The sequence below is a fragment of the Macrosteles quadrilineatus genome, unplaced genomic scaffold (genome assembly GCF_028750875.1).
Source record: "Macrosteles quadrilineatus isolate MER2022 unplaced genomic scaffold, UCM_ALF_1.0 Scaffold_2__2_contigs__length_208266976, whole genome shotgun sequence".
Taxonomy (NCBI): domain Eukaryota; kingdom Metazoa; phylum Arthropoda; class Insecta; order Hemiptera; family Cicadellidae; genus Macrosteles; species Macrosteles quadrilineatus.
Window position 1 is genome coordinate 42,978,586 of NW_026542595.1, and position 51,100 is coordinate 43,029,685.

General features: G+C 34.5%; 2 protein-coding genes across 3 annotated transcripts; one reads left to right on the forward strand and one right to left on the reverse strand.

Moving 5' to 3' along the window:
- Positions 1–1,130: 1,130 nt before the first annotated feature.
- Positions 1,131–12,341, reverse strand: LOC128987597 (BTB/POZ domain-containing protein KCTD9). The gene is made up of 7 exons (XM_054408528.1): positions 12,057–12,341; positions 10,440–10,756; positions 9,813–9,970; positions 9,494–9,717; positions 8,335–8,530; positions 3,751–3,884; positions 1,131–1,694 (listed from the first exon to the last, which is right to left on the reverse strand). The coding sequence occupies exons 1-7, from the start codon at positions 12,102–12,104 to the stop codon at positions 1,578–1,580; spliced, it is 1,194 nt and encodes a 397-aa protein (XP_054264503.1). The 5' UTR covers positions 12,105–12,341; the 3' UTR covers positions 1,131–1,577.
- Positions 12,342–13,475: 1,134 nt separating this feature from the next.
- On the forward strand, positions 13,476–50,190 carry LOC128987865 (clathrin interactor 1). Of its 2 annotated transcripts, XM_054408926.1 has the most exons (13): positions 13,476–13,677; positions 18,580–18,659; positions 20,740–20,861; positions 21,702–21,844; positions 22,461–22,591; positions 22,826–22,916; positions 27,284–27,518; positions 35,004–35,155; positions 35,423–35,565; positions 36,533–36,631; positions 44,736–44,833; positions 45,517–45,667; positions 46,241–50,190. In XM_054408926.1, the coding sequence occupies exons 1-13, from the start codon at positions 13,646–13,648 to the stop codon at positions 46,321–46,323; spliced, it is 1,560 nt and encodes a 519-aa protein (XP_054264901.1). In that variant the 5' UTR covers positions 13,476–13,645; the 3' UTR covers positions 46,324–50,190. The 2 variants fall into 2 exon arrangements, with proteins under 2 accessions (XP_054264901.1, XP_054264899.1); XM_054408924.1 differs by lacking the exons at positions 44,736–44,833; positions 45,517–45,667; positions 46,241–50,190 and adding an exon at positions 38,154–41,708.
- Positions 50,191–51,100: the final 910 nt, after the last annotated feature.

Below are 51,100 nucleotides of genomic sequence, written 5' to 3' on the forward strand. Positions count from 1 at the left end.
CTTCAATGAAATGGCAATGGGTTTTATTTATTTTTTAATTTTAATTTAATCGCTGTAGAATTTTTAATCGTAACATGATTTTTTAAACTGTGCTGCACGAAAGAATCATGGTTATATCTTATATTTGTGATCGTTGGCGACGCCATTACGGATAATTATTGCAATGATTGAAATACTCTTAAAATGGTATAATATTACCTGTTTCCGTCTGTGATCCTATATTTGTTGTATAGAGCAACCGGTTTCAAGGCTATAACCTCATCTTCAGGCTCTTGTCGTCACTCTTGCGAGATCGTCGAGTTTCATAAACACACAAAAACACTAACATTGAAATAAATAAACACGAGACATTGACAGACGAAGACGATTAACATAAATTCGGGAACTAGTTCCACACGTAGTCATGACAAAACGTTTGCCCGTGCCGCGTCGTGTGTGGAACTAGTTCCCGAATTTATGTTAATCGTCTTCGTCTGTCAATGTCTCGTGTTTATTTATTTCAATGTTAGTGTTTTTGTGTGTTTATGAAACTCGACGATCTCGCAAGAGTGACGACAAGAGCCTGAAGATGAGGTTATAGCCTTGAAACCGGTTGCTCTATACAACAAATATAGGATCACAGACGGAAACAGGTAATATTATACCATTTTAATATTCAAGAAGTGATCCTGGACCAAATAACATCAATATGAAATACTCTGTTTATTTCTTATGCTGTATGATATTTATGTTTATACCATCGCAGGCGAAGCCGCGGGTACAAGCTAGTAATGCAATAAAACTTGTCTGTTTTATTGTTAATATACTAATTATACCACTATTATTACACTTGTGTGTCCTGATTTTAACTTGTAATAAAATTTTATCAGCTCTACTTTAACAACCAATTACAACTTACTATGATTGAAATTGCTAAGTGAAAAACATAATTTAATTTTGAATGTTTAATGTTAATAATATGAGTTCAATTACAAAGACTTAATATGGCTTAACCATAAATTTAAATTAAACTTTAAACTAAACCAACCAATAAAGCCCCTAAAATGTCAATATTGTGGCTTAGTTTACAGTTTTCATAAAACTACACAACTGGAAATAAATATCCAGAGACAAAGAAGTAGGTATGTGTATACAAATGAAAATTACATTTATTGTTTTATAAATGCCACAAAATCATCACAAGTTGCTGGCACAGATACATAGTAAAAGCTAATTTATTTTGTTTGGATTGCGTAATATTAAAGCTTTTAAGACCGACCATTACAAAACATAGAATACAAACTACAAAACTAGTGAACACACAAATCCAAAGGCAATGACACCATCCCAGAACTCAGAACTGCTTTTACATTCTTTCAAGCAGTTAACAACCACTAAATAAAATGGTATATTTACAAACTAACAATGAAAGGTACTGCACGTAAGAGATAACTTGGACCAGCAAGAGGTTAGGGTTTGTTAAGACAAAGATAATTGAACAATTGGAGTCTATTGCATAACTTCCCTAACCCTAACTTGCCAACTAGTTATCTACAAAGAATAATACTAACTAATTTAGACCTTTTGTAGTTTTAGTTTCAGCGGACGGTTTGTGACATGTGTAGTGGCGTAAGCATCAGCTCAAAAGCAGCATCTTTTAAATTTGCACCTCGTAAGTTTGCCTCATGCAGATCGCTACCTGACAAATCGCAATTCTGAAAAATAAATTACATGGTTCATCAAATCATCCTCCAATAGTTTTTACCAAAATATAAGAGCAACCAATGTAACATACAATCTATAAATTTCTATTTGTTATGAGAGGTGTGCAGGTACTCAAACTGGACTACTGGAAATCAACTTATGATTAAACAGCTACTTGAATGTGATTTAACTACTGAGCTATTTGAAAATAAAAAGGCCTACTTAATCATTAACCATGTCACATTTACCTATTAGGAAACAAGATATTTCGTACCTAGGGCCGAAAATGAGGTTTTGCTGGCTCGAGATAGTTTTTACGATCGAGAGCTGCAAAACCATTTTGGTCCATGGTACGAACGCTATTTTTCACCACACTATACCCTTTTCCCACAATAATAATTCACACTGATAGTCAACACAACTACCTACAACTATAAGGTATGTGAAGAAATAATTTGAGGAATCAGCAAAAATAATAATAAAAAATTAATAATAAAAAATAATACACAGCAACGGTGACAATAAAACAATTCTATTGCAATGCTATGGATACTGATTGTGTATTTAATATGCATTTATGTTCAAAGAAAGTAAGCGGGCAGCTGATTTTGCGGCCCTAGGGATGTAAAAACCTGCTTGGTCCCCAAATGATGATGACAGCTGGCATGGTCAGCAAAATGTAACTTTCAGCCACCAATTAACATATGTAAAACAGCTAAAAACATCATAGTGTGGTGAAAATATTTTTTCCCTATGATCAAGAAGAGAAAATATTGCTATCGCCAGTCTGACACTGACTAGAGAAAATGTGTCCAATTCAAATCTGACCAGCTCCATTGTGCATGCCTGCAGGCTGATAACCAGTCAGGCATTTAGGATTCACTAAATGTCTTTATGATACAACTGTGATGGCCTCAAAGAGAGAAGTGCAACTAAAGCTGATCACACAATAGTTCGGCCGCTTAGAAAGCGTCCTCCTCTAGCATTGGTTCAAATCAAATCAAATCAAATCAAATCAAGGTTAGCATTGGCGCGCAGGTCGCTTTCTAAGAACTACTTTCTAAGCGACTGAACTATAGTGGGACTATCGATAGTAACTTCAGAGCTGTGACGAGGTATTTATATTATATTATAAAATAACGGTGTTAGCTATCTGATCTGGTACATACTTCATTCTCCTATTTGACTTGTCAACAACCTTTATCTACCACAACAACAACTTTTATGGGGAAAATCACAAAATTTGCAAAATCTTTTGAAACATAGTTTTTACAGCAATGGGGGTTGAACCTTTTTGTTAAGAATTAAAGGACAACATACTAAACTTTAATCAAAATTGTTTTGGCCATTTTTGAGAAAATATGCTTTTTCCATCATTTAATGGGACTTAAAAATATAAAAAACTGCCTGGAGATACCATGGATTATTTCCTACACGGTACCCAATTTCATCAAAATCGGACAACAGGTGTAGTCTGTAGCACTGTACACATCCACACACACAGAAATAATTTCAAAAACCACTCTTTTGGGGTTATATCCTAGGGAGTAATGGATATATCCTACAACAGATGTATCCAAAACTCAAACTAAAAACATTTGTCATGATAAAATCTTAATGGATTTGGGACTGTTAATGGGTTTTTTATTTCATCACTACCCTAGTAATAAATTAAGAAGACAATAAACAAACATCTGATAAGCCTTTTACGTGCTTGGAACCAACTACAATAGTAAACTGGAAGTAATTATTATTATTATTATTTATTATAGGCTGTACCGGAGTTTGTACGCGTAAAATGCTGTACCCAACCGATGACGGTAATTACGCTAGAAGCGTACATACTAACTTTTTCGGTGCACCGCAGACCCTTATTTAATATTGATCCTTTGAGCTCACTGGTTGAATTAAGCCCTACTCATATTTACTATGTTATATAGGCCTACCATGTTTCAGTTAATCTTCTGAACTGTTAACATTCAAATTCTTGAGAAAGGTTCTCAATGTACACAACACAGAATTCATAAAGAACCAACTCATCCTATAGAATATTTGTGGATAACTCACCTCCAAGTCAGCCCCTGCCAACACAGCTGCCCGCAAGTCACAGTTCTGAAGATTAGCGTTTTTCAGAGTTGCAACCCTGAGGTTCACCCCAGCCATGTTACTGCCTTCCAGGTTGGCTCCCTTTAGATTCACACCTGGACAAACAAACAATTAACTACAAATAGAATAATTTGGCATTATATCATGTTCGTTTCCCAAACATCACTTTCTGTGTTTGCCTAATACTTGAATGGTATTGGCATGGAAGTAGTATAAATCAGGTTGATATTAGTGATGGACAAGACTAGATTTTTCACTTCAAGACGAGACGAGACGAGATATTTTTAATTCCGGGGGGACTGGATTTTTTTTTCGAGACAAGATTTAATGAAAAGTTATAATAGAATTAATATCTACTTTTTAAGTTCAGAAATATTTACAAGTTTTAAAAACTTGACAAAAAATGTACCGTATTTAAAATCTTTTATTAAAAAACATTAACACGTTTGCTACCACAATTATATGGAATTTACGTCTCATAGACCAGCGACGCAATTGTGCGTTGACACGATTCTCACAATAGACCATCGACGCATATTTGCGTCAGCTGGTCACATTGAAATAGACTAACGGCGCACAGTTGCGTCGGTGTTCAATGTTATTAATCAGCATATTTCTTAGCAACGGTTTATTTTAAAGCCCTGATTTTATCGTATCGGTCTAGAGGGATATCTGCCGCAAATGTGCGTCGCTTGGTCTGTGGATATGACAATTGGTTACGTCACACAACAGTTGGCAACATTGTTGTTTACATTGTGTATTCCGCGACATCACAGAACAGATGTAAACGTTATAACCTTTGCAGTTTTGGCTAGTGTTTAGTGGAGTTTGTTTGTTTGTGTAAAAGCTTGAAACAACCAAATTTACAACGACGCTTACGTGCGTCGCCTGGTCTATTGAAACAAAAATGTAATCTTTTTAACTGGATTTCATGAAATAGACTGACCGCATATATGCATATATGCTCGGTAGCGAACGTGTTAATAAAACATCAGTATATAAAAAAATATTAATAAGGCCTAACTTATTAAAAATAACTCTTCGACATAGGAAACATGGAGGTATCAGTTATTATATTGTTCAACTTTGAAAAATATCAAAAACAATAGTATTACTAGCTAAGTATCAAGTAACAATTTTTAAGTCTTGTGTTATTTTTAGAATGATTTTGAAGTGACTTATTTTGGCTATGTTTAATATGCCTATATGTTAATCGGGAATGTGAGCTATCATCATGCCAAATTTCAGCCCAATCCGACCAGTATTTTTCGTTTTTACTTGTCACAAACATACATCCATACATCCAAACTTTCTCATTTATAATATTATAGTAGGATAAAGAGTAATCTCCAGTTGAGCCCATAATCCCTTATTTTTTGGGGACACTGAAACTTTTCAAAATCTTAAAATGAAACTATGTGCTAAGTTTGCACGACCACCAAAAGGGTATCTGTGTATATTTTACACAGTTATATTTTACTATAGTTCGATCTTGAGTATGCTATATCGTGGTTTGTGCATGCAGCAATCCAATTTATTTATGTCTGGATCACCTCTTGTTTATCTCTTCCTTAAATTCGTTCCAGGTCCACAGTACTGATAGCCGGGTATGTGAAGTTCTACAGGTAAAATAACCTGTGTCTGTGTACAAGAAGACTATACTGTGTTCTAACATATTAGATGGGGGAGTCTTAACTTTTTATTCACCCTGTATGTACACAGAAAATCTTCTTGTACACAGACACAGGGTATTTTACCTGTAGAATTTCACATACCCGGCTATCAGTACATTGGACCTGGAACGAATTTAAGGAAGAAATACGCAAGGGGTGATCCAGGCATAAATAAATTGGATGCTGCACGCAAAAACCACGATATAGCATACTCAAGATCGAAGGTAGGGATGTGTCGAATCCGGATCTCGAATCTACCGAATCTTAAGAAAAGATTTGGATCCGAGAATACATTTTTTTTTAAGAATAGAATTATGAGGCATATACTGTGACATTGCCTAACCATAGAGGTTATTGACGTCGTAATATACAGTACTGTGACATTGACTAACCATAGAGATTAATGACGTCGTAATATACAGTACTGTGACATTGACTAACCATAGAGATTATTGCCGTCGTAATATACAGTACTGTGACATTGACATTAGTCTTCTTGTACACAGACACAGATAGTCTTCTTGTACACAGTTACAGATAGTCTAGAACATGGATACAGACAGCTTTGTGTTAGTACAAAAATCGGTCTTGTACATGGATACAGACAGCTTTTTCATAGTAAAAAAAATCGGGAAAATCGGATCCATCAAAACTGGATCAAGCCCAAGATCCGGAATTTTTTGGATCCAACCGGGTGCCCGTTCTAGCTCGGATCCGGCGGATCCGGTAGTCCTCAGGGTGTCTAGTTTATTTCCATTATAAAATTCAAGACTAATTCCAGACTTCTCAAGACTAATTCCAGATTTTTCAATAAGACTAGTTTTTTCAACAATTAGTGGGTGTTGATACCAAAATGTATCGATTCTCGATTCTTGATACCGATACCAATTGTTATAGCTTAACCAAATTTTCTAAATAATACTACACCAACCCATAATGTGGCGTTTTCAAGTAAAGAAATAATGCAGCAATAAAAAATTCTAACTAGCAAATTTGTTTTGTTTTATCATGAAATCTTCCGCATACCGTACGTTTAGACATCATCATTGACTGCAGCGGTTACAGAAACGTGATCGTCGTCGTCCGCGATCACGGCAAAATCATGAACATTTCCCGCGGCTGTTTAGACATCACCGTCATCTCCCGCGGTCACAGAAACGTTATCGTTGACGTCCGCAATCACGGCAAAATCATGAAGATTTCCCATGGCCATGTAGACAACATCGTCGTCTCCCGCAGACACGAAAACGTCATCGTTATCTTTGCGGTCACGGAAACGTCATCGTCATCTCCTGCGGTCACGGAAACGTCATCGTCGCGTCCAGGATCGCGGCAAAATCATGAACATTTCCCGCGGCTATTTAGACATCACCGTCATCTCCCGCGGTCACGGAAACATTACGTCGTCGTCCGCGATCACGGCAAAATTATGAACACTTCCCGCGGCCTTGTAGACATCATTGTCGTCTCCCGCAATCACGGAAACGTCATCATCATCTCCCGCGTTCACGGAAACGTCATGGTCGTCCTCCGCGATCGCGGCAAAATCATCAGAACATTTCCCTCAGCCGTGTAAACATCATCGTCGTCACCCACGGTCAGTGAAACGTCATCGTCGTCTCCCACGGTCACAGAAACGTCATCACTGTCATCCGCGATAGCGACAAAATAATGAACATTTCTTGCAGCCGTGTAGACATCATCATTGACTCCCACGGTCACGGAAACGTCATTGTCATCTTCCACGGCCACGGAAACGTCATCATCGTCTTCCACGGCCACGGAAACGTCATCGTCGTTTCCCGCGGTCACAGAAACGTCATCGTCGTTTCCCGCGGTCACGGAAATGTCATCGTCGTCCTCTGCGATCGTGGTAAAATCATGAGAACATTTCCCTCGCCCGTGTTAACATCAACGTCATCTCCCACGGCCACGGAAACGTCATCGTCGTCTCCCACTGTCACAGAAACGTTATCGTCGTCTCCCACGGTCACGGTAACGTTATCGTCGTCCCCAGCGGTCACGGAAAGGTCATCGTCGTCTCCCGCGGTTTTGGAAACGTCATCGTCGTCGTCCACTATCGCGGCAAAATCGTGAACATTTCCCGAGGCCGTGTAGACATCATCATCGTTGGCTTTCGCGGTTACGTGAACACCAGATGACGATCGCGGCAAAGTAATGAAAATTCCCGACTTTGAAATCAAATTTAAGACTAAATCCCGACTTTTCAAGTCCATTTTGAAATTCAATACTAATTTCCGACTTTCCCCATTTTCCCTACTACTAGACACCCTGAGTCCTATATCCGGATCCGACCATCACTAATTATTACATAATGTACATAATGTGGATATGATTGGTTTATATCCGGAAAAAAGAACTTTTTTTATCAGGTGTCAAGTGTTTCTGTTATAATCCTGGGTATAAAGTAGGCTAATGCGTATGGGTAGGCGAAGAACTTTTTTTATCAGGTGTCAAGTGTTTCTGTTATAATCCTGGGTATAAAGTAGGCTAATGCGTATGGGTAGGCCTACTGAGGATTTTTCGAATCGCATTCGGTTCTTGACATTAGCATTTGACCTTGAATGACTTAGAACGAACTACGCAACTGTTTCCGATGATGGAACTTGTTCATGATAATTTTCAGTTTCAGAAAGTATTCTCTTTGTGTTTGTTCTCATTTTATGATATTGGTTGAATAATAATTTATGATTTAGATAATTCATGACCCAATGAAGAGAATACTTAATTATTTATTCTTGCATTCCAATATCTTATTCATGCACGATTCAAACTATTCAAGGATTTCATAGCAGGTAGCAGCTCTGACTTAATTTATTGACAACCTCCATATTAACTAACAACTTTTTACCTTCCATGTTCGCCCGTGTGCCAGCAGGATCCTCAAAGTTGCAGCCGCGCAGATTTGCACCCTCAAGGTTTGCGCAAAGCATCTTGACTCCGAGCAGCTGTGCACCTTCCAGCTGGGCATGACTGAGGTCTGCACGCTCCATTGTGCACCAACTCAGGTTGGCTCCCACCATGCGACACCCATGCAAACATGCATACTGTTCCAAACAAACAACATTGTCACAGATTTATTATTATGTGTACTTACAATAGGAATGGACAAGTCCCTACTTGTGCCGCAATCCCATGACAATTTATTTTCTTTGCATTCAGATGATTTAATACATTTTTATCTGTATGATTATTTATTTCACCCCTATTCCTGAAAATATTATAGGCCTGCTTTTACTCAAAACACAATTTTAATTTTTAGGGATCAGAATCAACAGATATTTAGGTCCATAGTACATTTAGGTTCGGCTTGTTTCCGATTTGATAGGAATTGTCACAAAAGACAAATAAGTTAACTTTAGTTTTCTGTAACATAATATGATTTCTGACTGCAAAAGTATCTGAAAACCTTTGCAGTCAGAAATCAGCGATGAAGGGCATATTTTTTGGACTAATTAATGTTTGCCCAATGTGATACAAATCCTTATATAATGAATAATGAACGGATTTTTACAAACGATGTGTCAAAATTAAGTATTTTTTGTGTAGACACCCCCGTTCACCAATTCCTGTAGGCTAATAAAAGTCCTCGGGCTTTGCCCCACAGGCCATCAAAATCCCAATGTATTTCTTATGAAGAAAAGATTTTGTTTACTTAAACAGACAAATTATTTGTGTTAATTACAGCTGTTCATAGTAAACACATGATACACACAAGAGCTTTCGTTTTCAGAGTGAGTTCGTTTCCAGTTTCAATAACTGGAGTGGAGTGATTGATAACATAATCTTTGAGTTGACTCTTAATTCATCGGAAATTACGACTGTTATTAGTTTTGAACGCCTGTAATACTTTGCAATTGCTTGAATTCGAGCAACAGGTGCACTAGTTTTAAATGTTAGGCGTCTTGTGCTCAATTAAGATAAACCATCCCTGAAACCTCAAGTAAGTTCAGTCAAGCATTTTAGTAGGATCAGGATGAACTGACACATTTTCATAAAAGAAGGCCTACCTTGAAGTTGATGTAGCGGAGGTCTAGACGAGAGAGGTCTGAGCCAGCCAGATTGACACCTTGGAATCGCAGCTCAGCATTGAGAGGTGTCAATATGAGAGCATTGACCACGTCTCGTCGAGTGAGAGGCACATTATCCCTGGACCTGGCAGCACTCTGGATCATTGCCTCCAGTTGAGGAACGAGAGACTCTATGCCAAAGAACCTGGCCTCTTCTAGCACTCCTACACAACACATCAGATATATAGTAACTTGCAAAGATTAATAAGTGTGTTTAATTGAAACAGAAGGAAAAGAAAGAAATGTGAATGATGCTAACCTTCGGGATTTACAGTGGAGTCGATGATAAGTTGTCCATTCCGCAGGTAGTTAAGGATTGGTTCAAAGTACGTAGGACTGCGATCTATCAGGTAAGCACCGTTGGTGTCTACATTACTTGGTGTCATCAGATAACCTGAATCACCTTCAGCAAACATCCTTTAACAAACCAAAATGAATAACTTCAATACTTGTTGATAGTATATCTTGATATTTTTAAATAGGTTTTGTTACTTACTCCATGTATTGCTGAAGTGGCAACCTGATCCAGGAGCTTCTCTCTCTCTCTAAAGGATGATTACACTAAATATAGATGTTTAAGTTTATCAGCACCTGACATCCATCAATAATACTAAAGACTATATCAGAATTGCTAGTTTATCCTAATACTGTACATACAATTGCTTATGAACGACTGTACCCGTCTTCCATAGATTTGGAAAACTCATACCTATGAAAGATTTGTTATGCTTTCATTTTTCTGAATAATAAGCTCAAAGTCAAACAAAAAAATTAAACATCAAAATAAGTTATTAAATTAAGTGCTGTGGCTATAAAACATATTTAATAGCACTTGGAAACAGTGATAATGTTGTTGTGTTGACAGTAATGTTGTTAGTCTATTTACCTGGCGAGCATGCTGCTGGGCTCCTTAGTAAGTAATGTGCTCCTTGATGTAGTGAAGTATTTACCTCCGACATTCAGGGTAAGCCAATCAGAATGAAACTTGCTTGGTACAATGGCTGACGAAGGTTTAGAACTGACAGCGGGTCCAAGAGGAATAAAACCTTCTCCAGCAGAAACATACAAGATGTCATCATCGCGAATTAATTTTATATCATCTATTTCCCCACCTTGAGGGGTGAATAATCGTTTGGCATTTATGGAGAACTTGTTTCCACAAGCAGTAAGTAGTTCCTCAAGTGAATGTGTTACAAGGATTAGCTAAAAACAAAGAAACATTGAAGAATAATTTAATGTTGATAGCCTAATATATAGCCAATTTTTATAAATGAGAATAATAACAAGATTTGTTTACATAATAGTAGGCCTATAAATAATTTCCACAAACACCTGCTACCTGAGATTCAATACCTCAAAAAATTTTCAAATTGATCAAATAGTCCCTTGAAATACTAACTGTGTTAAACTTAGTTAACTTATAGATTATGTACAAATAAGTTAATTAACAGTTTCATTTTATAATTGATATAGCTAAAAATCTAATAAACGTTCAGGCCGGCCACACACTGGTCAGACAAAACGTCTTTTGACAAAACGTTTTGTGAAAAGACGTCGGAAGCGAGTGGCCTACCATGCAGTTAAATGGAGGCATCACACACTTATGAGACAGAGGCTTTAGACGCGTTGTTTTATCTGAAGACGTTTTTGGGTGTTTTTGTGATCGCCTCCAATATTTTGTCTGATGCCAAAATGCGGTGAGACAAACAGTTATGCACATGCACGGAGGGCGGATACAGTAGCTAACACGCACACGCTCTCACACAGTTGCATAGGCCTAGGACTTGTCCTTTAGTTCCTAGTGGAGTAACAATGACGTCTGAAGTGAGTAATATTTGAAGTGGACAATAAATTTAGCACGTAATCAAACGTATCAATGTTCCTTCTACAATAATTATAAAATTTGACAGCATCAGCTCGTAACTCTGCAAAGAACCCCCCAATGGTTTAGTTCTGCAAGTTGTATTTAAAGTTCCACAACATAATTGCTACGCCCACTTTCTCATACATTTTATTAACACCACACAATCTCTGGCTTTTCACAACTCTGGTCTACAGGTGACTGAATTTAGTTTTCCCCTCCAGTTTTTGTCTTTTGTCTGAGACCAACACACACCCTCTGGTCTACAGGTGACTGAATTTAGGCTAGTTTTCCCCTCCAGTTTTTGTCTTTTGTCTGAGACCAACACACACCAATGCGACATATTTGTTTTCCGACAAGACGTCTTCTGACAAAACTTTTGTCGAAAGACGTTTTGTCTGATCAGTGTGCGGCCAGCCTAAATCGAATTGATAAGTAGCGTAGCCCAGTTGTTAAGAAACTGCACCCTAGCCTATGTAGCCTAATATTATGCAGGCTTGGCCTAGACCTACTCAAATTTAGGCTAAGCATGCAATTAGATTAGATGAGGTATTCTTGAGTCATGTATTAAACAAACATTTTTACTTAGACGTTGGCCAAACATCATAATAATTGTATATCTCTAACGTCCGAATTACTTACCTTTCCATCAACGTCTGTACCATTTTTGAATGCAATTATTCTTTTCATATTTCACTATTACAATTAATATTTCTGTAAGATATTTAGTGATCAAAATGGTGGAACATTTAATCCTAAACTAACTATGAGTAATAAGTAGAGCAATAATTATATTTCTTAAATTAATTAGGCCTCAAATTGAAAGCAGAAGTTTTACAAATAATCTGATCCTGAAGTGAAGTGACACTCCACTATTATTATATTGACGACAGTATTATTGACACTGACACTTTGAGTAACTCTGACCACACCATCACCACCAACCAATAAGGTATCACTATTCCCTGCCTCCCGCACAATTTGTTTTTCAGGATAAATTTTGCCAACAGTGCCATTAAGAGGCTTCTGATTGACTATAATGAAGGTTTACTACTTGAAAAATTAGTTTTGTTCATAGAATAAAAATTATAAATGCCTCAAATTCAATTTTATATTTTTTTATTATGAAATTAAACCGTCATAACCTAACCAAATCAACCAAACGTCCTGACAATGAAAAAATCTAAAGGTTTATTAATCGAAAAAATAGTTGTGTTCATAAAATAAAATTATAAATGCCTCAAATCCTATTTTATAATTTTTTAATTATAAAATTAAACTATCATAACCTAACCAAACAAACCAGACTTGCTGATAATAAAAAATCGAATGATGGCTTAATCGAAACAAATATTTCTGTTCTTAAAATAAAACTATAAATGGGTCAAATTCAATATTATAATGTTTTAATTATAAAATTAAACCGTCATAACCTAACCAAACCAACCAAACTTGTTGATAATGAAGAAATCCAATACAAAAAATTGTGCTACGGGTGGGATTCGAACCCGGGGCTTTCGGATTACCAGCCCAGCACTCTAGACTCTATCCACTTCACCACCGAGGCCGGTGGCATCAAACCGTATCGTTGCGGTAATGATGTTCCCTCAGCGGCCTCAGCCAATCAGAAGCCTCAAATTAATACTGCAGGCAACACTAATCCTGAAATAAAAATTTAGCCTCCCTCCCATTTTTACTAGTTGGTCCAACTTGGTTAGCAAAGAGGATCAGCAGAATTCGATCACAACAAGAATGTCATTGGACTTTGGACTGCATGAAAATGAATGAGTGTTTGTGGCCTTCAACGCTTCAACACAAAATAACTAATTTCATCATAGACTAGGATATATTAGATAACATCCTCATAACTTAGTTGAAAATCCTGAAGATAAACTTTAAAACTCAACGTGTATATGGATGTATATCTTGTACAACCCCTTTGAGAGTTCTATAATCAATGGTATTATTAACTATTTATCTCTTTGCTTCAGACGGTTGTTGTTTTTCTTCCTTTGCTCTTGTCAATTTGCTCTTTCGTTTTCTTTTCTGCTTGGTGATTGCTGACAGCACCAACTGCAACTCTACAAATGGCTACCACTACTTGGCGTCTTGGCGATTTGGTGTCAACCACTCGTAGATAAAAATTCATAGGAAAATATATCTTTTTTCAGTGCGAGTTGGTATATTTACCACACTTTACTTCAGTAGATTGATAGTTCGAATTGGTTACGATGTGGAAAGTCCGAGAAATCGCAGACAAAGTGTAAGTATGTTGATGTTAGTAGAAACTTGGGACTTCACTTGTTTTTGTTGGTTTATTCTGCAATAGGCTAACGAAGAGAAGTATACTTCACTCACCTTTATTGTCATGTGGGCGAAGTATTGCTTAGAATTTTGTAATATTGGCATTTACATGTGGGCTTGTTGGTTTAGCCTATTGTAAGATAAAAAACAGCCTAGTTTACATCGACTAAGTTATTTAGCCTATTTAATTTTACAGCCTTAGGCCTACTTAAGCCTAGTAGGCCTAATGATCGCCTCATTCCAACCCTCACTCAACGTTTGTTATGAACGTGCCATAGTGCATAATCCTGGATCGTATATAATCCCATTGTGCCTAAAAGTGAAAACGTGCCACAGTGCTAACCCAACCTTAATATTAATTTTTAAATCACATTTTAAGTCAGAAAAGGCATGTGAGGAAGATAGGTCGGACTTGATGCGGATTCGTGACTGTATTTTTAAGTGTTTTAATGTGAGGCTAGGTTAGATGCTTGCACATTGTTTATATTGTTATTTCATTGTGTTTCACCCACTATTTAATTGTGCAAAAACAGTCTGGAAGTAGCATAAATTAATGCGTCTGTTCATTATAACCTAACCTTTACCTTCCTAATCTAACCTCACTTCAAAACACTTAATACTGTCACAAATCCGAAGCGGCGGATCAGTCTTATGAGAGTAGGCCTAGAGGGGTTACGCACAGGAATAAAAAAATATTAATCTCTCGAGTCTCTTTGCACTCCCTCCCAAGACCCAGAAGTCCCCTTCACTCGCCTGCCTCGTTTATATTTCCTTTTCCCTAACTTTTTCTCATCTATTTCAACTACTTCACCTGGCCCGCCTAGTCTTTTCGATTTCAATACACAATGGTCAATATACACTTCTTAGATGAAGGAAACCCAATCTACTAATTGTTTTGCTGGAATCTGAGGTTTGTTTGGAGGAATGTGGGGTGGGTAAAAAAGAAAATGAATAAATAGTTGGCGAAGCGTGATAATTTGAAGTTTTGTATTTCCGAAAAAAGAGTCAACTCTGGAAGATACAAAGCCCAGTCACACCTTTTGAAGTTTTTTGTTGAATGAATCTTTATTCCAACATCTAAATGACCACTGATCGTTTAATTTTATAGTAGTTACACTTTGGACAATTTTTTATGTTATTTACCTATAACACCGTGGTTCATTAAAAAACTTTTAATTTCACTGTTATCAAAAACTACAGACTCATAAAAATTTAGGTTACACTCGTTGCAAATATCTGCCATTACTAATACTAAAATCCGCAACAATACTTACACTTACTAAATAATTAATTAGTTGCTAATTCAGAGGTTAATAATCTGGATCTACTATTTGTGTGCAATAGCACAGTAATAAAATTCATTAGTTTAGTGAACCAGGTTATAGAAACAATTTACAGTACAGTAGGCCTATTGATTTTTATTCATTTGTAATAAAACATTTAGAACATTTAGAATAAACATTTTATTGATAATTAATGTTGATACAATTAATAGTTTATGTATTGTGGTAGGCTAGTTGTGTTACCGTATTTTAAAAACAGCCTTAACGTCCGTTTGGTTTTACAAGTAGAATCGTTGTAAATTGATATCAAGCTTACGGTTTCATGTCGTCGTGTGTGGTTTTCTTGTTTTGCATTGAATGTTTAAACAACAAACAGCAGTTACCACTCCACAAACCTTACTCCCCTTCAAGTCTTAATCGCCGATAGAATTTGGACCCAAACCACCACTACCCAAATTACTCTATGAGACTCAAATTTATTATTTGTTTTTTCATTGTATGATAACTTAGGAATCTTTCTGACAAAAACATTGTTGCATTTTCAGATTCAGTGTGCAAAAAAATGTAGACATATACAAATTTCCTCTAAAATATAGTAGTCAGGGTTGCCACCACCCACGATAACCTTGAACAGCTTGAATTGCACACATTCTTGTGACCATGAAAAAAAGCATGGATTATGCATGAATTCTCCATTGGATCATGATTTTTTTTTTTAATCATGATTAATGATTTAATCAATAGGCCTACCATTAAATTTTTCATACAAAAATATTTCACATATAAAAAACTAACAGTAAGAACATAACAAACGTGAAGAGAACGATCAGAATCTATTGCTTAGTTCATTCAAGGTCAGATCCTGATGTCAGCTTAAGAGTCTCCTCAAGGACTGTATATGGTTTGAAAAATCAAATTAATAAATCAATCTAATTTTAGTAGGGTTACATTTTTTAATATTAACCGAAATAATACAGGATGAAACAGGATCTCCTTGGCCGCGTGAGCGGGATTTTTGTTTTATTCGTGTAGAAAGGTCTGAGTTATTTTAATTCTTCTCCAATATTTCATTTGGAATAGCCTGTTGTGTTTTTAACTTTTTTTTAAATTATCTACATATATAATTCTGTAAGACTAAACTTTTACCAGAAAATTGTGGTCGTCTGGTAAGTCGTAGAAAAGTGGGAGAGGTCTTAAATTGAAGGTCTTGACCCCAGGGACTCGGGAAAAATAGCAGAATTCCCATAAAGTTGCCAGAAAACGAGATATAACATAAAATATCCACCATAAGAAATGCATGGGGACTGAAAAACGTCTGCATTCTATCAGCTGTTACTTATTTATTTGCGATGTTTACATTTATTCCGAAAGTCAATGTTGGTAAATAATGTTTCAAAATGAATTGTGTTTAATCTTTTTGTTTTCCGTTTTTATAATGAGTGAAGTAACTAGACAGGGTAGGGGAAGACCTGCAAGACGTGGATGCAAGGCGTGGAAGAGTGTCCAGGAATTCAACAGACTTAAGAAATGCAAAAGAGAACGTCATGTAGGGCCTAACTGTGAAAGAAATCCAGAAGCTGTTTTACAACCTGTCTTTAGAAGAACGCTGGAAAATGAGTTGAGTGTTGTTTCCCACAATCTACATAGTGGCGCATTTCACTTCGCAGAGGAGGCCACAAATGAACATTTCAACGCATGTTGCCACAATGGACATGCCACAACCACAAGTAAATGACGAACTAAAAGAACTGTTTTTACATGATTCGAACTTCATAAAAAACATAAGGCAATACAACTGTGCAATGGCTTTTGCGTCGCTTTCCGCTACACAAAAAAAGATTCCGGGAAATGGGCCTTACTGTCTTAAAATTCAGGGACAAATTTAAAGATATATTTCTGACTTACTACCGCGAAATGGGGAGTTGCCTTCATAATAATTAATACCTAATAATTTTGACATTTACATGTGGGTCTCAAAATGGAAACTATAACAGAATTCGTAAGATTACAAAACAAATCTTCGATTTTAAACTAGAAAAGATGTGCAATGTTTGGCTGTATGATTTCAGCTCTGATTCGTCGTTCTCCGGGCTCAGGCCAAACCGTGTGCACGTTTCCATTTCTTAATATGTTGTGTTATTGATTTAATCATTATTTTACAATTGTATTTCATTGACACATCAGAAGCAACTAATGTAGGCCTACGACTCCAACGGAAGGAACCCCAAGATATAAAACGAAAAAGCACTGTAATTTTAAGTAACATAAAATTGATAATTTTAAAAAACATTTCGAATATTTGTCATTTTATATATGGTTTTTTTATTGTGGTCTAAATTAGGGGCTATGGCCCCTATAGGCCACTAGTATTTATAAATCATACAAAGTAGAAACATTTTATGTATGAAAAGTTGTTCAATTCAACACACAAAGAAACTAGCCTCTTACACACAAAAAAACCAGAAAAACTTAAATTTGCGTTGAAATTATAGGAGTGCCATTACTACCTACTAAATTATAGGAACCATGATTTTTTTTTAACTACCAATGAAAACCATGAATTTTCTCCTTTCACTATGGTGGTACCCCTGGTAGCCTTTACTATTTTTACACGGTAAGGTCGCTGTAATTTTTTTTTAAATATCTAGAGCCAGAAACATTCAAATTGTAAAAGGTCCCTTTAAAAATGGTTTTCATGTCTAAAGGCATAATAACTTAAGTTAAAATTCTTCCATTATGACATTTTTATCAAAGGTAGGCCTATGTTAGAAGGTATATTGACTCTACATATCCATGGCAATTTGGCAAGTTCGTTATTAATTACGCATAGGCTTTTTAATATTTAATGAAAACCAATTTTTCATTTCCTAATTAGCCTCTGGGCTCGAAGGGTAAATTTCCATGTATGAAACTGTTACAAAAAATTTGGAATTGAAATAGGCCTAGTAAAAACTTGCCAAATTGGCAGGTTGTTTGCAACAAGGGCATTACAGTATGTCTTTTTCCTTTTTCCACATCTACGGCAGACACTGTATTTAATTGTCAGCTTGCATAATGTTTCATCCGGCTTCTAAGTCATTCTCATAATTATCTTTCTCATATCTTGGAAAATGATTTCTAAAATGTAGACTGGTTAGCCGAGTGGTTGTAGTGCTCTCATAACAAACAAAAGGTCGCTGGTTCGATCCTGAGAAAAGTTAGTAGCTTTTTAATGGTTCAAAATTAGACTCATCTGTTCTTGATCATTGGGCTTAAAATAAATGATCCTGGCTAATGAAATAGCTTAGGCTATCTTAGTCAGTAACAAAGCTACAAAGATCATCTCACACCATTGTACACTCATCCTTCACTTGGGTTAAATTACGCACCTAGGGTGCGTCTCCATCTCAATGATTGATAATTGACATAATTGAGGTTTTTTGGACGAACCGCTAATACTATGATTATCATTCTGACAATCACTACAGTACCTAATACCATTGAATAGTCAAAGCTAATACATATTCCATAAATTTAATGTTTATGTTTTGAGAACCTGTTGTTTTATTTGACAATAATATATTTTCTTGTGTTTTCAGTACCAACGTGGTTATGAACTACACTGACATAGAGGCTAAAGTCAGGGAAGCAACTAACGATGACCCCTGGGGTCCCACAGGTATGAGACCATGTAACATTTTAACGTTGTTAAAACATCCATGAATTAAATGATTGGTTTCTTACTTATCTTCCCACACAAATCTATTACTTCAGACATGGCAAGACGTTTGAAAACTGTTCGTTTGAAAAATATGCACCTATATTTACAGTAGACTCCCTCTTATCCAGACATCGGTTTAACCGGACTACACTCGGTGGAAATGACACCTCTTTAACCGGACAATTTTTATCAGCTTATCAGTTTAACCGGACTAGACCGGCAGGAAGTGGGTAGTACTGAAACGACTGTTCTCGTAGAAAAGATTTGAGACCATTAATCACGTGTCTATTACGTACCCTAATAATAATTATTGGCTTATACAGTATGCATTTAAACGGTCCGTTTTAACAATTTTTTGGGGACGTCGGTTATAATTAACACAATGAGGGGGTTCTCTTTAACATGCTTTTTTCAGCTGTCCTACTTAACCAATTTTCATGATTGTAATTTTTTTATGGGCTTCGCCTCCCTCCTTTGTGTTTCAATTATTTCTAGAGTTAACTTTCAAAGATCTAGTGTTGCTGACCAATTTTCTTTATAACGGCTTAAATATGAATTGTAATCTAACAGCTGATCCTTCAGTTAAATGTTTAACCACAGTCAGATTGTATGTAATAAGTTTGAGAACCAGCATGATCGGACTATGAAAACAGCGGTTTATGGGGGTTTTATGGGGTAAAAATTGGTCTTCCCAATTTTTACCTTAAAAACAAGAGCTTAAAAAAGAAATGATTTAGTAAATTGAAGCGTTGTTATATGCCTAATGGTTACCTTCCCTGTATCAGTAAACCTAGTACTCTTTAAAGTTAAGGTTGTTTAAATGGGAAATAAATGTTAAAACATGAGGTTATAAGGTTACAACTCATAACCATTTTTGTAAGATTATTAGGATGATTGTTAAGATCTAGGTCGTTCCTTTGTGTTTGAGTGGAAATCTAGCCAGGTAAATGGAAATTCGCTTAGTCTACAGGTTTGCTGCGGCAAGGGGTATTTTAAGTTAACTGCTGTAGTTTGCTTGTTTTTGACACTTGTCTAACACTAATTTCCAGTTGGCTAATTGGCTTATGTTTTAAAACTAAAACTACATCTTAAATTTTAGTAGCAGCATACTTAAGTGTAGTCATTTTTAAAGTGATGTTATCTTACTAATATTATAAATGTGAAAGTTTGTGTGTTTGTTTGTTTGAAGTTCAATCACGCATAAACCACTGGACGGATTGGGCTGAAATTTGGCATGATGATAGCTTACATTCCCGATTAACATATAGGCATATTCTTATCTCAAAAATCCTTTCGGGCTCCGCCCCAGTGGCTCTGTAATTCCCCATGTTAACCTTATGAGTATTCATATTTAAAGGGAATTAAAGAATTTAGTCAGCTGTTTCAACTAAAAAAGTTGGTTCTATGATATGGAAAAGCATTAAAAAGTTATAAGATTTACCAACAGGGTGCAGCACTATATTTTTTTTGCATTTATGAAAACAGCTAATTTTAACTAAGCAGCAACAAAAAACTGTGATTCGCAATGAGAACTGTCAAAGTAGGATTGTTTACAGTTATGTTTGTGTTTTTCATTTCATGAATAATTTGTGATATTTTGCGAATTGTTGATAATTTATTTTACTCTATTGTTTAGGTGAAGTGGTAGAACATTATGGCTATGGTAGATGTGTAATACTATAGAATAGGCCCTACTGTAAATAAAAAAAAAAACACAAATTTTATCAAACTGTGTCCTCCTTTATTGCAAACGCAAAGCTTGAGTATAACTACAATAAGCATTTTATACTTATTCCAACCCCGTACGAAGGACGGGTACTCTGCTAGTTTACTTATAAGTTGAAAGAATACATTTCCTTTAATTACAATTGTGTAAAAAAGAGTTGTGGCAATTAATGTAGATTTATAATATTTGCATTTAAAGGGGGTGTGAAGATAACGTGTTTATCTTACTTAGAAAAACTTATTGCCTAGGTTTAGCTAGATACCTATAGTTAAGCATTTTTGTATAGCCTATGTTTTTGTTCTTTTTTTTTAGGTGTTTTGATGCAGGAAGTAGCTCAAGCCACCATGACTTATGAACATTTCCCAGAGGTCATGACAATGTTATGGAAGAGAATGCTTCAAGATAATAGGAAGAACTGGAGAAGAACGTACAAGGTATAAATCGAGATAGTTGTTATTAAAACCATAGCCACCTCTAAAACAAGGCTGCGGCGAGACCAAAGTGGCAAAGTCACAGCTCGCCATTCTGAAACAGCTGTTGCACAAATTTATATTGGAATGTATGTGCACTTTATGTTTAAGTTTGTTATTAGGATGTCACACACCAACGCCGCATGAGTCAGTAATGAACGCCGCATTGCCGCCTTGTATTAGAAGTGGGTATTTTTAAACATCTGAGTCTTAAAAAGTTGGTCTACACTTGGGTCCATTTACTGAGGTAGGCATATTCAATTCAATATTGGAAGGTTTTGGGAGCTGTTTGAATAAATTGTCTCAAACCTTTAAAAAACCTGAAGGAAATTGCTTGAATTAAATCAGAATGCTGTAAACTTGTGCTAGAACCTGTTAGAAGTATTAAGGTATTCTTTAACAAATTATAGCGCTTAAATTCCTGTATTCTAATGAGCTTAGTATAAATTGCATACAGTAGAACCCCTCATATCCGACCTCGGAATAACAGACTCCTAGGGATATCTGACCTAGTGTCCGACTGTCTACTTGTTCCTGTCTGTGGCAGATCACGGATATTGCCGTAATCGGGGCAGATGATCACCACTGTCGCCGATAACGGGTGTTGCATATTTATACTGACTAGAGAAGTTCCTAAATCTACCCACATCGCGTTGGGGAGGTGTGACAAACTCCAGTTTTTTATGGCTACAAATTCAACTCAACTTTTTTCTTTATAATTTGATTTATCATTGACTTAACAATATTACAAAAATTCAAACAGAAGGAGATTTTACAAGTAAAGCAAAGCAAATATTTTTTCAGGCACTACTTGTCCTGAACTATTTAGTTCGCAACGGTTCTGAGCGAGTGGTGACGTCAGCTCGTGAACACATCTATGATTTACGAGGAATGGAGAACTATACCTTTGTTGATGAGTTCGGCAAGGATCAGGGAATAAATGTCAGGTGAGTTCAATGGTTTAATAATGCTTTTTGGAAATAATGACCTATAAGAGAAAAGCACAATCTTAAAACATATAAAATATAGCCTTCTATAATATGCCTTGCTTTCCTAAAATATTAACAAAATTGTTTTGGTAAACTTTCTATTTTAAATATAAACAAAGATAGCCTATGCAAAATGATCATAAATTCAGACTAATTCAAGAATTAATGTGTTTTTTTGCTGTTATGTATCTTTCGCTTATAGAAAGAACTATTATCACGTAAAACTTGCCCCAGTGCCCTTTTTTGGTAAATAGTTCCAATGGACATATTTTTCAATTATGTTAGATTCTTATAAAAAAATTGCTGTTCCTTTAGCTGATTCTCTTGTCCAAGCAAACCATATATTTATATGGAAATAAATCTTTTTCCAGTAAAGTGGAGGGAGATTTAAAAATTATCAGCATAATATAATTTTTTTAATGTGTTTCAAATGTTGGTTGAAATTTTCCTCTTATGAGTTTAATTAGCAGCAGCAATACTAAGAATATTTATAATCATATCAGTGAACAATGACTGTCCAGACCAATTATTTTAATTTTAGTAGAGAAATAAATTATTTGTGTTCACTGTTTAGGCATAAAGTAAAAGAGCTCATTGATTTCATTCAAGACGATGACAAGTTGCGAGAAGAAAGAAAAAAAGCCAAAAAGAACAAAGATAAATATGTGGGCATGTCAAGTGATGCCATGGGAATGCATGGCCTAGGTAAGTTAAAGCCTTTGCTTTGTTATTTAGTGATTGTTTCATTGTATGCAAATTTAATTTTATATTTATAACTTTAATCTTTTATTCTTTAGGCCTATTTATTCAGTTCTTCTTCTTCTTAAATTACTTATTCGGCGAACAACTATCAACTTAACACTAGTGCAGTTTAATAAAACCTTAACAATAACCGTTTACACAAGCATATGTTCCATATTCACTGTATTTTCATTGTAGGAGGAAATACGTGGGATGAAACACCACGATGGCGGAAGGAAGAAATCAACGAATGGGATCAGGACAGGAGAGGAGATGATTCCCCCAATAGGTAGGCCTAAGTTGTATGTTGAATACAAGGGTCAACCTAGCAATCAATCTGGTTGAACTAACTAGCCTATCTGAGTTTTGACAATCATGATTGGGACTTACTATTTTTGTACTTGATCATAAATTAGTCTCCAGATAAACTGGCTATTAAACCCGACCAAATAAGGTAATTGGAAAACAAATAGGGAACTGAGCATTGCTCGGTGGTATTTAATTTGTTAGACTAAGGAGGTTGTCTAAGCTGCTACAGCTGTGGTCTAGGTCTCCCATAGAAAATGTAATTTTCATTCAAAACAAATTAATTCCAATGATAAATATGCTCTTATAATAACATATCAAAATGTAGTATAATGTAAAATATCCCTGCCACTGCAAACCTTAACTACAGTGGATGCCTCCTATCCGGACTCCTCGGGACCGAGGCCAGTCCGGATGACAGGTTTTCCAGTTAAATCGACGTCCCCAAAAACTTGTTAAAACGGACCATTTAAATGCATAGGTACTGTATACAGTATTTGACTTGAATTTAGGAGAGCATTGTATTTAGACACGTGATCACTGGTCCCAAATCTTTCCCACAAAAACAGTCGTTTCAGTACCGCCCACTTCCTGCCGATCTAGTCTGGTTAAACCGATTTGCTGATCAAAATTGTCCGGTTAAAGTGATGTCATTTCCGCCGAGTGTAGTCCGGTTAAACCGATGTCCGGTTAAAAGGTGTCCGGATAAGAGGGAGTCTACTGTACTCTACTAAACAAAAGAATATAATTCCCAAAATATAAGATCTAAATTGATAATTTGATTTGATCTTGATTTAATTGAATTAGAAACACTATTTTACCAGGAGTTAACTATATGAAGTTGAAATTTTAAGGGGGCAATGTACCCAAAAATACTTTTTCTTTATAAATGGCCTATTTTTTTTATATTTATTTAAGTGTATCCTAGTGTAAAACTAAAAAGAAAATATGGTATGAACCCCCTCCCCCCCTTTCTCTTTCGGGCTAAGGGGGGATTAAAAAAAAACATACGTTTACGTTTTACAGCATAACTCCTTTTGTATAGCATGTATACCAATTGATTAAACTTTGTTTCAAAGCTAATAAATATACTTACAGATATAAATATATATATAAATATCTTACAGATGAACATCTTACTTATAATTACTCGATGAACATCTCCTCCCTCCTGGCTGTCTCTGTGTAAATTTGGCAACCATTCACACCACAGAGACAGCCCGGAAGAGATACTGTTCCATCGGCTTCTTCCCATAAGCCTGGTAACAGATAATGAACTTTTACCTGATATCTGTCTGTCTGCCAGGTTGTGATTTTTCCACAATTACTTGATAAGTAATAAGATTAAACCAAGTGTAGGTATTATATACCTTGGATCATTTGATAAAGCATACAAATTGTCAAAAATTTTGAAAAAAAACCCATTAAAAATGTAATTTTGAGAGTAAACAAAAATGTCAAATTTTGAAATTTAAAAGTGTCATAACTCTTGAACGGCTCAACGCATAGGTATGGGATCAACTGCAGGGTGTATATAATTCAAATATCTACAATATCTGACCAAAAAATCAATACGTCATAATGGAACAAATAATGGTTGTATGGTATACAGTACTATGGTCAGAGGCCTGGCGGCACTGTGGGTGGTCCTTAGCTCTATGCTTTAGAAAACTCATTTTTTGAGTAAACTATACATTTTTATGATTTCTTTTTGGTTTATTACCTTGCTCCAACTAGTACCCTGTTGTTATATGAGGTTTTAGACAATCAAAAGTGATTACTTTGAAAGATATTAACAAATAATGTATGGTTTGCACGAGAAAACTGAATGAAATTCTTGTAAATCTGACTATGTTTTTGAATTTTTAAGCAAACTATTGAATTTTTATCCTTTAAATCGGTTCTATACCATTGAGTATATAGTTCTCTAGTGTAATAAAGCATTTTCAAGCGTTCAAAATATCCAACTTTTAAGAAAATAAACAAATAAAGTAAGATTGCAGCAAAAATAATTTTCACTATTTTGTTAACATAAGGTTTTTAACCCATCAAATGATTGTTTTTGGTATATTCTATTTATACCGTCTTTGTGCAATTCACAAAGCCATAACCCTATTCAAAATTATCGTATTTAAGCTTTTTTGGCCATTTTTTAGTTGAAATCAGAAATTTCTTTTATGCAAAATCAATTTTTACGTAATGTTTTTAACCCATTAAATGAGTGTTTTTGGTATATGTTGTACTTGTATTTGTTTCATATACTCTTTTTGCAATTCAAAAACCTTTAATTGTATTCAAAATCATATTGTTTAAGCCAATTCTAAGCATTTCAAAGTTTAAGACGGAAATCTGTTGGACCAAATTAATTATTTTACGTAATGTTTTTCACGCATTAAATGAGTGTTTTTGGTCTATATTATCGTTTTATTCTATTTATACACTCTTTGTGCTATAATAAAAGCCATACTTTCATTTAAAATCATAGTACTTAAGCCAATATTCACTATTTCTATGTTGTACACAGTTTGGTTTCAAATTAAAATTACGTAAAAAATGCTAGTTTTTAGGCTTAGATCTGACTTTGTATGTTACATTTCAAAGTGGTTCTATCCGTTGGAATAGTGTTATGCGTTTAAACGTATTTTTAGCCTTAATTTAATACATATTTTTACTTTTTTTGGGAAAAATTGATTTTTCACGTTTGAAAAGTCAGATTTAGATGGTGTTTGGACATTTCTTAAACATAATTTCATGACGATTACAAATTAATAACTACATTTTATCTATATAGTCTTTTCCAACGTTTAAATACAAATAAAAGTTTACAACAATACCATTCGCGAGGTACACTGCTCATTGACACCCGACTCAAGGCCGACCACCCAGGAATGTGCTGACACGCATTCTTTCTAAGTCAACAAATAATAGCCTAATACATTCATAGTTTTTTCTTAAATCGGAGTTTTGGAAATGATTAAACATATACATCTTGTAGTACTCTTTATGCTGATTAAAACTCAGTTTTAACCAAAGCTGTAGGTATTGTAGTTTTAAAGTTACAGACGTTTAATGTATCCATATTTTTATTGCATTTTTTACCAAAATAATATGCTTTTCTTGACAAATACAACTGTTTCATGCTCTAAACAGTTGTGACAAATTGTTGACTAGCATTCTAATATCTTATAATATCTCTTAATCTTCCCAATCACCAAAATGCAATTAACAGTATCTTCTAACCTGATGTATTGCTAATTTTCAGTTTTTTTGAGTTTAGTTAGGTTAGGTTAGGTTAGGTTAGGTTAGGTTAGGTTAGGTGAGGTGAGGTTAGGTTACATAAGTTCCATCTTAACCTCAAATAACCTTAAAATGCATAAGGACCTGGCAGACAGACAGATATCGCGTAATAGTTCCTTATCTGTTACCAGGCTTATGGGAAGAAGCCGATGGAACAGTATCTCTTCCGGGCTGTCTCTGTGGTGTGAATGGTTGCCAAATTTACACAGAGACAGCCAGGAGGGAGGAGATGTTCATCGGAGGAGATGTCATACTTACAAGATGTTCATATCCTTACAAACTGTAGAATGGCTTTTGATATGCTATTAAAAATAGATAAGGGACATTTTATTTTAATTTTTTGACAAAATTTTGTTTATTTTTTTTATAAAAAATTTGTAAGGAGTATGGTTAACGATTTGTAAATTTCCATGCCACTGTTTGTGTACAATATATTGAAGAACATATGTACAAAATCAGACTTCTCTAGCTAAAAAAATAAAAAAGTTACAGTATGCTGTAAAACGTAATAGAAAACACTAAAAAAGAAATATGCGGGAAATCGCAAAAACACTTTGCTTCCAATAGGCACCTGAAGCAGAAAAACCAGCTGTGGACGCTTATGATAATTAATCTAAAAAACTATTTTATCTATATTTAAAATACAAAACCAATGCTTGATACTTGTTCCTAAATTGTTTAAGAAACAAAAATATTTTTTTTTTTCAAAAATTAAACTTTGGGTAGGGTACATTGCCTCCTTAATTCTAATGAAAATTTTCAGAAAAATATATAAATTACAGTTTAATTAGCAAAATTAAACAATTTACAGATTAAATGAACATAGGGCCTAATAAAAACACACTCCCCTTTAAAAAAATTTGGTTGGTAGCCAATAGCTCAAAGATTTACTTTTTAACTTATTTGGTTTTGTATATTTATATACGTTATTCTGGAAACAGGTGCTAGAGATTCTGTTGCACTTTAAAGCAAACAAATTTTCTTGATTAAGATTTTTGTTGTTGCTTTTTCTGTTTTTAGTACTTAATTACTTATCGTAATTAAATTCTTTAGTGATGCAGAGGAGAGGTATGATTCGGATCCTGACAGTTTTCCACCTCCAAGAAATATTCGCAAGTCCTCTCCTACCAAAGAATATAAAGATTCAGAAAGTATAGACTCAAGTCCACCACCTACCATAGGGAAACTCAGCTCACCTGCTAAGACTTCTGTCACCACCAAGACTCGAACCTCCACACCTACTAGACGAGTAGACCTCGGTGCGGCTGCCAACTACGGAAAATCACAGGTAATTAATTATATAGTTAGGTAGCTAAGTGTTTGCGTGGCAATCAAAAGATTGTCAGTTTCATCTGATCTTTGCCTTAAAGTATGCAGCCTGGTAGGCAATAGGCATCAAAGAAATCTACAAAGTACAAACTAATAAATTTTATTTCCTGGGGTTTCTTTTTTTGGGATCAATTCTGTACATCGAAAATCAAAGTTTTAGCCAATACAGTACTACTAAAAAGTACGAGTTTTTATATTAGTGTGTTTCAATTCGATAGCACAGTAAACAAGCTTCTAGATTTAAGAAAACTAATGTATTTGTGTTGCACTTTTTTCCAAGGATGATTCTTTTAAGATGGTATTTACTACCAAGTTTAGTTTAACTTGATTAGGTAGTGATTGTACTATAATAGTGCGGAAATATTAGATTTGCTAGTATCCACATCACTCTCTTAAATCATATTAATCTGTTCCTCTCTAAGTTGATTAAATATTTGAAAAAGCTTGACAAATGAAGAGGTCCTATGAACAAGAGCTGTTAATGGACATATATAGACAATACTCTCACAGTACCTGAGAAGTTGTTGGTGTATAGCCTTAAGACATATCCCTATTATACAGGGTGTCCCGGAACTCTCTACCAATATTTTAAGGCATTGATCCTGGGTAAGAAACGTACCTAAATATCATATTTAAATTGTCCGGAAGTCCTTAGTTACTCACACAGCCGCCATTTTGTTTTTTTCCGTTATTAATTTTTTTCTAAAGAATGGTTAAACATACGAAATGGAAACTTTGCACGAACATTTATGACAACGAGACAAAGCTACAAAAAAATTATGAAGATTTTTCAAATTCATAAAACAAAATGGCGGCCATTTAAAATTTTCTTTCTTAAATACCTCAATAACCATTGATTTTACAAAAATTTTAAATGGCCGCCATTTTGTTTTATGAATTTGAAAAATCGTGATAATTTTTTGGTAGCTTTGTCTAGTTGTCATAAATGTTTGTGCAAAGTAGGGGTGTGCGAGTAGTGATTTTTTAGTTCGAGTCGAGTCGAGTCGAGTATTTAGTTATTTTTTCGAGTATCGAGTAATTTCGAGCGAGTAATTACGTAAGTGCTGAATTCATTCAAGCACTTAAAAACAATGTTCAAAACAACTGGTAAGTATATATATAGTTACTAGGTACCTGTTTAGTGTGATTTTACTTAATAAAAGCAATGCATTAGGTCCATTTTCATAAAATAAAGTTGTCCTATACCCCAAATGTTAAGTAATAATTTTGTTTTCTTTATTTTTTTTACCTGATTTTTGTATCCAATTCTATTTAGAACAGTACACATTTACGTTAACCTATTACATGACAGATTTGTGTGAACCTAACCTCACCTACATATTTTCTAATATATATGCATTTTTAATCCTATCCATCCTACCATACCATATCAATAAGATATCTATGGAGAACTATATAGCATTAATAAAAGTACTGTAATGGATTAAATGATATAAGAATTAAACCAGAAAATACATGTAATAAAACAATGTACACGTCTACATTTAATATAAATGTATTGGCCTACATTTATGTTACACACACTTGAACACAGTTGTTTACAGTGTAAAACAGTCTTTCTTCTCGTAATATCAATATCTATTATCTAGCAATCAATAACAGTGATTCATAAGGCCAAATAATAGTGACTTTAATGACAAAATAAGTTCCAGTTATTTAATATCCAGTCAATATTAGGCTTGATTGGAATATTTTGTAGGCTACCCAAAACAACATGATAAATACTGGTTGAGTAAAATTATGAAAATGAATTTGACATTAATGAAAAAAGAAAAAGAGAATATAACTCAATTTGAGTTAATACATTTTATACACACTACAAGTACAAGTCAATATCTAAAAAGTATACATATTGTAGTTCTTCAACACCTAAACCTTAATAGACCCTAATTAATAACATGGGACGAGAACAGAATCAATTAGCTTAACTTTGATTTGAATTGTGGTCCAGATAAATCTTAAGTTAATGCGCTAAAACCAGTAGACCAATTTCTGCAATAAGCCTTAACATTTTTAAATTGAAGAGAAAAATGAACAAAGTTGGTGTATCCTCTCAATGTAAGGTAAGTTGTTCCTAAATAAGACAGTTCATGTATTAGTAAAGAGAAATAAGATATTGTAGCCATATAGGCCTAAACAAACAACAAAAACTTGGAATCAATATTTATAGAGTCAAAACAACTTAATAAAGGTAAATATAATAGGCCTACTTTGAATTACAAAAAAAAAAACTAATTGCACTATTAGGAACAAGAAGTAAGATATTGTAGCCATTTAGGCCTAAGCAAACAACAAAGACTTAGAATCAATAATCATAAAGAGTCAAATAAACTTAATATAGGCAAATATAATGGGCCTACTTTGAATTACAAAAAAAACTAATTGCACTATTAGGAACAAGAGATAAGATATTGTAGCCATTTAGGCCTAAGCAAACAACAAAGACTTAGAATCAATAATCATAAAGAGTCAAATAAACTTAATATAGGCAAATATAATGGGCCTACTTTGAATTACAAAAAAAACTAATTGCACTATTAGGAACAAGAGATAAGATATTGTAGCCATTTAGGCCTAAGCAAACAACAAAGACTTAGAATCAATAATCATAAAGAGTCAAATAAACTTAATATAGGCAAATATAATGGGCCTACTTTGAATTACAAAAAAATTCATTGCACTATTAGGAACAAGAAATAAGATATTGTAGCCATTTAGGCCTAAGCAAACAACAAAGACTTAGAATCAATAATCATAAAGAGTCAAATAAACTTAATAATATAGGCAAATATAATGGGCCTACTTTGAATTACAAAAAAAAACTAATTGCACTATTAGGAACAAGAAATAAGATATTGTAGCCATTTAGGCCTAAGCAAACAACAAAGACTTAGAATCAATAATCATAAAGAGTCAAATAAACTTAATATAGGTAAATATAATGGGCCTACTTTGAATTACAAAAAAGATAATTGCACTGGAAGTTTAGGTAAATGTAGTTAGCCTCACGTAAAAAACATCTAAGGCTATAAAATAACAAATTTAAGTAAGTTGTGGTAACATTGGTAACTAAGTTAGATGTTGTGGTGCAAAAACACTAGTTCACTTATATGTTCTTGTTTCAATCTGCGACGCCGTTCACTTACTACGTTTCCGGCACTGGAAAAAACTCGCTCACTCTCAACCTCAGTCGCTGGTACACCCAAGTACATTTTGGCTATAGGTGCCAAGAAGGAATACATGCAAGCATTCATCTTCCACCACTTGCATGGATCTTCCTTTAAGTCTATTGTGGGAGAAGATAGAAAAGCATCAACTTGATTTGATATGGCTACTGATGTTACTACGCATGTTGGTGTTCCGGACCGGCTTTGGAAGTGATGCCATAAAGAAAAAGTCTGGTCCTGGTCCTGGTCCTGGGTACCTAAAAAAAGATAGGCCTATCAAACTAAAATAACATTTATTAAAGCTAAATGAAATATGTGCACAATAGGTCTCCAAACATAAGTTACTCTTTCAGAAACTTTCTTAATACTGAGTGGAAGTCATTTTAGGTCCGATATTTTATCAGTAAATAATAAATCCTTTAAGTGAAATAACAATAATAATAAATAGCTAAACCTAATTGAAACAAAATTTAATTAGGCCTACATTGTGTATTGTAATTGTAATACAATGTTTTTCGCTTAATGCATTTAAGTGGTAAAAGTTAAATCGTACTAGTTAAAAAAATTTAATTGTCAAAATTATATTAAAGTTTAATTTTATTGTATTTGAAATAATATTTGTATAGGCCAAAACAGAATAAAGTAATCAAAATTACTAAAACAAACCTTTCTGGGTTTCACAGCTTTCCTCCCCTGTAGCTGCTGTAGATGAACTGGACATAGACTCTTTTTGTTTTAATTTTTCTAGTTGCCTGACAGCTTCATTTTGAAGCAAGTCTTTTGCTACTCTTTTATGTTCATCGTCAAGGATCACTGTCTTATACCGGGGATCAATGGTCATTGCCAATACATATTCTTTTTTCATTAAATATTGTCCATCAGGAAATCTTGACTTAATAGATTTTTCAAGGGCTCTAGCAAACATCAGTCCTTTCTTACCAGCCTGAATGTAGTTTCTCAGAACAGCTTTTATCCCATCGAGGATGGGCAAGACTGAAGACAGGGTAGGAAGAGCACTGCTAGAGGCTGCAGTAGTGGCACTCTCCAGAGGTTTGAGAATAATTACATACCCCTCAGCTAATTCCCACTCATTTGAGTTTAAATTTTCAATTTTTTCAACATTTGCCAAATCTGCTGAGAGAGGTTGTTTTAATTCAATCAACCGCGACAGCATGTGAAACTCACTGTTCCAGCGAGTTTCACAGTCCTGTACTAAATGGAGGGGTTGCAGTCCCAATTGCAGTTGCAGTTTATTTAGTCTTGATTGGGCAGTTGAACTGTGTTTATAGTGGCCGACTATAGCTCTGGCCTTGGAGAGCATCTTTAACATGCCAGTCACATCTTTCTTGGCATCATTTAATGCTAGCTGTAAGGTATGGGCAAAGCATCTGAAGTGGGTCCAATCTTCAACGAGTGTCATAGCAGAGACCATGTTTGAGGCGTTGTCAGTCAAACCGAATATACGAACTGTTTGAGGCCTGAGTCCATATTGTTGTTCAACAATTTGTTTTAATTTGCCGGCAATGTTCCTTCCATTGTGCTCGTCTTCAAAGTGCGCATTAGCCAAACAGTGAGTCTTTAGACTGAAGCTGTCATCAACAAAGTGAGCGTTTACTGATAAAAACGAATCATTGGCAGACGATGTCCACAAATCTGAAGAAATGGCCACTGAATTTAAACCCTTTTCCAAATTAGTTTTTATGTCTTCCTCAACTCTGTTTTTTGTTGATAAATAAAGTTCTGGAATCAAGCTCCGCGAAAATGTTGTTCTGCATGGAACCTTATATTTAGGCTCAACTAATTTCATTAGATCAATAAAGCCTTCCTCCTGCACAAGGCTATAAGGATGTAGACTTTTTGCCATCCACCTAGTGATGGAATTCGTTATTAATTTTGCCTTTGGGTGATGTGGTGGCCACTTTTCCCCACTAGTCAATAGATCATTAATCTTAGGTTGCTTAAAATAGGAAAGTTTCGGCTGTTTTGTCAACTTTTTGTTTTCGGATTGCTTTTGCTCATTAATGTACTCTTTGTAGATATCAGGGTGCTTCCCCTCTAAATGTCGTATCATCGAAGTGGTCGAGCCAGTTTTGAGCTTTAAAACATCACCACACTTATTACATTTACCTTCAGCAGGATTCAAGCCACTTCTTTGGAAATATTTCCAAACGACAGCAATCTGACGTTTAGTTCGGCCTAGGCCTAGGCTTGAGTCGGAAGTAGGCCTATTACTATTACTAGGCCTAGTACTAGTACTACTTGTACTCGGTAGCGGGGAAGGGTCGTCCACATCAAATTCCTCCATATTTCAACAGTAATATATCACAATGTCCTATCTAAAATCCTAGAAACTAAAGCTAACACAGTCAGAATAACACAAGACACTTTAACTTAACTAATTTACAGGGAACCGGCATTTCGTTATGAGTTTGAAATGTGAATGAATAGTATTAGTATTGAGAAGAACATGAAATAAAACAAAACAGGCTGCCTGCTGGCGCAGACTGATTTTTTTTTAATCACTTCAGTCAGTCGGTTACAGTCCAGAGGGAGTCCACAGACGACCAAGGACAAAGAGGAAGTTTATCCATTCAATTGAAGTATATGTTTTATAACAAGCAAATATCCATAAACTGTTGTTACTTTTCGTTTCCATTAAAGGTTATGTTAACTATTATAGATAGTGATATGAATATTATAATGGATGTATAATATTTGACGGGTCCCTAAAACCTCGTTTGTTTATTAACATAAAAATAAAAAGTAAAGGTTACTGCCATAGACTAACCGACACAAGTAGACTTCTCTTCCCATTGCAAATTTGGAAGCTTTTTTTGTATCTAGTTCATGTCCAGTGACACTGGGCGCTAGTGCTGACGAAACTTTATTTTAATGATTCTAGGGTTAAGGTTTATTATTTGTGCTTTACTGTTTAGGGGATGAGTTATTGTTGATGATTAGATAGTTTTATTTGGTTAAACGAGGTTTTAAATGACAAATATAAGAAGAAACAAATTGTAAACCAAACACAACCTCTACAGTGCACCGGACAGAACTAACAATACAGTACCATTTTCTTCAGCTGATCCATAAACAGGTATAATGAATGTCCTTTATAACAAATCGCGTCACAAAAATAACCAACTTTTTTGTCCTTGGAAAAAACCACTGAGCTATAATTCTAACTGGAGGTAGCACTGAATGTCAAAGATGCGTGTCGCCAGCCGCCATGTTTGCGTGAGGTGTGAGTTATAAGAAGCCATGTTATTGGATAAGAAAACTCACTTCTATACCAACCTAGTTATAGAAGCCATGTTATTGGATAAAAAAAAACTCACTGCTATACCAACCTAACAAAATCAGCGACACGCTTTTGACAGACTTCTGCCATGGCAGTGCCTCCAGTTATATTTTTAGCTCAGTGGATAAAACCAAGCGTCGTCACTCTTCTGTAGTTTTGCCTTTCGTTTCGTCGACCGTCGTCTGTTCTCCATGTCATGACGTTTTCAATGAAAAAGTAGTTCCTTAAGTATAATACACTTTATGAGTTTTTAATCAATTTTTGATAAAGTAAAAGTGGTTTAAAATTAAGTTATTTCAAGAGTAATTAATAAACTAAACTAAAAATGGGTACTTACCTTGAAAATTGAATAATTCTATGTGTGTAGGATTTGTAGCCGTATCTACTGTAGTCATCTTCTTCCGTGAATCGCAATGCGTTAGACGTTAGACCTTCAGTATCAGTATCAATTGTTGATGAATAGGTGAATGACGAAAAGGGGTTAGGAATAAAACTCCATAAAGATAATGTGTTATTTTCTTACTAATATTGGTACGAAAATCTGTTTAATACAAAAACAAAATGCAGTTTATATACTCCTTCTCCAAAACTATTACTACTCGATTAAAACTCGAGTAGTTTTAAAAGCATCGAGCCGAGTTCGAGTAGTTTACTACTCGAATAACTACTCGAACGTTTCGAGTACTCGCACACCCCTAGTGCAAAGTTTCCATTTCGTATGTTTAACCATTCTTTAGAAAAAAATTAATAACAAAAAAAAAACAAAATGGCGGCTGTGTGAGTAACTAAGGACTTCCGGACAGTTTAAATATGATATTTAGTTATGCTTCTTACCCAGGAGCAATGCCCTAAAATATTGGTAGAGAGTTCCGGGACACCCTGTATATATTAGTAACATTGCTCATACTTCTTGTGGTAATTTGTTACTCAAGTAGGCATTTCATAACGTACACAGGTGCAGCAAACAAACGCACCCAAAAATGACTTACTTGGTCTGTCTACTGAGTCTGCAACTCCTGCTGATGATTTGTTCAATCCCCGAGCATCAGACACCTCTCAGAGTTTCGGCGACTTCTCCAGTGCTTTTGGCAATAATGACAATACAAGGTAACAATTATTATTTCTTTAGTCATTAAATGTCAAACGAATATTATTACCTCATAACAGAATTTTAATTTTATCAGTTCTTTCAGTAACTTGATTGTATAATTATTTTACTGAAAATTATTCACTTTTAAAACTTCATCAATGTTTTAGACTTCTGCAGTCTAGTTAGCATAAAGTTACTTGTAAGGAATGATAAATCTAAATATCGTAACACATAATGATCCAATTTTGTGACTTATATTTAAAATGTTTTATTATTTTTTACAGCAATTCCAAGGGAGATGAATTTGCCGATTTTACCTCAGCCTTTAGTAGTAAACCTTCAGAAGTGACCATTCCACCTGTGAGTGCTCCAGTCTTTACTCAGTCTTCCAATGTGCCTACATTCATAAGTAATGGAAAACCTCCAGGTAATGCCTACAGTCATGATCTATACACTGTTCTTCTATTTAATAATAATGTATCTATTTCTGCTAGAATTAAGTGCATGGCATGACAACTTGAGTATGCACATGAAGAGATAATTCTTAAAGAACAAGAAACCAAAGTTAAGTGTTGGGTGTGTTGTGCTAGCCTAGTGGTTAGCGTCTCAGACTTGGGTGCGGGAGGGACGGGCTCAATTCCCATCCGCAAAACATTTAATGGGTTTGGATCGCTTTTCCTGAAAAGCGCCTTACTTTACTTCATAACAAAAATACCTCTAACGTAGACACAAGAAAAAAAAACTTAATGGTACATTATTGAAGCATGTAAATAAAATAAACAAATAAAGTAAAAATAAAATTATTCCATCAGAGATTTTTGGGATTAATGTACTTGTCAAAACTAAGTGTCAGGCGTTTGAAAAGTCATTTCATTTTTAAATACAAAGCTAGTTTCAATTTTTAGGATACTTACATACGTTTTTAGAAGGATAACAGGTGGATTTATGGTTAGATATAACATGCTTTTTTTATGTCATCGGTAGTTTTAGGATAAGCGGAGAACCAAATTTAGGGCTTTCCGCCATTCCAAAGGCAAACACCTGATATGTGTTCATCTGTTATTTATGATGGCTAATTTAGGCTATACCAAAATATGAAAATCATGTACAAGTTATATGATAAGGCTTAAAATTCAATAATAAAATTTGTATTTTGCTTTTGGTTATTTAATAAAAAAAAGAAAATAACAACTATAGGCTACAAAAAAAAAAAAAAATTACAATTATTATTACAAATAAATTAGCTGTCTAAAAAATATTTGATTTCTTTATAAAGTTAATTGACCTAAAATATTGCTAGCTTCTGCTATATCCCCATGTGTATCCCAGCCGTCTTTGACATAATACCTTTTATTTTAATGTTTAACACATCTGTAATATTCTATTGTTTGTAGTGATTCAACCCTCCAACACAGACCTGTTATTGGGGCTCAGCTCACCCTCTGTGTCCATGTCTCCTGTCAACCCTCTAGACGACTTGGCTCCATTACAAGGTAAGCCCATTGACATTCTGACGTTTGTGCTAGAATTATACTGAAGTAGGATAGAAAAAAAGTTAATTTCCCCTGAAATATTGAACATTTTGAAAAACTTACAGAATTTAGTGGGAATCAAACTGATTGCCAATGATTTATCTATTGTAAAAAAAGAGGAGTGCGAGCAGCTTGATTACTAAGCTGAGCCGAGCAGAATGCATAGGATAAAAGTTTGACTTATCGAAGAACAATAGAAAATTGAGTTTAGCCAAGGTTAGACTTTTGTAATCAATAAAAGCCTGTGCAGAGATTGCACTTTTGTAAATTCTTAATGTCGCTACAAGAGCGAGAGACGATCCAATTTTAACTATTGTTTAAGGTGTTTGTAATTTTGTCGGGCAGTCATAAGATACGATGAGGATATTTCTGCAAATATGCAGGACATGGCAACAATTTTGCTGCGATTGTAGGAGACAACGATGGTGTCTTTGCACCTGCGGGAGATGATTATGATATGGTAAAGCTAAATTGCATTTTCAAAAGAAGGATTGTTAATTTATTTTATAACTACTACTAGTGATGGTCAATCCAGGAATTTCAAATCTCAAATCCGAATCCTAAAAATATTGAATCTCGAATCTTTGTATCTCAAGTCCCAAAAATAATTACAAATGGGCTTAGGGTGATTAAAAAAGCAAGAATGCAATAGGAACCATTTAAAAATAAATATTACACTAACCATAAATGACTACTCTTTGCATGAAAAGTTAGGTAATTACTTTTGACACACTGCAAAATAACAGATAACTAATAACAAGATAATAACTAATAACAATAACAATAATAATAATAATAGATAACAATAAATAGACAACAATAACAATAATAATAATAGACTAATAACAAAATAACAGATAGGTTAAATCTTTTAACCTATTAACCTAAATCGAACGGTCGGTCGGTATACTTTATTTGGATGGCAAATACTCATAAGACAAATATAAGGTACATTCCTATTTTGTTGACAGTTCAAATGTTGTTGTAGATAAAACTCACAACATGTTTCGCCTTTTCAGGCATCGTCAGGTGATTTCCTAACAAGAATGTTTGGTCTTCATCCATGATAGAGTCGTCAAAAAACATTTAAACAAATACACAAACATAATGCACAACACAATACATTTTGGCAATTTTCTTGACCTTAGCAATTGTGACCATTTCTGATAACGTTAACATCCCTCGTATTTGTAATCACTTAGCTGATACTACTACTTCCTGACGCATTATCTACTTTGGTAATCCCCATAATAATCCGAGATTCCTGTTCCACAGAGTACTTAAACTAATTAAATCGCATTAAAAAACCTGAAACTAAAATTTCTTAAAACTCTCCAGCTATTAGGTTTTTACACCCCTAGTGTTTATATGTAACGGGTACAGTAGTTACTTTACCATGGCAACAGTTGTATTTCTCTCTAAGATAAAGTGAGAAAGAATTTATAGACAGTTGATCGAATCCAGCTAGTTTTTCCACTTTCAGCTGAAGGGGATCATCTTGTGATGGCGACAAAAAAGATTCTACAAGTCCTGAATGAAGATAAAGATTGTGCAGTTCTGTTGGAGCAGCTGATTTCTTGTTTGCCAGGACCTCTTACAACACAGAAGATGGATGGAACTGACTCTTCTGCCTATGACTGGGACAACTACACTGAGCGATGCTATGGCAAACTGCTGTCACAAGTCTTGCAGCATTTCAAAGCTGACTGGGCTAGGAATAGGCTTTTGAATAATTTGCACAAATTGTTTGTTGTTGAAAGCGGATCAGAAGCTATGCTGTACGAGAGTTTAACTGCTCTTTGTGACGGAATGAATGATTGTAAAGGCCCATGTTTGAAACTGACATTTATTTTGAATACACTCGAGAATGTTATAAAGAGTGACTTTATTACTTCTGCTGTAATATCTGCCTCTAAACGAGCTTGTAATAACGATGCTGTATCTGATGTGTTTATAACTCTCCACTGGGAAAACTTGGTACAGTTGTTGGTCTCTTTGCCATCACGCATTTCCAACAAGTTGAAGGGTAAAATTGACAGGTGTTTTACTGTTGAAGTCCATGTTAAGAACATTCTAGTTCATGTTGCCAAGTGTCTTGTTTACTTGCATCTGATCAGACAGAGCATCTCTGTAAATGTGAAACCCGTTGCGATCCTGTTAAGCCGAACTATTGCATCTCACAAGCTGAGTAATTCCTTTGCTGATTTCTTGAAACTTTTAAACTCATGGTGTCTTGAAAGAGGGGATCAGTTTTGTGCCTTACTAAACAATATTTTGATGAATCTAGAACCAAGCAGTGTTGATACAACGGCAATCCTAATCCTGAAGACTTGCTCTGAAAAATCTGTTTTGAAAATGATGAGTCCAGATTGTCTTTCTATCTCCTCCTGGAACTACACCATCTGTAAGAAAATTCCATTCATGACGTTTCATGATGAGCCTCAAGTAATAACAAATTTGATCGCATTCCTTGGAAATGCAACCAGATGTTCAAAACTGAAGGACACTGACAATAGCCTCAGTTCTAAAGACCTCCTGCCGACCGTGTTACTACAGTTGATTACTGTTTGGAGTGATAAGACAGCAATGCTCCACACTCCACAAGAACAACATTTGTATCTTTCGAAAATGCTTGTTGTCGGGATCAATTATCTGTATAACTACATGGAAATACCTTTGAACGACTCACTCAAAAACGAGTTACAGCTTAAGATGTTCAAAGGGATGCCTTCACACCTTGAAAATACTACTGAAAGTGTTCGAATCATGGGTATGATTACGGCTGAGTGTGTGGTGTACACTTTAAACAGTATGGTTGAAAATAAGGAACATAAATTTAATCTTCAGTTTGATTTTTCTAAGGTCTCAAAGGATAATACAGCTATTGTTGACACGATCAAACACATGAGTGGTTTTAAGTTCAATGAAAATAATATCAATTTTTCAAATGGAGATGATCTACTTTGTAAAATGATTACTGAGGTTGAAAGAGAAACCAATTTAGTAGGTAACATTTGTGCAATAGATGTTGGAAAGACAAACAAGTTGATAAAGGATCTTGTTGAGGAAGTTGAAGATGCAAATTCAGAATTGGACAGTGATGATGACTTTACTCCATATGATACATCCATTGACATTAAAGTGGCAGTTAGTAAGAGGCCAAAGTACCTGAGAGACCTAATTGAAGGTTTTAAAGAAGAAAATGATATAGATGTTTGGATCGGCTCCTTAGAGGTGTGCGAAGAACTAGTATACAAACAACTTCCAGAAGATGATGTCACATTAGGGATTGATTTATTAGACATTCTTCTATGTCTAGAAAAGAAAACTCACTGTACAAATTTTGATGACTTGAGGTTTTCTAGTGCTGTTGCCATAATTGTTGTTTATCCTGAAAAAGGTGCTCATTATCTTTGTAAACAATTTCATGAAGATTTCGGAAAGTATTCTATAGCTCAAAGAATGTTGATGTTAGATATTTTATCAGCGTCTGCCAAAATTCTTTCATCTCCCAAGTCCAACGAGAAGAAAACCTGTATTAAAGATATAGAGGTGAAACAAAGTACCAATGATCCAGATTGGTATAGTGTAGTAAAAACAAGAATTGAAAGTCACACAAGAAAATTTTGTCAGTCTAAAAAACAACCTGCTTTCTACAGTGAAAACAAGTTTTCAAATGTCGCCGGTTCATTTATCTTCCCACTTCTACGTGGAAAAGGAAGGACAACACCAGGAATAGTTTACAGGCAGGGTTCAGATCAAGTCCCTCACGAAGAATGTAGTTTATTGCTTGTGCATTTTCTGAGAAGCTGTGCTGTGATTGTGGCGTGTTCAGTGAATGCCCCGGCAGCAGCTCGGATGGGGAAGGAGTTGCTGGAGGCGACATGGAGCTTGAGGTTCCACCAGGAGGCGAGAGTGAGAGAGGCAGTAATAGCCTGCTTGGCTGCCGTAGTCATGGCAGTGCCTGTGTCAAGGATCACCTCAGACATGTACGATGAGATGATGGAGGCTAGGATGTGGTTGGACGATATCATCAACTCTCAAGGCATTGTCGGTGGCCGCAGTTGTGAGGTGGATCAACAATGTCGATCCTTCGCAGCTCAGGTTGCCTTGATCATCGGCAACTCTTTGATCAATTGAGTTATGAGGCTTAGCACAACAGCAAAACTTATTTTCAGTTATATTTTTCATTCATAAATTGTCGTAGGGCTGAAGTCTTACATAATAGGTAACTCTGTATAAGATTTTGAGTGTTGATTATGAGGTTTAAGATTTTAAATGGTCAAACATTAATAATACACAATGTGTGAGTCTGCTAACCTAAAATACTGTTGACGCAACTATCCAAGAAAAATAATTTCAGTAATATTTATTAATTGATATATGGAATTTTAACTAGGTCAGATTGTTAAAGCAACCCGGATAAATTACAGTTTAAAGCACTATGTGTTAACAATGAACTAACAATATACCTTTAATTAAGCCTCTAAACATTATCTATTGTCTAATACGCACAATTGCGTAATCTAACAAGGACCAATAACAAAAAATTATAATGTAGACACTGTAATTCATTTTTGTATAAAATCATTTTATAACAGTAGAAGTTCCAAAAAAGGATTTCTTTATAACAGATTTGATGTGAAAGTCATTAAAAGGACCCTTTGTTGTGGATCTGTCATCTTGCTGTCCTGTTTCTCTTATTTTGCATCTCTAAATATTAACCTTTTAACATATTAGTTTTCTTTTGAGTTTGGTTCAGGTGCAGATTAAACATATAAATCACAGAAAGGTTCTGATGGTCATTTATTGTCTATAAAAATATTTGTATAGTCTTGTTTGTTTTTAAAGTTTTTAAGCCAGTTTTACACTTTGTTAAAGACCTGTTGATGTTTTTACCAAGATTTGTTTCACTGGCCATGGTGTACATATACTCTCTAGGTAATGCTGTAAATGATTTGGCACTTCATAACTGTATACATTTAATAAATCATTACAATTATTATGTGTACCTAGGCTAATAAAATAGCTTTTTTTACAAAAGGTTTAGATTCTCTTATTTATTACCATAAACTAACTCTGGTAAATCGAACCTAAAACTGGTAAAACTTGTTCAAGTAATATAATTTTCAATAGCATCAACATTATTTTTGTTTTATTTAATTTTACTGTAATTTTGTTAGTTTAATCTAAGTAATTTTAAATATGAAAATTACCATGAGTATACCACCACATTAATATAAAGCTCATTTTAAAAGTGATGATACATTTATAATTAATTATGTCACTAAGCCACCTTGGTTGGTCCAGATTTTTGTTAGCTTCTAGATTGGTTCTACCAGAGTTTTAAAAATGTACTTGAATTATTTATTTTTACCGTATTTGCTTATTTTAGTCTTTATTATCACTTCCTTTCAAATGTAAAATTCCAACTCCAGTTACTAGGCTCCAACTCGAGTTAATTCTTTTTTTCTAAAAGAAAAGTTTTATTCTTGATCAATCCATTAGATGTTGTATGGATTGGAATCAGAACACTTCCATTTGACATGAATATCACTGAAATCAAACGAGTCTGAGGGGAATTACAAGACTTCAATCAACAACAAGATTTTAATTTTTGTATAATTTTCTTTAAATAAAAGATTGTTACATCGAGTACTGATTGTGGGATGTTATATTTTTCGAACTCAGCGAACTTCTGGCTTTCATTTGAGGCATTATTTATTCAAATCTATTGAGTTTGAGGGGATTTATAGAACTTTAACCAACTAACATTTTAGTTCTTCTAAGATTTGTCTTTAATTAAAGATATTATCTCCAGTTATAATTACGTTATATTAAATGTTATATTCTAGAAATGTTCAGTGTGTAACTGGCTTTAATTTAAGCCATAGATTCTGAAAATCTGTTGAGCTGAATATGAGTTGTGGACATCCAAACCACGATTTGTTTTACAATTTATCTGTAGTTAAAGATTGGGTCTCGAGTTATTGTTACGTGATATTGTTTGTTTTGGTATGAGAATACTCAGTGAGTTAATGCGGTTCTTTTGAGCTATTATTTATTGAAATCTGATGTGTTTGGGGCGAGTTGTAAGCTTAAACGTAGAATGAAAGTTGTTTTTTCTTAACATTCTTCTGTAATTAAAGAATTATTTCTCAGCATACTATGTTTTTCGTTCTGGTCTTAAAACACTACGTGAACTTCGAACTTTCATTTGAGACAATTTTTAATTAAATATGAAGAGTCTAAGGTGAGTTGTAGACCTCTAACTAACATTAGGTTATTAATTTTTATACAAGTTTTATAGAGCAGGACATGCTCAAGTGGATGGGATACCACCACTAGACTTTTTGGTTTAGGAAAAGGTAAAGTGGTGAATGCTTTGAAAGACGGACATTCTCTTTCATTGGTTGGAGAGAAAATAGCAATATTCGAAGATGTAAACAAATAAGCTTCCATTTTTATGAACTCTTGCTACGGTTATCCTAAATGTTTGACCACTTCAGAAGCGCGAGTTAAGGCGTGGTCCACCAAGATGGGCAGTATCAGTTGTTGGCAACCTCCACGACTGTGTTCACTGCCACCTACAAATGAAGCTTTCATGCAAAACGTGAAACCTGCACACAAAACCATAATCTGGAAGAATGTTTTGAGTCAACCTCCTCCGATAGACCCTAGACAATTTGGCTACTACTACAAAGACAGTATTAGTAAAGTACTTAGGCCCATAGGTGTGACGGAACTCAAGACGACTGTGAAGACTACAACAATGTAGAATAATCAGTTTATAGTTACTAGGGTTACTGCCATTTTATTATAAATGTTTCTGAAATAAGTTGAATAGCTCGTGCGATTTTTACATGTATTATGTAAGTTACAATTTTACACAAATTAAATATTTATTTATGTTAAATACAAAACAATAAAACTTAACTATTTAGAAATAATTTTTTTTTTTTTTGTTAACATGTCTTTTTTCCAATGTAACGCACTAATAAAAGTCATAACACGTAACCACAAGTGCTACAGGAATTCAGCAAACATCAAAATTGAGTATTATTACATGCCATAATTATTATGTAAAGAATGTGTTTTGCTAGTAATTTAAAAAAGTTCAGGTTTAAATTGGCCAAACTTGTATTTTATTGCTTAGAGGTAACACTAGAACAAGGTTGCATACCAAGTTTTTTTTTATTGGGCAAAAAAATCATTTTTTAGAGATAAAAACCATGTTTTTTGCCGCCATTTTTAAACGGCTCGACGGATATGGCTAATATTTGGTAAATTTATTAGTAATATTATAACGAGGTTTCATACCGAATTTCATGATATTCGGACTAAAACGCATAGTTTATAGCTTAATTACCATATAAATTAATCAAATTATTTATTAATATGGACAGTTATTATCTTAAATTCTAAGAGTTGCCCAAAGGTACTTTGTAAGTACCCGCTATTTTCTGCATCTAAATACTACCAAAATTAAATAACAATAATAAAAAAAAAACTTAAAAGAACAAAACAAGGTTCAAGGAAAATTCCCTGTTTGGCTGCTGGACTAATATGCTTTTTTATAAATCGGTTAATTGGATTTTCTAAGTATTGAACATGTCCATTGCTGATTGGCTGTATAAATGTTTTATCTCACTTAATTTCCATCCAAACAGAGGTAAAGCAATTTTAATACTATTTCCCACCACTAACATCCTTTGACTATTGAGTATTGATAGAGTACACATCCGGTTTCCATGTTTCAAAGTTCTAGTCAATTTTAGCATAAAAATTACCTTAGTTAATTTGAGTCGCTGACAGAGTGTGCTGATAATAATTAATGTGATGGTGTGTAGAATTTGCAAACTTTTGCATCTTTTACGTCACATCAAATACCATAGTGCCAAAAACCATAGGAGAAAATTTTGATAGCAGCACATTCTGTGAGTGGGTCATTCAACTACTACTGTATGTCTATTTGAATAAAATAAGCTACAGCTGGTTCGTATAGATGAGATGGATCCAAAAGTCAATGTCCGACCCTGTTTCTCAGGTGATAGGTATTTTCCAGGTTCAGTTCCTCCACCGGCCAGTCTACTGCTGCCGTCCACACCTAGCCAGCTCATAGCTCCTACGATAGCTTCCTCTGCTACCAACAACACTGTGCCGGTCAGTCACCACTCACTAATCTACATTAATGTATAAAATAAGAAATTGTTTTGCCACATACAAGCCAGAAACTCAAGGAAGACGCAACTAGATTCGTCTTTTGTGAAGTCATCTTCAGGCATCAAAGGATGTCACATGATCACTTCAGGTCGTACATAGACACACGAACACAGACATTGAAACAGCAAAACAGTACATTCATAACAAGTTAAAACAAAATAAAAAACTGTAACTGCGGCTTGGGGAATTATGTGTCACAACCCGATATGGAATGATTCACGACCGGATGGATGTAGAGTCAAGATGGATGTCTTGACTTTACATCCATCTAGTCGTGACGCATCATTCCCCATACCTCAGTTACCATTTTTTATTTGTTTTAAATGTACCGTTTTGCCGTTTCAATGTCTGTGTTCGCATATCTATGTACTTAATGTGAATCGACGACCTTCTGATGAAGTCATCATGACATTCTTTAACTCCTGAAGATGACTTAATGAAAGTCAAAACTAATTGTGACACTAGCAACATTTGAATTACAACAAAACAGGTATTTACACCAATTCATATATTTTAAGTAATCTGGAGGCTAACATACCAAATAAAACTAGTAGATCAAAGCTATAAAGGGCTCCCTATTATGAAAGCAACTGTTCAGTGAGTAACATGATTATTTGTCACAGGTTGGTAGCACGTGGAGCAACATCAACCTCAACATCGACATAGACAACCTCAGTCTTGGTAGTCGCAAGTCTGCGGGGGGAACTGCACCTTCCATGAACCAGCTGGCCGGCACGCCTACATCACCTCTGCGCACCCCCACTCCCAGCACTGGTGAGACAATCTTCCCAAGTGGTAGTATCATTTATAATAATTAAGTCATCACTGAATTGATACAATGTATGATTAATTCAAATTTATCAAACTGTTATTGAATGCATATCATTTAAAGGTGATGTTTAAAATTACAATTTACAATAAACCTATTAGTAAGCTATTTACCACGTCTTGACATTTTCTTGGTCCGGTTATTCACATGGTAATGCTGATGTTGTTGTATCATCAGTTTACACAATACAACATTTGAAATCTTTAAGTTTTCAATATTAGAGGTGTGCGAGCCTGAGATCGTTGATCAAGCCGAGCTCGAGTCGAGCTTTTATTGAGCTGAGCTTTTTTGATTATACAGTATACAGCTTTCAGATGTTTTTATATTTAACTACCGTACTGCAGCACTGTAAACTTAGAAACAAAAATTTTCAGTGGAGTATTTATGATTTGGCTAACTGCTGGCAAATGGCTGTCAGGATCAAGCAAAGACTGTATAAATGGGGCAAGTTTACATTAGCAGTTAGATTGTTTCAATCTTACTGTGCGTAGTAGATTTATACGATCTGATATTTGCAGGTGCTGCTGGTAGTTTCCCAGTGATGAGGCCAGTGTTCAGTCCCACGATGCCTCAGTCGAACCATTTCCCTGCATTCAAGTGAGGGCTAATGCTACTCTCCCTCACATACATATCGCTCTGGTGCACGTGACTCACCGCCGTGTTCATTTTACACCCCACACCCCCGCTGAGCTGGTGCCTTTTAATGACCAAGGTTGACATAAAGTTAGTATGTCAGTTGATTTTTCCTTTAGCTCAACTTACAGAATCAAGTACAAGGACTTCTTTGTTTCGTACGTCTTCCAACTTTACAGCCATGTTTTAATGTGCCAAAAAAACAAGTCCTAATAGTTTTTTTTTATATTTCTAATCCATTTATCCTCTAATGCTATTTTCAATGTTTATCTTAAAAATGTATATATTAGGCCTAATAATAATTTAATCAATGTCGAAAGTATCAGTTATCAAGCAGTCCAAGTTAAACTTTTCTTAACAGAAATTTCATCCTTTAACAATATTTAAAACTTTAATTTTTGTTTACAACACTTTTACCCACCCAAAAGTATAAATCGTCATAGGAAAGGCACCAGCATGATCATTTCAATATAATTATAATTTGGTATGATTGGTGCATACTGCATTTAACCATTTCACAAGAGTATCTAAACAAACTAACTGTTATGGTTGTTCCAACTTATGTATTAGGTGTAAAAACATCTTCAGTCACATTCATTGTTATATAACAAATAATAAGAGACCAACCCTCTAGTGACAGCCGTGTCTATTTATATAAATTCTGTACCATGTTTTGTGAGTCATAGGCCTTTGAGATCCATAGTCTAGAGTAGATTATACAATAGGTGCTTGCTAATCTGGTACATTTGGAACTTAGACAGTGCTGAAATAATTGATCATCTTCTAAAAACAGGAGTTTGCAAGACTAGCAAAAATACAACTAATCATAGAGTGTCATTATTTTGTGTTTTATTGTGCTTTCTGCTTGTCAAGTGCAAAATTAAGTAAATAATAATAAAACGCCCCCTGATTCCATCAAATGCAAACCAACATCTGCCAATTTGTCCCGATACCTCCAAATCTTTTTTACTTTGCCAGTCACTCCCCATACTCAGCGCCGAACAAGCCAATGTCTTAAAACTGCATTAAAAGTGTTAGACCTTTTTAAAGCAATGATGGATTATTGACAGTGCTGATCCATTGTAACCAAATTAGCAGGCTTTTACTGTACTAGTTTTAAGGGACTCATATTCAGCCGAGAGATGGGATCAAAGGTTACAGAATTGAACTATTTCAGTTGATGCTGGTTCTTCAATGATTTGTTTGTGACACAGTTCAACTGGCTGTCACTCAAGAGGGTAGAGGACAGGCAAATTCATGATTGCAAACAAAGATACAGCTGTAACATTTTCACATCCGACCGGTCTAAACTAAAACCTCTGTTTATTTGTAAGACTGTGCCTTTAAAGTTAGAATCATCCAACCACAAAACCAATTAATGAACTCAATGGTTGCTCATTTTATACATAATATTTTAACTATTTTGTTAGCTTATTAGGGTCGCTTTTTGCTGACAAACTTTGATTGTATTAATATTATTGTATCTTAAGCTTCACATAATGCACTTTTTTAGTTTTAATGTTACGCATTTTATTTATTCCTAGATTTTAATATATGGGTACATCAATGTTGTCATTTTAACTGCTTGTGGATTTATGTTAATCACTTAAATTTGGTTTTTAGCTTAGCTAAAACCTATTTGTGTCCAAACAGTTGAAAATACATTTGGAGTAAAACTAGATACAGTTGGTGCTTGGTTTGTATAAATATATATTTCAAATATCTATTTAACATAATTTGTACGTTAACATTATAGCTATGGTTTTGTAGACATAATACATTTCACTGTTAGTGATTGGTAGCTAAGTATTTAAATAAGCCAGATTGTTATTTGAAACACTAAAAGTTATAAACTATTGTTGACAATAAAGTTAATTGTTAATAAACTGCATTCTCGACATATTGATTCTTTATAAGTTGAAATTCACTATCTCCAAAGGTTGTCTTACAGGTATTTTTTATGAATATTGTTGTAGTTTTTTTTCTTTCTTTTTTTATAGGCTACTTAAAATTATGAAATGTTTTGAGAGGTTCTATGAAACATTCACTTTTTTATCTGGCTCAGTAATGAGTTTATTTGCTCCTGTATGATGATGTATCAAATAACTGTGGCAAGCTATATCTTTCAACAGGACAATGCAATAGCATACAATTATGGTATTCTATGTAATAGTAAAAATTGGATCTCTAATATGACAAGTTGTTTTCTTTTGACAGAAAACTTTGTTGTTTTAAATCATCTAAATTCACTCTTAGGGTTGGTTAATTTGCCAAAAATGGTTTGGATTAAACGTAACCTTAGGTACTTAATATTCCATGAAGGTAGCAAAAATTATTTTTTACTTTTACTTTGGATTTAGCTTAATGTTGTTTCCCAGCTTTCTTTTGGGAAAAATATAAACTTGAAGTAATTGTCAGTTTTTTAAGAGATACCATTTGCTTAGGTAAATCTCCTCTTTGATAGACAAAAGCTCAGATCTGGGTGTTCGGTTTTGGATTTTTCTTCTGTTTAAATTCAATACATCTTTTCTACCCACCCAGTGTTACTTTTGAATGCCTATTGATTTAAAACTTTAAGAATCAGTTTAGAAAAATATTGGATAAAAAAATATGTATTTAAAATTTGGTGACAGTCAGTGTGTAAATATTGTTTGAATACAAATGTAATCATGTACATAAGGCGGGTGGAAGGCAAAGCACGTGTTTAATATTGAGAGAGTGACTGAGAACATAGCAATATAATTTTGTTATTTGGTTTTGAAATGTTTATATGTAAAAACTTTTTACGGTGTCACTTTACCACAAAGCTCTTGTTATCTCCTTATAGTAATATACCTGTTTTTGGATATCGGTCATGTTTAACTAAATGGCATATGATATAGATGGTTATGTGCCAATGTGATATTGTTAATGTAGGTACAACATTCGTTGATGTGAACATTTGGGATGTAAGCCATTGTTTAAGTCTGTGGTTGGGCTCCACTGTAAAATATGTCCATAAAATGGATGGATTTTTTTTATAAAAGTTGCTTTTAGTTAACTGCTACTGGGGTGCAAAATTTAGATACAATTTATTGTTAAGTGATTAGTTGTATGTCAAAACTGCTGATAAAGTTTGAATTGTGTTAAAAGATTAAGTAAAAAACTATTTTTTAAATTGTTTAACATTTAACATGTTTTAATTTGAAATTAGGCTAAATTTGTGCAAAAGACACTTTCGAAATGTAAGTTTCAATAATCCAACATTATTCAGTAGCGTGTCTTTATTATATGAATGTTGTTTGGCCTGAAAAGTAATTTTATAAAGTGATAATGAAATATGTTTACTTATACTATATGGTTTACTTAAGAAAATGTTGAACCTGAAGACTCCTTCATGTCTGGTAATGTTTATCATAATTTGAGGGTTAACTAGCTTGCCTGATGCATTCAGCAAAGCAATGTTTTCAGGGAATGCCTACTATTACTGTTACATAATATGTTTATTAGTTATTTTGTCATTCCAAATTATTTTCATTATGGGTTATATTTGAAATTAATGTTATATCGAGGTTAATTAGAAGTTTGCTGCCAAGTTATTGCATATTACAAGTTTTTTGTGTCGATTAAATAATTGGTTTGATCAAATTATTATATTTTATTTTGCATAAATGCATTAAAAAAATTTTGAAATTCCTTACTATCAGACTGATTGCTATATTCCAAGCTGTGACTTGGTGGCAGCTATAACCATGGTGGAGGGTAGCACAATTGTATATATATACATAATTTGTAAATTGCTTTCTTTAATGGTGTTGGAACTATGAGAATATAAATGAATAAACCATTAATTAAAGCACACTGTGTTTTTTATTGTTTTTACCACCTTCCCTGATAAAATTAACTTTGTTAAGTTACATGTTTTGCTTACATAAAAAACCAAATGGTTTTTAAAAAAAGAGGACATTTTGTCTGTTTTTCAAAAGCAACATAAAGTACAAATGTATTTAGGGAATAAGATAGTAGGTCTTATGGTAAGACTTAGACCCAGGACTGATTTACTTTTTCGTTTCATGAGGTCCTTAGAGCCCAAAATCTCCATCTGTTCAAAATAATATATGTAAATATATTTTTTTGTATTTTTGCAATGGGGGCTACTTTAAATGTTAAGTAAATTATGTACCAAAGTACCCTGAAATCATATAATTTATTTTTGGCAGGGGTATTAATTACATTTAATAATTTATTGCAAAAAGAAGTACAGTAGACTCCCTCTCATCCGGACTCCTCGGGACCGAGGCCAGTCCGGATAACGGTTTTTCCGGTTAAACCAACGTCCCCAATATATCATTAAAACGGACTGTTTAAATGCATAGTCTATATACAGTATTTGACTTAAATTAGGAGAGCATTGTATTTAGACACGTAATCACTGGTCTCGAATCTTTCCCGCGAGAACAGTCGTTTCAGTACCGCCCACTTCCTGCAGGTTAAACCGATGTACTGATAAAAGTTATCCGGGTAAAGAGATGTCACTTCTACCGAGTGTGGTCCGGTTACACCAATGTCCGGTTAAAAGGTGTCCGGATAAGAGGGAGTCTACTGTAGGTAGCCTAGTATCTGTTGCAAAGTTTAACATACGAGGTCCAAATGAAATGTCGTATGTTCCAAAGATAAATAGCCCCGTTGCAGCCAACCTTCAGATAGCAAATTTCTATTTAACTGGCTGGATTTCCCCTAAAACATTCCCTTGAAATTGTAAGTTT

Excerpts from the sequence above, each read along its gene's own strand:
- LOC128987597 (XM_054408528.1), bottom strand. The coding sequence starts at position 12,104 with ATGAAAAGAATAATTGCATTCAAAAATGGTACAGACGTTGATGGAAAG. Across the intron at positions 9,718-9,812 it reads CTCCACTGTAAATCCCGAAG|GAGTGCTAGAAGAGGCCAGG; the intron begins GTTAGCATCATT and ends TGTGTTGTGTAG. Across the intron at positions 3,885-8,334 it reads CACACGGGCGAACATGGAAG|GTGTGAATCTAAAGGGAGCC; the intron begins GTAAAAAGTTGT and ends TTGTTTGTCCAG.
- LOC128987865 (XM_054408924.1), top strand. The coding sequence starts at position 13,646 with ATGTGGAAAGTCCGAGAAATCGCAGACAAAGT. Across the intron at positions 21,845-22,460 it reads GATCAGGGAATAAATGTCAG|GCATAAAGTAAAAGAGCTCA; the intron begins GTGAGTTCAATG and ends TTCACTGTTTAG. Across the intron at positions 22,592-22,825 it reads CATGGGAATGCATGGCCTAG|GAGGAAATACGTGGGATGAA; the intron begins GTAAGTTAAAGC and ends TTTTCATTGTAG.